The following is a 72,089-nucleotide window of genomic DNA, read 5'->3' on the forward strand; positions in this document are numbered from 1 at the left end:
CTCTGGGGCTATAATAAAATGAATGATAGGGGGTCTTTTTCAGATCCCCGTACCTTTAGGGACCACCACCTCCCAAGGGCAACGTTTGTTGGAAGGGGCCACGCAGACCCCCTCGAGGAGCCACAGGTGGGCCTGGGGACCACAACCTCCCAGGGCCAGCTCCTGCTTTGTCCTGGGGTGCCCAACTCAGAGACACAGCTGTTTGCTTCTACTTGGTGGAAGCTTTGACAGCTGCCACCAAGCAAAAGCAAAGAAAGTCCACCTTCTGCAAGAGAGAGCTGTCAAACAGTTCTCTCTTGCAGAAATCATAGTTTTCATCTGTCTTCCCTGCATGCAAATATGCGTGCAAGGAAGACAGGTGAAAACATCGATCCCTCAAGCAAGGAGCTGCTATTAAAAGCAGCTCCCTGCTTTGGTGAGCCCTCCCACAGGATGTGGGGTGCCAGCTAGGACTGCGGGAACCTTGAGGCTCCCCCCACTCTCCTGTCACTCTCTTGCGCTCTCTCTTCCATCCTATATTGGGATGGGAGAGAGAGAGATTTTCATTGCATGGTCTCTCCATACAATGACTTCAAAGAGTTAGACTAGCAAGATGTTTGGTATGATGGTTATAAGTAAGTTTTGATGCACTCCAGAACAGTGTCGCTTCTGGCCTACTGGTAAAGCTCTTGGACAGCTACACAGTAGATTGAAGGTTCAAGTCCTGCTGTTACATGGTAGTTTCTCTGCTTATTTACTAGTGTTTTGAGTTTCAAACGTTCCATGTGATGAGACATTTATGTCCTTTTGCATTTAGATTCTTTGGGTTGAATGTCATCGTTTGGATTCTGCAAAAAATGGAGCATCCGGTGGCCTAGTGGTTAAGGTCTCAGACCCCTATACCAGAGTATGAAGGTTCCAGCATAGGTATGTTTCTGATCCTTTGCCTGCTTTATTTTCTTTTCGACTTCAAATATTGAACGTTTATCCTGAAAGGTGATCTCACTCTTTTTGTTTGACAAATACATTTTTCTTTTCAATTTGTCTAGAAATATCTCATTCTAAGTATATCATTGATCAAAGCTTAAAACACTCTCTATCTCACTCCCTCTCACTCTCTTTCTCTCTCTATCAATCTCTTTCTCCCAAACACACACCCACTCAGACCCTTACACACCTACTCCCAGACCTACTCACACTCATGCACCCACTCACCGAACCACTGAGAGTCTTAAGCACCCACTCACAGTTGCACTCAGACCCTCACTCTCCCACTCTCAGACTCACTAAGACTTTCACACACCCACTCAGACCCACTGAAACCCTCACATACCCACTCAGACCTACACAGACACGGACACACTCATTCACAGATCCACTCAGATTCCCACACACCCACTGACAGACCCACTCAGACACTCATGCACCCACTCACTGACCCAGACACTCATGCACCCACTCACATTCCCACCCAGACCCTCACATACCCACTCACAGACCCACACAGATACTGCCACGCCCATTCTCAGACCCACTCAGACTCTCACATACCCACTCAGAGACCCACTCAGACCCTGATGCATCCATTCATAGAACCAGACACTCATGCATCCACTCACATACCCACTCAGACACTCACATACCCACTCTTAAATCCACTCGGACACTCACACACCCACTCACAAACCCACTCAGAAACTGACCCACTCACTCACAGACCCACTCAGAAGGTCACACACTCACTCACAGAACCACTCAGACCCTCACGCACCCAGTCTCAGACCCAGACAGACTCTCTCACATCCAGAGACACCCTCTCACACCTATTCTCACAACCAGAGAGAAAGACCCTTCGGCTGTGCATGGCATGGAGTTGGGTGGTTACAGGGGGTTGGCCGCAGGGTGGCCTGGTCTCAGGCCAGGTCCTGCGGACACCCCCTGCTACATATGGCCAGAGGCCTTGTGTAGTGGTGGTTGGATTGATGTGTAGTAATTAAAATTACTTTTTGTAAAAAAAAAAAAAGACATTCACTGAAAAAAAACGAATGTTATAGGGACGTTATAGTTAGTAAAATATATATTTTAAATGGAATTTTGCTTAAAAAAACAAAGGTTACAGGGACTTTTAAGCTAGGTTTTACAGGTACCAAACCATAGAAAGTAACCTCTTATGGTTATCTCAAGTAACTATAACTCATTCCCTGAGGTAACTATAACTCACACCCTTGCCATGCACTGCTATTTACCACACATAATAAATCACTCATGACATCTTTGATATAATCACTGATAATATGGTTGGATTTACGTATAGTAATGAAGATTACTTTGGGTTAAAAAAACATAGAAGTTAACTGAAAAAAACAAAGGTTACAGGGACGTTATAGTTAGGAAATAGAATTTTGAAAAACCTTAGAAATTCACTTAAAAAGGCAAGGGTTACAGGGACGTTATAGTTAGGTTCTGAATTTACTCATACAAAGCCATAGAAATTCAGCATTGTGGTTATAGTTCTTTCAAGTAACTATAACTCACGCCCTAATGTAACTATAACTTACGCCCTCCTTTAATCACTTTTCCTGCCCTCTGTCAAACAGGCAGGAAAACATATGAAAAGTCTGCTCCCAGCAAATGGAAGCAGTTTTTCTGCTCCCGCCTACTTGGAACAGACTTACCGTTTGCTCTTGCTTGGTGGGAGCTGTCAAAGCTCTTGCCAAACAACAGCAAACTGCTATCTCTCGAGAGTCGGCATACTGGGAGGTAGGGGGACAGCTTTCGGGGGTGGCTGTCCCCAGGGTCATTAATGGTTCCAGGAATGGGGGGCATGCAGTCCCACTCCTTTATTTTGCACAGTCCAGATCCAGGGACGTGATGATTCCCGGGGCAGAAAATGGTGAGGGAGGGGGGCTGCACAACCCCCTATACACTTTTAATTTGCCCATGCCCCAGGCAGGTGGCTGCCCTTGTTGCCAAATATGGCCTGGGAGGGGTGCACTAGCATCCCTGTCATTTTCAGTAGTTTTGTGCCCTGGGGAGGTGATGACCCCTGGGGCAAATTTAGATGTCAGAAGGGGGGTCGGCATGGCCCCCCTCTATTTTGGTGACAAGCCCCATGGGGAGTGATGGTCCCTAGGGCCTTTCAAAGCCTAAGGAGGGGGAGCATGTCCCCCTCCTATTAATTTTTATGTTAAACCCAGGGAGATGGTGATCCCCGGGGATCAAACTGTCCTTGGAGATGGAAGTTGAATTCTTCCCCTCCTGTTTTCTTACACTAAGGTATGCCTCTGGGACCTGGTCCACCCGGGGCTGGGAAAAAAACCATGGGAAACTGCGCTTGTTTTTTTCATTTTTCTTCGGATCTGCTTATCTGATTATTTGACCTGGCAGGGTCCCTGAGGGAGCCCAGCACTAGGCCTAGGTGGTCAGGGTATTTCTTCCCTGACCCGTTTTCTTTATTTTTCATATTTTTTGTATTTTTCATATTATTGTGGGACTCGGCTGAGTTTGAGTCCTCGGCCAATCAAATTTTAGCACAGAGACTGTCAGATCGGTGGAGGATCTGCGTTCCTTGATATCTATATGTATCTTTCCTTTAATATCTGAAAATCTACTGAATGGACTTGTATCTAAAAGGGCTCTTTCTGGACCAAGAGCTACCTTTCTTTCAAACTTGGTGTAATTCCATCCAGCGGTTCAGGCTATAGTCATGTTAAAAATCCCTATTTGAAATTACAAGGGGAAAACATATTTTGGGACCCTCCCTTTTTCTTGGGCTGACGAACCACTCCAAAACTTTCAATGCAGAGTCTGGCATACGAGTTTTGATAAATTTGTGAAGATTTGTCAAACACTGCCAAAGTTACTGGCAAAACAAAAAGTGCTTTTCCTATAATTTTATTTTATTTTATATATATATATGTGATATATGTGTATATTATATATATATATATATATATATATATATATATATATATATATATATATATATATATAATATACACATATATCACAAAAAACACATGTTGAAGTGATGTTACTGTTAGGTGACTATGTCAGTGACAACATTAAGGTTTTGAACTCAACAGACCACAGAAATTCACCAGTTATACCTATCAGAGTTATTTATAACTTGTGCCCCAGACATGCACTGCTTATGATATCACATATTACATCACTCATGCTATATTCTCTGACATCATTTATGACATTACTGATGACATTTCAAATTAAATCTTTGATGACATCAGTGATGACCTCATCCAATATTCTTTTGTACACATTACTCTATAAGCTAGTATGGCATTAGAAGCCTGAAGGGAAGTACTAAGTAGCTCAGAATTATATGAAGCATCATTAATGTCATCACAGACACACCTCCTTTAGACGTAACAAGCATGTGTTTTGTACAGCATTGACCCTATACCATACAATTCACTGGTAGCCTAGTTCACATTAACAACCAACCACAGATATATGGGTAACCTTTATTGTACATGCTGTTGAATTATACATATAACTGTTCAGAAAAAAACACAAGTTCCTCAAGATACTCAGGGCCTCATTCCGACCCTGGCGGTCATGGACCGCCAGGGCCGGGGACGGAGGAAGCACCGCCAACAGGCTGGCGGTGCTTCTGGGGCAATTCTGACCGCGGCGGTAAAGCCGCGGTCAGAAAAGGGAAACTGGCGGTTTCCTGCCGGTTTTCCCCTGCCCCAGGGAATCCTCCACGGCGGCGCTGCAAGCAGCGCCGCCATGGGGATTCCGACCCCCTTCCCGCCAGCCTGTTCCTGGCGGTTTACACCGCCAAGAAGAGGCTGGCGGGAACGGGTGTTGTGGGGCCCGTGGGTGCCCCTGCAGTGCCCATGCCACTGGCATGGGCACTGCAGGGGCCCCCTAACAGGGCCCCATTAAGATTTTCAGTGTCTGCAAAGCAGACACTGAAAATCGCGACGGGTGCCACTGCACCCGTCGCACACCAGCAACTCCGCCGGCTCCATTCGGAGCCGGCTTCATCGTTGCTGGGGCTTTCCCGCTGGGCGGGCGGGCGGCCTTTTGGCGGTCGCCCGCCCGCCCAGCGGGAAGGTCAGAATGACCGCCCCGGTCATTTGACCGCGGTACGGTCTTTTGGCAGTCTCTGCCCGGCGGGCGGCGCCCGCCGCCCGCCGGGGTCGGAATGACCCCCTCAGTGTCTCTTTCAAAATGAATACCCTACTACGGACAGCTTTTATCTGTATCAAACACTCAGTCAATGAACCAACATTGAGAAATGAAGTTGATATTAACAGAAACGTGGGTACTATAAACAGAGTTTATCCTATGAAGAGAGTTTACTCTGTACCACACTGTTTGTAAATAGTGAAACTTTCATGAAAATTACACCACAGAGTAGTGTAAAGAATCAACTAAAAATGTGTACACTCTATGCAATACTTGTCTAACTATTTGCTTAAAATAACCAAGATCTGAATGTGCTAAAAATCATACTCCCTGCAATGTTTATACTGTGGTAAAAAAATTAAAGATAGCCAATTTTTGCAAAACAAGCAATTGTACATAGGTAAGTATGCTATGTAGAAATTGCCATGGTGAGACAAGTCTGTCTAATAACTCAAGACATCTTACAGCACTTAATATCTCCTACTTAGCATCTTTGTCCTGTTGGAAACTCTTTCTGCAAAACCAAAAGACAAGCGTGGAACATACTTGACACAAGTCATAAATTGTCATCTGCACAGAGTTACTGTTGCTATGATTTATAATGTGTTCAATACCTCTACACGCCTATGATGCATTAGGAGCACAACCATTTTGTAAACACTTACACTCATTAGCTTGACAAAATTTGGTAGAAAAGTAATATGGTAGATTCTTAATTCTGTGTAAATTATAAAACAAACACACTCATTGGATGATGCCATCTGTGATGTCATTTGAGATATCATCAGTGATATTATAGAGATTGTCACGAGTGATGTAATTTGCAAGATCAAAAGCAGTGCATGGGAGGGTGCAAATTATAGTGAGTTCTGCTAACCACAACTGGTGAACTTCTGTAGTTTTTTTGTTCAAAACGTTAATGTTGTCACTGACATGTTCACTTAACGTTAACTTCACTTTTACCTTTGACTTTTCAGCAAATTTGTAAGGTTTGTTTTAAACAAAAGCAGATCTTTTCATGACACTTAACCATAATGTTACTTTAGCCATTGTTTTTTTTTCAGCAAATTTCAAAGGTTTTTTTTTTAAACAAAAGCTGTTCTTTTTATCATACCTCAATATAACTTTACTTTAACCTTTGGTTTTGTCTAGTGCATACCCTATTCTACAGCTGCAAAAAAACACAAGGTAATGTATTGGAGGACCATGTGTACGTGTAATTATGGCAATATGGTTGTTCCTCAAGTGTCTTCATCCAGAAATAAATGGGCGTATGGAGAAAACGGCGGGACTACAGACAAAGAGTTGAATCTCCACCAACCAAGGGTACTTACTCTTAATCATATGAAGTAAGTGCTTCTTTGTTTGGTGGAAATATCCTCATACTCCTTTGCATCACAAATTTGAACACTACACCTGTGTAAAGGACCATGAGGTAATGTCTCCAGCGACCTTATGTACGCGTAATTTTGGCAATATAATTGTTCTTCAAACGTCTTCATACAGAAATCAGTGACAAAATGAATCCTTGACTAGAGAAAACTACAAGACTATAGACAAACATTTGAATCTCCACCAAAGAAGGGTACTTCCTCTTAATTATATGGAGTAATTGTTTCTTTTTTTGGTGGAGATGTCCTAATATTCCTCTGCATTTAGAGTCTGCCATCAATATCGGCAGAAAATGTGCTCAGGTCCCTTTGGTAAGTTGAGCTGTCCATCAAGCCTGGAAAATAGCAGGAAAAACGTTGCATACTACTAACATGGAAGAGGTGGGTCCAAATGGGCAGAAATTGCTGGTGATTTTGCACCTTTCCATATTCAATAGCAATTAGAAGAGGAAGCATCAACTGTGCTGTCAGACCTGGAGATGACAAGAGAGAACCCACTCTTCTTGGACCATCGCATTCAACATCAATGCTAGAGAAAAACACACTTGCTTTCCCATGGCCAAGCACAAAAAATGTTGGTTGAGTTATCCTTTACATAAATGGGGCTTCAACTGGGGCACTCAGAGAACCTTAATTTTTTTTAAGTGGAAGGAGGCCGCATGGCCCCCTCCTCAAGCCTATTTTTGCCCTGGGGACCTCCATAACCTGGGCCTTCAGCATTTAAAAGTGGGTGCGCTGGTGCCCACCCATCACCCGGGCCTTCAGCATTTAAAAGTGGGTGCGCTGGTGCCCACCCACATTGGAGGCTGCCAGGAGGAGCCTTAGAGACCCCATGGCCCCAGCCAGATCCCAAAGCCTGCTGTTAGCTGGCAGGAGCATTTTTAAAGCTCCTGTCCATTGAGAGTAACCTTGTTTTTACTTCTCTTTGGTGGGAGTTTTAGAAATGCTCCCGCCAGATAGGAGCAAACACATTTTTCCTGCCCACACTGGTGCAGGCAGGGATACTGGTGTGTCCCAGGGGTGAGCTGCCCGGGACAGAAAAAGTGAGCCGATCCCAGGCGAAGGGGTCACTGGGGCCATAAAAGGCTCAGGAAAGGGTGCTGTGCTGCCCCTCCACCTTTTCTTAAAAGTGACAGACCTGGGAGGAGCGCCCCCCAGGGCCTTCTAAAGACTCGGAGAGGGGGACTCTGTGGCCCTGCTTCCTTATTCAATACTTTGGACTCCAGGGGAAATCTTTAGGGCTCTGGGCCAAACACAGTTCAGGGAGGGGTCAGCGTGACCCCTCCCCATATTTACCAAATTGGGCCCTGGCTGAAGGGTTCAGCGGGCTGAATATGGCTCAGGGAGGGCATACACGACCTGCATGTGTCCACCCCCTTAATTAAACAATAAGGTCCCGGCCATCATTTTGTTGCTTTTTTTTTTTTGCCTCAATCCCACGGGACTCTTCTAGGATCACAACAAAAATTTCCGTTTTATTTTTTTGGGCTCCTGACGGGGGTCCCTCTTGTTTCTAGGGGGACATGGTATGCCTAACCTGTCCCCTCATATGATTTTTTTTTTTAAAAACAGTCAGGACATTGTTGTGCCAAATCTGGTGTTCCAGGAGTTTGGAAGACCAGGATGCTCCAGACACCTTGTTCCAGTCTTGATGCGAAGGTTTGGAGGTGTTTTTCTACAGGTGTGTGTTTGTGATCTGACCAGATGATCAGTGTGGGCTTTTCTACAGTGATGTCACTGATGCTGGTGAATATGGGGCCCAGGAGGTGTCTGGTGGTGTATGTGGACCCTGTTGTATGATGGAAGAGGGTGAGATTAGACAGTTCCTTGAGGCTGAAGGTCATGTTTGGATCAGTGGGTGGTCTTCCAGGTGGAAGTTTAAGTCACCAAAGAGGATGAAGGTGCTGATGTCAAGGATACGATGAAATTGTGATGGTACTTGCAAAATAAGTGGTTAGTCCCAGTGTGGGTGGGTAGTAGATGAGGTTGCCGCTCAAGGTGTAGCTAGCAATGATGTGGAGCTTGAAGGACTGGTGCTCCATGTGCACGGAGATAGTTACTGATGTGGTGGTGGTGCAGCAGATGGTTTCCTTGAAGATGAAGGTGATTCCTCCTGTGGGTTTGAGTGGTATGTCATGTCTGGCTATCTTGTAGCTGGGTGGACTCTCTGTGGCAATGCCGGGGCCTCACCATGGGTCAGCCAGGCCCATGTCAGGAAGAGCAGTTCTGGTGAGTGGTAGTGAAGCAGGTCCCAGATTTCGGTTGCATGTTTGGTGAGAAAGCAGGTGTTGAGGAGTATGCAGGACAGGGAGGAGACTGGTGCAGTATGTGTCAGGTGTGTGTGATTGAGAGTGAGAGGATAGTTGAGTGCTTGTGTGTTAAAGGTGTTCTGCGGGAGGATACAAGTGAACTTGCAGATCACACAGGAGATCACCTCCTTGGTATTGTGAGGTGCTGAACTACTGCAACACTGAGAGAGTGTTTGGGATTTAGCTCATGGAGAGTGATCGTGTGGTAGCAGTGGGGGGCTGGGACAGTGGAGGTCTCTTGGAGCTGAGTGCAGCTGGGGTGTGGATGGGCAAAGTCGTCCTTACATTTGATACGCCACTGGTGCAACAGTGCTGCACGACATGCCTGCTAAGTGCAGTCTGCATTAAGTAAGTCCGGAAGGGGAAGAAGAGCCCGAGGTAGAGGGCGGGCCAAGTAAGGGCTTGGGATGCAGGATTGTGGGTTGCTGGGAGCGCTGTAGAAGCAGGAATAGGTAAGGATTTCAGGGAAGTGGAATGAGCACAGAAAAGAGTGGAGAAACACTGAAATTACCACAGAAAAAGAGTGGGAAAAGTGAAAAGGGCACAGAAAAAAATGGAAAAGGGATAGCGGCACAAAATAAACAGAGGTGAAACAGCGTAGGTGGAACAGCTAAGTAGGCACAAAATAAGAGTTGGAAGAAGTGGAAAATCAGCAAAACAGAAGTAAGAAAATAGGAAAACATAAGTGAGAAAGAGCGGAGCTAGAGTGAGGGTGTGAGAAAGAAGGCGACAGTGGGGGGAAGCAGCAGGAGAAGGAGGCAGGACGCCTCTGAATGCAGAGGAGTAGGGTCTTCAAGGGCCAAGCCTGGGTGGAGGTCCTATGGTGTTTTCAGAAAGTGCAATGGACAATGGCTCTGCAGACTCTCAAAAGTGAGTTAGAAAGCCACTCAGTGCAAGAGTTTTCAGCTCGCCTGATACTCACCGCTGACATCAGCGCATGACAGGGATACCGAGAGTTCATAGAGAATCATATGACATATGGTGACACCATGTGATTTGGCAGGCTGTTGCTCCTACCGCTTAGTGACATTCAGAACTGCTGTACATCTTTGCGACTCTCGCAGCACTGATGGGCTTTATATGCATGACAGCAGAAGCTGTGGACCCCCAGTGACAATGGCATCCTGACCGCAGAAAAGGGTCATGTTTGGCCCACAGTTCAATGCGACAACGAAGACTGCACAATTATCCCACTCCACAGACTTCCCACCTGCGCGCTGCACATCGACCTCTTGGGATTAGCTATTAGCTTCTACGGGCAGAGGTTTATCCTTTTAATCCACTCATTTACAACGGTGCTTAAAAACAGATTACTGGATTTACTCAGCAGCTGGATTTCATGGAGACTAATGAGACCTTGCGGCGGTCTCAATAAACGCTTCATTGTTTCTCTGAAACCATTTTATTGGCATTACAGGATAAAGATGGGGAGCATGTTAATTTCACTTTTGTATTTTTCGCACATCACCCCTGAAGAAGGCTGCAGGGCATTTGACGCGCATCCACAACAATGAGGCACAAATTAGCGCCCATAAGAAATCACCGAAACCCTTATTAAACATTATTAACCTGCATAGGTCATACAGCTACAAGCAGAAATGTGTTGATTTTTTTTAATCAATATCTATAGCACAGATGAGCACCAACAGCAAAACCCACTGCATCCTGAACAAAGCCAGGGCGCGGGGTACCTTAAGGAAATTGCAATTACGGCATTAGGATTTTAAAGTGCTTCCCAGTAGACGCAATGCTGGAAAAATGATCTACTCCGAATACTTAGACCACACAGAGGTGTTACATCACAACAACTACGGTCTTACTGGGTACAGTCACCATGCACTAAAGGGCCCAGTACAGGAATCTCAGTTGTGGTGCTGCAGCGTACTAGAAGGCATTAGCTTTATAGGGTGCACATGTTCACAGCATAACCAAGGTCATCAGATGAGGCTGGAAGAACTTAAGACAGAGGTAAGCAGTACGAAATGCCTACCTGATCACTGCAGAGTAAAGCTGCAGAAAGTGGACATTCACCTGGAAGGAGTAAATGATGGCAACACATGAAGTAGATTCCCCTAGGTAAATAATAGAGACTTGGTGGAACTAATGGTTTAGGCATTGGAAGCTGATGTCCCCTTGAGTCCTGAATCCTTAGGGCATCCAATGTTGTAACTGGTGCTTCATGAATGCATGCAGTTGAAAGTGTTGAGTTGTTGGACATTAACTTCCATATGGCAGGTAGTACCCCATCACCTGTTTTGACTGCTACCTATTTATTTTTGTTACTGCACCTCAGAAAGCTTCACTGTCTCCCTATTCACAAGCACAGCCTATTCAACCTTCTCAAAGACACATACAAAGCCCTACAAAGCCCTACACAAAACAGGAACAGAATACCTGAACAGCTGCATACACTTCTACCAACCCATCAGACACCAACACTCTCCCTTACTCTCAGTTGCCCACATAACCCGTGTTGGACTTTTTTCCTTACGCAGGGTCATCCCCAGTCTTTTTCCCTCCTTCCTCATGTTTTTTCTGACTTCTCGCTGTTGGCTCTAGGACTCTGAGCACTTTTTTTTATTTTTTTTTATTTTTTATCTTTTCTTTTATTGTTAATAACACAATATGATACAGAGTCAGTGGGATCAGGGTCCCGTCAATCTGGAGTAATTACACATCAGTGATATTAGGAAACCAAAGGAGATTTAAAAACGCGTAAGGCACAAACATGGTATCAGTCGTAATATAAAAACTTGAGGTAGAGTTCACTTCCAACATATTTTAGGCTATGTGGGGGAGTTTAAAGAGGGTAAAGATATAAGGGTAAAGGGTAGGTTATACCTGTTCAGACGAAAGGACCGGGGAGTGCCACCCTGGGAAGCGAGGGATGTCGCTGCACGGGTAATGGGTGTTGCAGCTCATGTCAACTCTGTGGTCAGTTTCGGTTGGGACCAGGTGACTAGCAGACGACATAGGGAAAAGGATCTACCATGGAGGTCTGTTTGGAGCGTTGCTGGAAGGGGACGTTCGGACTCTAGTGGGTGTTTTAGAAAGAGACGTGGGGATAAGGGGCGAGGGGGAGAGAGAAAGAGAGAGAGAGAGAGAGGAAAGAAAGTAAGAAAGAGGGAAAAGGAGAAAAGAAGAAGAAACAGTAGGAAAAGGGAGAGGGAGAAGGGGAAGAAGAGAAAAGAAAAGGAAGAGTGGGAGAGGAGGAAAGAATAGAGAAGAGAGGAAGAGAAGGGGAGATAAGGAGGGGGAGAGGGGGGAAAATACAGAGGGAGGGGGAGGTACGGGAGCGAGGGGGAGAGGGGGGAAGAGACGCATGTGGGGGAGGGGAGGGAAAGGGAAGGGAGAAGGGAACAGAGGTGGTTCCGGGTAGGGCACTATTGCCCCCTTGTAAGGAAGGGAGCCCATACCTGTAGGAATAATTGAGCTTGGTCTTGTAAGTTATAGATGATCCGTTCATGCATAGCAGTGCGGATCATGGCTGTAATCCATTCCTCCGGGCTTGGGGGGGTCTCTGACCGCCAGTGTCTGAGTATGCAAATTTTTGCAGTAGCTAACGCTGTGTGCAACAGTCTCTTGTGTGGTCTAGGGAGGTCTGGTAGGGAGGTCGTATCTTGCAGAAGTATAAGGGCAGGAGGAAGTGGTGACGGAAGTGACATTACTTCAGCCAGAGTGGAGCTCACAGCATCCCAGAGTGGTCGTACTGTTGTACAGTTTACTAAGATATGTATCAGGTCACAGGATGTTTCTGGACATCGCCAGCAGTTTGCATGCGGGAGGAGTCCGGTCCTATGCAGTTTCGCTGGGGACCAGTGCCATTCATGTAAGATTTTGAAGAGGCAGAATTTCAAGCGTGCTTCCCGGGTGCCTCTGTCTAGTGTCTCTAGGGTAGCTTCCCAATCATCTGGGTCTAGATCCTGCTGCAGCCTGGTTTGCCACCGTAGACGTAGTTTGTCCATTAGCGGTTGGGAGTAAAGCCGTCGAATAATTAGATCATATAGACCCGACATTACTCCCTTGCATTGTCCCCATTGCTGCAGGTAAGCCACTATCGGTGAGGGCAGGGATCCCCGCAGTGGAGGTGTACTCCTTTGGGAGAGACAATGCTTGAGTTGCATGTATCTCCATTCCTGGTTCGGGTGTAGGCCGAACTCCTCCCGTAACTTGGGGAAGGGTTTGAGCACATCGTTCTCCAGGACCTGTGAGAGGGTGAGGATGCCTGCCTGTTTCCATTGAGGCCAATGGAGTACCTCACCACCTATGCGTAGGCCACTGTTGTGCCACAGGAGCGCTTGGGCATGTATGAGGGGGTGGACCCCAAACAGTCTGTGGGCCCTTTGCCAGGATGCCCTGGTCGCCGCCAGGATAGGATTCACTGAGTTAGTGGCTGGGAGGTCTGCACTGTAGGGTCCACTGAGTCCTTCGTTCGCAGTCAGGAGTAGTTTTTCCACTGCTATCCATAAGGGGGGATCTGGTATATTCGATAGTGTATTGGATAACTGAGACATTTGGAGGGCTAAAGAGTCGTGTTCCATTGATGGGAGTCCCATTCCCCCGTTTATGTGGCGGGCCAAATGCTTGGCTGGTGATAGCCGCGGTCGCATTGTGCCCCACACGAATGATCTGATTAGTGCATCAATGCCTCTTAGTGTGGAGAGGGGCACTTGTAAGGGCAGGAGACCTAGGATATAGGTGAAGCGGGGTACCGTCACCATGACTCTGAGCACTTTATCACTGCTGACCAGTGCTAAAGTGCAGGTGCTCTCCCATCTAAAGTTGATATGATTGGCTTATACATAATTGGCATATTAAATTGACCAATAAGTTCCTTGTACGGTGGTATCTCTATACCCGGGGCCTGTAAATTAAATACTACTAGTGGGCCTCCAGCACTGCTTGCGCCACCCACTGAAGTAGACTTTCAAACCTGTCTCAGTGTGCGCAGTTTTCTGCCACAGGGACCTGGCATCTAAATTTACTTGCCGGGCCCAGAAGTCCCCTTTCACTACATGTAAGTCACCCCTAAGGTACACCCTAGCTAGCCCTATGGGCAGGGTGCCATGTATGTAGAAGGCAGGACATTTGCCAGGTTGCGTGGCCTGTCCTGGTAGTGACAAACAGCCTAACTTGGTGTCTCACTGCTGTGAGTGCTGCCGTCTCATAGGATTGCATTAGAAATGCCCTGCATTATGTGTAAAGGTATTGTCTGATTTATGAGGGTAGCTTAGGCGTGTTTGGTATGGTTGTGATGGTGATAATAAATTCTGCTTACTGGTATAGGTGTATTTTTTATTACTATTACAGGAATGCCACTTCTAGGAAGAACGCATTTATCTGTGCTTATGACTCTGGTGTTTTGCAGCTTGACTCCAATCCACCTCTGGGCAGAGTGACAGTTGGGGCTTTGTGCATACTTTTCAGACAGCCTGAGCACAGGGAGGGTGGAGGTGTCACAGAGGTGCATCAGCATACTGAATAGTCTTCCTGGGTTGAGAGAAGGGAGAGGCGGGGCACACCCACATTTGTAAAGCTGTGCCCTGGCCTCACACAATAGGGTCATTAACCTCCCACTGATGTTTGGAGCCTGTGCTGAGGGAGAGAGGGGGCACTCCCAGAACCAGTTGTAACTGGCTGGAACCTCCTCTCCCTGCCATTGCAAAACATTGTAAGGACTGAGTATAAGTACAGGGGAATTTTCCCCACACTTTGGAGACGCTTGAAACATCCTGGAACTGGACACAGAAATGCTGTTTGGAGCTTTTGCTGGCCGAAAGAAATAACCGCCACGACCCGGGCTGTGTGGTTGCTATGCGCCGGAGTCACGCTGCTTTCCCGTGCCCCCGGGACACCAGGAGAATCCTTGTTGTGGTTTATCTGGAGATCGAGCGCTCCTGTTGTGCCCCCAGGGTGAAGCTCACCCAATGAAGAGCCCCCGGGGCACTGGCAGGCACCGACTTTGGTGCCTGCCTCCTTCTCGACGGACAGGCGGGCCGCTGCATGCAGTTGGAAGCCGGGCGGAGGGAAGGAAACCTCATCGGAGGTTCCCTCTGGCCCCAACGAGGCTGTCCTGCTTTCTCCGTGACCGCGGGCAGGGCGGAAGCCTCGCCGGAGGCCCCCTGTGCCACCGGTCCTCGGTTTGGCCCTTGTGTGGGCCAGTATTGAGCTTTGGGTCTCCCCCTCCTTTCGTGGAGGGCCAGTTCAGGCCCAGGGGGGAGCCCTATAATGACCCCGGGTCCCAAGAGAGACCTGCCCTTGAAACAGAGGGGGTGCGTGTCGACCCCCCCTCCTCCTTGCATTTCTTACCGGATTGTGCCCCACCCCCCTGGTGAGGGCCGGTGGAGGCCTGGGGGTGCCCCCAGTGATCGCAGGCCCCAAGAGGGGCCCGTTAGGAGTATAGAGGGGGTGCGTGCCACCCCCCTCTCACCCACAATTGTTAGGGAGGCCCCCACATTGCACAGAAGAACGCCGGGTGCCGCTTCTTTGTTCTTCTAGACACTGGCGGTGCGGGCTCCATCAAACCAGGTACTTTTAGAGGACTAATATATTTATAATCCAAGTTCTGCCTAAAGACTTTGCTGATTGATTTATATTGCCTGCCTGTTTGATGATGCTTTTACATTAGTGTGCAAATGTTTCTTTTATGGACATTACTTGCTGATATGTACTTTTATGACTTGCCATATGTTTCTAATGTTCCTACTATGGGCATGTTCTGATATCCTTATGACAAGTGTTGTGGTGTAATATTGTGTCTTCTGACTACTGCTTATGTTGCAGAATACTAAGTAACATGTGTGTTATGTGTGACTACTGCTAGTTTGCAGAGTAACTAATGTGTAGCATTCTGACAACTGCTTAGGTAGCAGGATAGTACTGATATGTGATGTTTGGTCTAATAATTGCATTGTGTACAATACAGTATATTTTCATATAATCTGGTGTTGTGTTTCCTTTGTGGTGGAGATATTGTGTCACATGTGTTGTGTGTGTTGTGTGTGTTGTGCAAACGCTTTAACATTACACAAAGGGAGAGTATATGGGAGCAAGAAGAACACACACCGTACTCGACTCCCAAAAAACAATACTAAATCACAAATGAGAGTACGGGGTTCTTGCAACGTAAGTAGGTCGGTAGTGTATCAATTGTGACACTAGACCACTCGTATACCTCGACTAGAGGTGAAATGTGGGTGAGCTGTGGAGTGGTGTATGGTCTGTGAGGGATTTAGTGCAAACGCTTTACACATTGCCTCTGGGATAGGCCTGACTGCTCGTGCCAAGCTACCAAGGGGGTGAGCAGGGGTTATCTTGGACGTGTAACTCCCTTGCCCTGACTAGAGTGGGTAGGTTCTGCCTGGCTGAGGTGCATACCCTAGCCAACCAGAAACCCCATTTCTAACAACCCGCATTTGCAAAAGCAAAACTGGAAGTCACTGATTCTCCTACATCGCACTCAAGACATGGAAAGACCACCACCCACACATCAGAGCCTTCTACTTACTTCTTGAGTTTCACAAGAAGCTAAAGACCTGGCTCTTTGTGTATGAACCCGAAGAACCATAAATCTACATACTTCCCCAAGTGCTTGGATACCCTCTTGCGTGATTAGTGCATTTTACAAATCAACATACGGTATGGTACCTTACCATACCATACCATACTACATAAAACAATACGTAACATAAGAAAATCATCCAGAATCATTATTTGGACTGTTTGAAAGTGAAAGCTCACATTGGTATTACACATCTTCTAAAGCTAAATGCATCACTAAGTGTTAGAAATGGGGTTTTGGTTGACAGTCAGGTTACCCCCTCTTCAAGCAAGGACCCTCACTCTATTCAGGGTAAAAAAGAATCACCCTCAGCTAACCCCTGCTTACCCCCTTGGTAGCTTGGCAGAGCAGTAGGCTTAACTTCAGAGTGCTAGGTGTAAAGTATTTGTACCAACACACACAGTAACTTAATGAAAACACTACAAGATGACACAACACCAGTTTAGACAAATAGGAAATATTTATCTAAACAAAACAAGACCAAAACGACAAAAATCCACCATACACAAGTCAAGTTATCAATAGAAATGCAAAAAGATTCTTTAAGTAGTTTTAAACACACACTAGCGCTGCTAGAGTGAAAATGTACCTGGTGTGCGTCAAAAATAACCCTGCACAGGCGGGTGTGCGTCAAAAATAACTCCGCACGGCGGTACTAGTCAAAAATCCAGCCGCATGATGATCCGAAAATCCCGCAACGCAGGTTGTGATCTCCCTGCCTCCCTCCGTCAGCGATGGTGCGCATCGTTTCTCCTGGTCTGTGCGTCGATTCTTCGGTCGCGTTTCCTGCAAGCGTCATTTCTCAGCTGCGGAGCTGACGGCGCATCATTTTTTCAGCCGCAGATGGGATTCGCATCAATCTTTTCCCCGCACGGCGCTCTGTACGTGGATTTTCTTGTCTTTAGGCTGCCAGCTTCTCCTTTCAGGGTCCCAGGAACTGGATGGGCACCACAGGGCAGAGTAGGAGCCTCTCCAGGGACTCCAGGTGCTGGCAGAGAGAAGTCTTTGCTGTCCCTGAGACTTCAAGCAACAGGAGGCAAGCTCTAGATCAACCCTTGGAGATTTCTTCTCAAGATGGAAGGCATACAAAGTCGAGTCTTTGCCCTTTTACTCTGGCAGAAGCAGCAACTGCAGGATAGCTCCACAAATCACAGTCACAGGCAGGGCAGCTCTTCTTCCTCAGCTATTCAGCTCTTCTCCAGGAAGAGGTTCTTCTTGGTTCCAGAAGTGTTTCTAAAGTCTGTGGTTTTGGGTGCCCTTTTTATACCCAATTTCTCCTTTGAAGTAGGCCTACTTCAAAGTAAAGTCTCTTTGGAATGTGAAATCCTGCCTTGCCCACACCAGGCCCCAGACACTCACTAGGGGGTTGGAGACTGCATTGTGTGAGGGCAGGCACAGCCCTTTCAGGTGTGAGTGACCACTCCTCCCCTCCCTCTTAGCACAGATGGCTCATCAGGATATGCAGACTACACCCCAGCTCCCTTTGTGTCACTGTCTAGTGTGAGGTGCAACCAGCCCAACAGTCAAACTGACCCAGACAGGGAATCCACAAACAGGCAGAGTCACAGAAATGGTATAAGCAAGAAAATGCCCACTTTCTAAAAATGGCATTTTCAAACACACAATCTTAAAATCAACTTTACTAAAAGGTGTACTTTTAAATTGTGAGCTCAGAGACTCCAAACTCTACATGTCCATCCGCTCCCAAAGGGAATCTACACTTTAATCAGATTTAAAGGTAGCCCCCATGTTAACCTATGAGAGGGACAGGCCTTGCAACAGTGAAAAACGAATTTAGCAATATTTCACTGTCAGGACATATAAAACACATTACTATATGTCCTACCTTAACCATACACTGCACCCTGCCCTTGGGGCTACCTAGGGCCTCCCTTAGGGGTGCCTTACATGTAAGAAAAGGGAAGGTTTGGGCCTGGCAAGTGGGTACACTTGCCAAGTCGAATTTACAGTTAAAACTGCACAGACATTGCAATGGCAGGTCTGAGACATGATTACAGAGCTACTTATGTGGGTGGCACAGCCAGTGCTGCAGGCCCACTAGTAGCATTTGATTTTCAGGCCCTGGCACCTCTAGTGCACTTTACTATGGACTTACTAGTAAATCAAATATGCCAATCATGGATAAACCAATTACATACAATTTTCCACAGAGAGCATATGCACTTTAGCACTGGTTAGCAGTGGTAAAGTGCTCAAACAGCAACAGGTCAGAAAAAATAGGAGGCAGGAGGCAAAAAGATTGGGGATGACCCTGCATAAGCAAAAAAGTTCAACACGACCCCCTACCAGCCTAAAGCCAGGGGAGAACAATCAATACCTTGATGTACTTCCCTGATTGGGGCGATAGAACAAGGACCCAGGCCCACAACAGCAGGGGCATGTTCCAGTTCTACGCCTTCCTGACTCCAGTTGGGTCCCTCTGTCTATACTCTCAGGGCCCACTAAACTAACCCATGGGGAACCCTTCTCCACATCTGCAGACACCATCTGTGCAGCGCCTAACTTTACTTTGCTCACAGATGTATTGCAATAGGCAGATAGTACCACCAGGGCCAACACAGTGGTGTTGCCCACTCCACCCCCGGGGTGTGACTCTCATCCCACCCCCAGGGGCAACTCTGTCCACCAGGACAGCAAGCCACAGTGGCCCTGGACAACTGTCAGGGATGAGAGCCCGACCTCAGGCCTCTCCAACCACTGTGACTGTGGAGAGTGGAGGGAGGTAGCCCCAGGTGCCTGGCACCCTTTGACCACTCTCTCTTCCACCAGGTCAGGGATGACAACCTGACCCTGGTCCTCCCCTCTGGGGCTCTGTACCCTCCCTGCAAGAGCGGCGCCCCCAGAGTCCAACATTTTCAGGGTGCTTGTAGAAGCAGTCCTGCACAATTCTTCCACCAGTACAGGGACGTAAACCTACAACTGGTCCTCCAACCTGGGGTCTGTACCTTCAGGTTGGACCAGGGCCAGGGGTGAGGCTTCCCTCTCCCTGCCCTCCCTTCTGGGGTCCTGCACCCCCCAACAAGGAGTCTCCCCCCAGAAGACAACATGGTAGGGGCACTCTTAGCAGTAGCCCCTTCCTCCAGGTCAGGGGGGACACCCTGAACCTGGCCTTCCAATCCAGGGTCTCTACCCTTAGATTGCAATGGGGCTAGGGGTGAGGCTCTCTCTCCCCTGCCCCTACTCTCAGGGTTCTGCACCCCCCACTCAGGGAGAGTACCCCTTGAAATCACACCAGGGGGGGTGATTGGGCAAACCACCCACCCCTTCAGGTCAGGGATTACCCCCTGCACCTGATCCTCCAGTCCAGGGTCTGTACCACAGACTGGACCACTGCCTGGCAACCCGGGACTTCCTGGGGGCATACCTACCCCCCACCAGGTCAGAGTTTACCCTCTGAACCTGGTCATCCAACCCAGAGTCACCACCCTGCGGGTGAACCACTGCCTGGTGCACCAGGACTTCCTTGGGAGCCCACTTACCCCCCATCAGGTCAGAGTTTACCCACTGAACCTGATCATTGAACCCAGAGTCACCACCCTGTGGTTGAACCATTGCCTGGCACACCAGGACTTCCAGGGGGGCACACTTACCCCCCTCAAGGGACACACTGTCCCCAAGGGCCACACAAGAGTCTGGCTGGCGCAGGTCTACTGACCTCTGCCCATCTGACAGAGTCTGGATTCTCCCCAACCCAGAAATGGTCTCACCAAGGTCATTCCTGGGGGGCTCTGCTCTCAGAGCTGACCCCTGACCCTCCAGGTTCTCCACTTGGGTCCGCAACCCCTTCTCAAACCTCTGTCTGGACTTCTGCACCCTCTCACTAGGAGTGATACTGGCAGACACCAGAACTGGTGGGACGCTGGCTACAGCCGCCCCCCAAGTTCTCCTGACACTGTGGGGTCTCCCTCAACAGATGGCCCTACGGTACAGGCTAGGTTTCCCTCTTGGAGTTCCCTCTTGGAACACTCCCGGACCTGGGACCGGATCTTGGGTACCTTGGGCCTCAGCCCATCCCCATTCCCTCTCCTCTGAGACTGGACATGGGGTCCCTCACCCATCCCACTACACTGGGACCTATCTGGGACACTACAATCCTTCCCAACCTCACCTGGTTGAGAACTACCTAGACCACTCCTCTCAGGAGCACCCCAAATGCCTCTTCAGACTCTCTGGTACTCACCCAGAAGTCTGCCTCCATTGTAAGCTCCCTGGGGTCAGAGAACTCACACTCCACCTGGTGTTGGCGTAGCTCTGGAAAATAAGGAGTAGACATATGCTCTCCAGCAATTACATCACTCAGCCCCTCACATGAATGAACCAAAGTACCCTTCACCCAACCATCCAGTGACTCTGTTTTGAAAAAGCACCCCACATCACCCTCCTGAGACTGATGAGACAGTACCTGACTGTCCCTGACACTCAACCCACACTCTTCTGGGATGTCTTCACACTCCGTAACCAGGACTTCTACCCGGGGGGAACCCCTCTCCCTGTCACTCTCACCTAGAGTCAGTAGAGTGTCCCTCCCACCAGTAGGAATATGACTCCCCATGCCAGTTCCCCAATCTACCACAGGGACCATGTGCATCACTGGAGCTACCTCATACCCCTGAACCTCCTGGCGTGTGTTTACTCCCTCCTTCAAGTAGGGCACCACATCTCTGGGCATGTGCACTTCTTCAGCAGTACTGGATACAAGATTTTTGCTGCCACCATCTGAACTGGACTCAGCCCTCATGGCTTCCAGCTTCAGCTTTTCACAGCTCAGCTCTTGAGCTGCAATCCTTTCTTTTTCAAGGACTAAGGCTCTCTTCTCCTCAGCCCTCTCAAGCTCTGCTTCTAGCTCTTCCAGACTCCGGATTCGAGCTAGGAGCCAATCATCTCTTTCTGTTCCCTCCTCAGGGCCACTGACCTCCTCCTCAGAGTAGTCCTCCTCCTCAGAGTTGTTCTCCTCCTCAGACTCATTTGGTGGTGTTGCCTGACAACGTTTCAACTCATACTGAAACAGGGCTGACTCAAGATCCTCCCTTCTGGATTTCTTGTTCACAGCCAGTCCCCTTTCCATGCAGAAAGCTTTAAGCTGCCACTTTGTATACATAAATAGGTGCCAGAAATTGGCTTCCATTCTGCAAAGGCTTCACAACCAAAAACCAAAGTCCAAAAATATTAGCAACATTTCCAGGAGGACATCAGAGAACAAAAAGCAGAATCACAAGACAAGTAGTATGTGGTCACGTAGTGGTCTGAACTCAAAACAGTAGTGTACACTTAATCACTGTATGTCAAGTCCAAATACAAGTCCAAATCCCAACCGCTGATCACCAATGTTAGAAATGGGGTCTTTGGTTGACAGTCAGGTTACCCCCTGTTCAAGCAAGGACCCTCACTCTAGTCAGGGTAAAAAAGAATCACCCTCAGCTAACCCCTGCTTACCCCCTTGGTAGCTTGGCAGAGCAGTAGGCTTAGCTTCAGAGTGCTAGGTGTAAAGTATTTGTACCAACACACACAGTAACTTAATGAAAACACTACAAAATGACACAACACCAGTTTAGAAAAATAGGAAATATTTATGTAAACAAAACAAGACCAAAACGACAAAAATCTACCATACACAAGTCAAGTTATCGATAAAAATACAAAAAAAGTCTTTAAGTAGTTTTAAACACACACTAGCGCTGCTAGAGTGAAAATGTACCTGGTGTGCATCAAAAATAACCTCGCACGAGCGGGTGTGCATCAAAAATAACTCCGCACGGCGGTACTTGAGTCAAAAATCCAGCCACACGATGATCCGAAAATCCCGCAGCGCAGGTTGTGATCTCCCAGCCTGCGCGTCGTTTCTCCTGTTCTGTGCGTCGATTCTTCGGTCACGTTTCCTGCGAGCGTCGTTTCTCAGCTGCGGAGCCGGCGGCGCGTCGTTTTTCCAGCCGCAGATCGGATTTGCGTCAATCTTTTCCCCGCACGGCGCTCTGTGCGAGGATTTTCTTGTCTTTAGGCTGCCAGCTTCTCCTTTCAGGGTCCCAGGAACTGGATGGGCACCACAGAGCAGAGTAGGAGTCTCTCCAGGGACTCCAGGTGCTGACAGAGAGAAGTCTTTGCTGTCCCTGAGACTTCAAACAACAGGAGGCAAGCTCTAGATCAAGCCCTTGGAGATTTCTTCTCTAGATGGAAGGCATACAAAGTCCAGTCTTTGCCCTCTTACTCTGGCAGAAGCAGCAACTGTAGGATAGCTCCACAAATCACTGTCACAGGCAGGGCAGCTCTTCTTCCTCAGTTATTCAGCTCTTCTCCAGGAAGAGGTTCCTCTTGGTTCCAGAAGTGTTTCTAAAGTCTGTGGTTTTGGGTGCCCTTTTTATACCCAATTTCTCCTTTGAAGTAGCCCTACTTCAAAGTAAAGTCTCTTTGGAATGTGAAATCCTGCCTTGCCCAGGCCAGGCCCCAGACACTCACCAGGGGGTTGGAGACTGCATTGTGTGAGGGCAGGCACAGCCCTTTCAGGTGTGAGTGACCACTCCTCTCCTTCCCCCTAGCACAGGTGGCTCATCGGGATATGCAGGCTACACCTCAGCTCCCTTTGTGTCACTGTCTAGTGTGAGGTGCAACCAGCCCAACTGTCAAACTGGAAGAGTCACAGAAATGGTATAAGCAAGAAAATGCCCACTTTCTAAAAGTGGCATTTTCAAACACACAATCTTAAAATCAACTTTACTAAAAGATGTATTTTTAAATTGTGAGCTCAGAGACCCCAAACTCCACATGTCCACCTGCTCCCAATGGGAATCTACACTTTAATCAGATTTAAAGGTAGCCCCCATGTTAACCTATGAGAGGGACAGGCCTTGCAACAGTGAAAAACGAATTTAGCAATATTTCACTGTCAGGACATATAAAACACATTACTATGGGCCTCATTACAACATTGGCGGGCGGCGCTTGTAACCGCTGTGCGGCCGCCAATGCCCATTATGACATCCCCGCTGGGCCGGCGGGCGGATACATAGTTTCCGCCTAGCGGGGATGTGGGCCGCAACATGGGAGCCGGCTCCAAATGGAGCTGGTGGTGTAGCGGCCGTGCGACGGGTGCAGTTGCACCCGTTGCACTTTTCACTGTCTGCATAGCAGACACTGAAAAGCCGCATGGGCCCTATCAGGAGGCCCTTGCACTGCTAATGCCAGTGGCGTGGGCAGTGCAGGGGCTCCCAGGGGCCCCGCGACTCCCCTTACTGCCAGCCTTTTCCTGGTGGTTCAAACCGCCAGGAAATAGCTGGTGGTAGGGGGACTCGAAATCCCCTGGGCAGCGCTGCTAGCAGCGCTGCCCAGGCAGATTACTACCGCCGGGGCCATTGTGGCGGAAAACCGCCAGCCCCAGCGGTGCGACCACAGCGCTTCCGCCGCAGTTGTAATGACCCTAGAAGCACTGCCAGCCTGTTGGCGGTGCTTCCATCATTTCAGCCCTGAAGGTCTTGTACCGCCAGGGTTCAAATGACCCCCTATATGTCCTACCTTAACCATACACTGCACCCCGCCCTTGGGGCTACGTAGGGCCTCCCTTAGGGGTGCCTTACATGTAAGAAAAAGGAAGGTTTAGGCCTGGCAAGAGGGTACACTTGCCAAGTCGAATTTACAGTTAAAACTGCACAGACACTGCAATGGCAGGTCTGAGACATGATTACAGAGCTACTTATGTGGGTGGCACACCCAGTGCTGCAGGCCCACTAGTAGCATTTGATTTTCAGGCCCTGGCACCTCTAGTGCACTTTACTAGGGACTTAATAGTAAATCAAATATGCCAATCATGGATAAACCAATTACATACAATTTTACACAGAGAGCATATGCACTTTAGCACTGGTTAGCAGTGGTAAAGTGCTCAGAGTTCAAAAGCCAACAGCAACAGGTCAGAAAAAATAGGAGGCAGGAGGCAAAAAGATTGGGGATGACCCTGCATAAGCAAAAAAAGTCCAACACTTAGGTTTTAGGCATCCAGGATGGTAGGGGTGCTATCGCTTACACTTGAGGGAGGACGGTTGATATCCTATTAATTGCAAATTCATTCAGACCTAACTCTCATAGCGACCTACAAGCTGCCCTGAAAAATACATCCTATCTTTTGTGTGGCAAAAGTGATTTTACTCCCAGGATCCCACTCAAGGGCTGCTTCCAATCAACAGAAAGATCTAAGTGCAGGGAGATGAAACTCTGTCACTTTCCACATAATTATTTTTAAACCTATTGGTAAATTCACCTTGCTTTTAAGAAGACAATAAACCTGTCGCCAATTTACTGGGTGTAAACGTTTCAAATAAGGAATCAGACCTTCTCAAGCTCAAGACCTAGTACCCAAGGTGTACTGACCAACTGTCAGTATGCCTAAGGTCAGCTCCTCCATCAATACTCCACACCCCTGAACATCACTAACACTTCTAAGGTTTCATCATCAAACCTTGACACTTGTGTGAGGTACTCAAAAGCAAGCACTTTCACTTCACTTTGACTGTCTATCCCCATCAAGACTTCGACCTCTTCTCCCAGCCCCTACCTAAAGTGCAATCATACTATGGTATGGTAGCTTGCAGTGCTTTACAAAAAAACAAGAAAAAAAAAACATTAAAAAATCCAGGCTAAGGCAAGAAACCATAATACTCCAATATGAGAAGCATCTCAAAGCAAGATTCGTCAGCTACTTTCTATATGTCAAGCATCCCCCCTCAATCGCACATAGAACTTTCCAATCAGTGACACTTCGGAACCCTGCACATGTCTCCGAATTTTATGACAAGACCGGAGGCTCTTATTATGCGTTCTTTTCATGCTTTATTTAAATAGCAGCAGTCAAGAAAACTACAACTCTCAGCAGGGTTAGCGACCTCGTAACCAATGGGAGTAAAACTGCAAAGACAACCAGCTAATCACTACATAACATGAACTATAGAGAGTACGCTTGACTGCGCACAGCCCTCTTTTCTTGCTGCTGCGCAGTCGAGATAAGTACTCTCTTTTACTCAGGAATTATTCTAACGTTTATTTACTGTGTGCTTGGTATATTTATGTTTAGTGCTTAATAATTGCCTTATTTCAAGATTGGTTAGCTTCGCGCGCTTTCAGCGCGCCTATATTTCCACCCCCCCCACTCCCCGACAAGTTATTTTGGTCCGCTGTCGAACGCGACTGAACCGTCGCGTTCGAACAGCTATTTCGGTCCTGTCAGCGGAGCGCGCTCGGCTCTTCATTGCGCGGCTGACGGGACGGTACCTGAGCATCCCGCTCCTCTTCCTCAGGTCGCTCCGACGGTCGGCTTCCTTCAAAAATACGCGTGTCTCCCGCTCCGCAGTCGAACTCGCCTTGTCTCCGCCCATTAGTGTTTTCCAGCCCCTGGGGGTGTATCCTTTCGGTTGGGAGCGTGTTGTTCCTTGGTTAACTCTTCAATACCCAGCTTTTGCTGACGTTTATACCATTTCCTTTCATTTTGCTCAATTGTTCACGGATAATAATGAATTCTAATTCCCCTTCGTTGTCAGAATCAGGGGAGGAGGAGGATTTGCTCAAACAAGATATAAGCGATTTTATCCATTCCTCCATGAAAAGTGCTTTTAAAGCAACGATGGATAAGATGTCTAAGAACATCGAAAATTCAGTGTTGTCCATGGTGTCCAAAGCCAAGGCCCATTCTGCGGGGGAAAGCAGAAAAAGGAAAATATTATCAAACAAATCACGTAAGGGCGCATTTAAGGCAAGTGAGCTTGGCTCACACCAGGATGAGGACTTGATTCCTCCTAGGACTCCTTCCAAGGAGGGGATTTCGGTGCCCATTGCGGCATCTCACAAAAAATGCAAGAACAAAGCTAAGCATATTTCAGCGCCAAATAAATTAGTGATTGAAAAAATTTTGGACACAGATGATGATGATATGGACATGTCAGACCAGTCTGATAACCCTGATGAGGCATTTTCCCTTTCTTCCCCTCCTCGAAAAAGGACAAAAATTTCATCAAACGAACCCTCTTCCAGTGTGGTGGACGCCGAGGGCGTACCTATGTTCGACCCATCCCTTATCCACCACCCAAATTCAACGGAATGGCTCCCGTTGGATCACGTAGGCGCATATATTTCCTCTCGCTTACGGTTGCCTCTGGATAAACAGACTCGGGCCAAATTAAAATCGGAATGCCCCAGGCCAGCGTTGGACTCTAACATTACGGCCACTCCAATTATCGATGAGAGTCTCATCACATTCTTTACAAAATATGGCAAGGACCCCCGTAAGGGAGCGGATAAAGCCTGGACCACGTGCCAGGATAAACTCTTGGATGTAGTAGGACCTCTAGCGAGGATTTTCGACCTGGCCGAAACAGCGAGAATGGAAAACGTGTCAATTGACCCTGCTGATCTCTCGCTATGGATCCAACGGGCCTTTTGCCTCTTAGGAAATGCTAATTCGGCAATAATTCATGAGAGACGCAAAGGTCTTCTCCTAAAGATGGATCCTAAATTGGCCAATCTGGCCACTCGGGACCCCGGTGTCCACGCCGAGGGTAATCTGTTCGGCACTTCCTTTATCAAGGATCTAAACCGATTTGTTTCAACTTTCTCGTCTATTGACAAGGCACAGCAATCGATGAAAAAGGTTTTCAATCAGCGGGTTTTCGCCCGGGCCGGTAGAGGTAGGAGTCGCTTTACCGGCCGTCCATACAGGAACCAAGGCTCCAGAGCATATTCAAACCCTTATGGCACCTATCAACACGAGTTCAAACCTCAATTTTACCCCCAGCATTCAAGGGGATTCCGCGGTTGCGGCCAACGTTTCTCCAGATCGACCAACAACCAAGGTAAACCAACTTTCTGGCCTTCCCGTGGGAGGTCGGCTTCGTTTCTTTCAAAAAAAGTGGGAATCGATTTCTTCCGACCCATGGATTCTTTCCACAGTGCAGGGATATCGCATAGAACTTCTTTCACCCCCCTTTCAATCCTCTCTCCCTCCTCTTCCAAAGTTTTCTCTCGAAATGTCTTCTCTAATTTCCGCAGAGATTCAATCTCTTTTCACAAAAAAGGCTATCCAACACTGCAGTCTGGATCCGTCAGGTTTCCTCAGTTCTATCTTCCTGGTTCACAAAAAGAACAAGAAACTTCGTCCAGTGATCAATCTGAAAGCCTTCAACCAATTCGTGGTTTATCGTCATTTCAAGATGGAGACTATCGTCCATCTCAGGGATATTTTGCTCCAATTCGACTGGCTAGTCAGACTGGACTTACAAGACGCATACCTAACCATACCCATACATCCTTCCCACAGGAAATTCTTTCAATTCCAGTGGAATTCAGAAACATTTCATTTTTCCTCCCTTCCGTTTGGCCTGTCTTCCGCTCCCTGGTGCTTTACAAAGCTATTAAAACAAGTGGTAGCTTATCTCAGGTCGTTGGGCATCAGACTCATCATTTATCTGGACGACATTTTGATTATGCACCAGAACAAGTCTTCCCTTCTGAATCATCTTCAACTAACTTCTACCCTTCTTTCAGATCTGGGCTTCCTGATAAATCTCGAGAAATCAGCAATCATACCTTCACAACAGATAGAGTTTCTGGGTTTCCAGATAGACTCTGTGTCAGCTTCCTTGCTCCTTCCTCAGGCAAAAATCTCAGCAATCAGAAAGGAGCTCGTTTTAACTCTACAAAAAGACTCTATTTCTCTCAGAGCCCTCGCAAGGGTGGTAGGTCTCCTCGCTTCTTCGATTCAGGCCATCTTCCCGGGACCCCTTCATTACCGCGCTCTACAACGCCTCAAAATTCTTCATCTTCGTCGAGGATTGGCTTTTTCCGACTTCGTGGCTCTCGACCAAGAATCACGAATAGAAATCCAATGGTGGATATCCCATTTAGAGGCCTGGAACGGCAGGTCCATCTTCCCCTCTGTGCCAGATCTTGTGTTAGAATCAGATGCAAGTCTCACAGGCTGGGGCGCCCGGTGTGGGGCGATATCGACTGGCGGTACATGGTCCGCAGGGGAGTCCAGATTGCACATAAATTGTTTAGAGCTTCTTGCAGGCTCCTTTGCGATCAAAAGCTTTACAAAAAACAGAGTTCAATGTTCTATCCTGCTTCGCATGGACAACATTGCGGCAGTACGTTATATCAATCACCTCGGGGGCACCAGATCCAGACCTTTGGCGCTACTGGCCAAGAGTCTTTGGGAATTTTGTCTGGCTCACAAGTTTTCCCTCATAGCCGAGTACCTTCCAGGCTCCTTGAACTCCACTGCAGACTGGCATTCTCGTCATTTATTCGATTCCAGCGACTGGATGTTACACCGCTCAGTCTTCCGGTATCTCGAGAGGAAGTGGGGCCCCTTTCAGATAGATCTATTTGCATCCAGACTCAACGCTCGGCTTCCCCGTTTCTTCAGTTGGCGTCCAGATCCTCTAGCATTAGCCACGGACGCGTTTCTTCAAGACTGGTCTCAGTCTCTCAACTATGCTTTTCCACCTTTTATCCTTATCAACAGAGTTCTAAATCAAGTCCGACGGCAACAGGCGTCCTTGGTTCTCCTGGCTCCCTTTTGGCAATCACAGATCTGGTTTCCCCCTCTTCTCGAACTTGCGGTAGACTTTCCAATTCTTCTTCCGAACTTTCCATCCCTTCTCCTGGACCCACTCGGGTGTCCCCACAATCTAATCCTAGACAGTTCTCTAACTCTGTCAGCATGGTACGTTTCCGGTCTTCCCAACAATCCTTCCCGATTTCGTCAGAAGCTACGGAATTTATCAACAATGCATGGGTGCCAGGTACAAGACGAGCATACGAGTCAGCTTGGTCTCTTTGGTCAAGCTGGTGTGTGGGACAATGTGCCAATCCCTTTTCAGCGGATGTCAATTTGATCATTAACTTCCTAGCCGCCCAGGCGGGTCTAGGCAAATCTTATCGGACAATAAATCTCTACAGATCGGCAATATCTATTAATCATTCTCTAGTAGATGGTATTCCTATCGGTTCCCACCCTTTGATCTGTCGCCTTCTAAAAGGCGTTAAGCTTTCCAGACCCCCTTCTGCCAAGTACTCTCATCTCTGGGATGTTTCCCTGGTATTGAATTTTCTTGTCGATTGGCCGGACAATTCTAACCTAACACTCAAAATGCTGTCTGCTAAACTTACTATGCTTCTGTGTTTAATATCCATGAAGAGAACTTCGGACGTTAAGTCTTTGGATGTTTCCGCCCGTCAATTTTTACCATCGGGAGTTCTGTTCCATATCTCCAAACGTACTAAGACTAATCTACATTCAGTATTTTACCCTTTCTTTCCAGATAAACCAAATCTCTGTGTGGGTCTTTGTTTAAAAGAATATGAAAAAAGAACTGCGGTCCTGAGAACGTCTTCATCTAATCAATTGTTAATATCATTTCGTAAGCCCCATAAACCTGTGTCTTCGGCAACTTTAGCTCGGTGGGTCAAATGGATCATGTCCCTGGCCGGGATTGATATTTCAGTGTTTGGGGCTCATTCAGCCAGGGGTGCCATGGCCTCCAAGGCTTTTGCCTTGGGTTCCAGTTTGGAGCACATTCTCAGGTCCGCAGATTGGTACAATGATAACGTGTTTAAAACCTTTTACTGTAAACCTGTTACATCTGCCGCTTCTATTGTTGTTGATAAGCTTTAAACGCGCATAATAAGAGCCTCCGGTCTTGTCATAAAATGTAGATTTTCCTAGTAATTTATGACGGAAAGTCTTAATTTTATTAAAGACACGGAGGCGAATATTATCCCACCACAAGTACTTCTTTTAATATGTACTTTTTTCTTCCCTCCCAGCGACTCCGGCTCTTCCGACAGCTTCCGGATGACTCCACCGGTTCTGTCCTCTCACCATGGATTGGGATGTCGCAGGACGTATCATCGCAACCTTCGCGGGAGCTACAAATTCATCCTCATACAGTTCGCATCATCGCTGTGCTGCAGGACTTCTGTTCGATTTCTTTGGCGTTTGCTATTATTGGACTCATCTACCCGTTGTTTTATGTTTCTAGCTAAATTTGCTCGCTCAAGAAAAGAGGGCTGTGCGCAGTCAAGCGTACTCTCTATAGTTCATGTAATGTAGTGATTGGCTGGTTGTCTTTGCAGTTTTACTCCCATTGGTTACGAGGTCGCTAACCCTGCTGGGAGTTGTAGTTTTCTTGACTGCTGCTATTTAAATAAAGCATGAAAAGAACGCATAATATTTGCCTCCGTGTCTTTAATAAAATTAAGACTTTCCGTCATAAATTACTAGGAAAATCTACATTACTGTGCCCAACTGTGAAGGGTATCAGATTGGACTAATACATGGATACTCATCTGAGAATGACGTGCACATCACACAGCTGGCTCAAATACAAAAAAAGCTACTTTGCAATACTGTGGTTAGTCTACATCAGTTGATGTACATGGGCGATTTAGGTAAAGCACCCTGAAGGGGATGCTATTCAGAAATTTTGATTTTTTATAGGCGTTTCCATGGACTTGCGGAGTTCCAACCAGCGACCTCTGATGTGCCACGGAACAGCTCAGTTGTGAAAGCAATACTAAAAGTATGGGAGGATTATTGTCCACATACAGCTTGCGGCTAAGTCTTCATTTCTCAAAAGTGCCATCTTGAAAACTGCCAAACTGATTGCCCGAGACTTGGCAAAGGCTGTCACATTTTCAGAACTGTTGGGGTCTTGCACCATAATTAGAAAGGTGAAGTGATTTTCCTATCTCATGACAACGCAGCTGTTTTTCTTTCCCATTTATTGTTTTTTCTGTCCTGTACTATTCAATAGATAGAATTTGTTGACACTGACCATCTACACAACAAGGTGTAAGAAAGGTAGGGTCTGCCCGGGATTCATTCAAATCTGTGACCTGCAGTTTTCACAATTAATACTGTGGCTGATTTCCAGCCACAGGAGGAGGTCATTAAAGGTTCGTCAGAGAGATGTAAGATGTTGTATTGAATGTGTGGAAAGTAGTTTGCTATACATTTAGCACACCGTTCGTGAGATAAATAGTATTACAACGTCAAAAATATAGTAATACAAATTCTTTACACAACTAATTTTTGTTAATCAGCAATAGCAAAACCTTTGTAAAATGTTGCACCAGTAAAAGGAGAAAACGATGCCAACACTTATTATATACATTATATTCCTCATTTTATTTAAAGTTTTGCAATAACGACACATTTGTCTGTTGAAATAATGTGATTACAGATATTGTGATATTACTGTAAAGGATCAATGATCTGTACTTGAGGGCCTGAGTAATTATGTGCTGACATCCTTTGCTCCCCTTTTCGGCCTAAAATTGTGGAAGATGGGAGCATTGTGCAATTTTTCTTCAAATCTGTGGGCAGAACATCGGGTCATTATGCAGAGAACTCGCGAAAAAAAGCAAACTATTCACCAAACATATCATCCCTTGCTTCATTTAAATGCTTGGGCTCATCCAATTCGACGAAACATCACTGTCATGCCTCTAACTCCCAGATATGTACGGAAGATTGAAAAAGATAGAACTGTTACCCACTTAGCGCTTCCAAGCTGCCATGGATGGAATGTTTTGCCCAAGATTATGACTGCACTTTTTTTGGTACCCTGAATCTAGGGGCAACATCCTTTTCATCCTTTCTTAATAAATCTTCTTTTCCAGTGGTGTCCTTTTTTATGCTGAGCATTTTTGTCATCACTTAGTCTACTTTTCTATTCCACTATGTTAAGGGATTGTTTTTTAATACCTCCCTGCACGTAAACAATGGAAGTTCTAAAAACAGTTACCCATTCCAATCCATCTTGAATATTCTAATTTAAATGTATAACGATTTTCTGGAGACATGATTGTGGTGTCAGAACACCTTTTATCAAAAGGCGAATTAAGTGGTTGTTGGAGACTCTCAAGTCCAGAAGTTAGGGCTTCTAGATTTATTGATAGCCTTCTCGTCCATATAAATGGCTGGGCACCAGACAGCAGGAAATCGACTGCTGCTCGAAAAGCCAGGTCTTGAGGAGTCTCCGGAATGCGGAGTGGTCCTGGGTGGTCCTGAGGCTGGTGGGGAGGGTGTTCCAGGTCTTGGCTGCCAGGAAGGAGAAGGACCTCCCACCCGCCGTGGCGCGGCGGATGCGAGTGACGGCAGCGAGCGCGAGGCCAGAGGAACGGAGGAGACGGGTGGGGGTGTAGAAGCTGAGGCGACGGTTGAGGTATTCCGGTCCCTTGTTGTGCTTTCAATTACCTTCTTCCTCAATCTGCAGCAAAAAAATGAAAATGTTGCCATTTACGATCCTAATTTAAATCAGCCAAGCTAATTACAATAAAATACCACTTTCACTGCCCCACCAGGCTGCTGGCTGACTAAAACAATTTTTTAAAGAACGAGGATTAAGTAATACAATTAAAAGATGCCAATAAATACTCAAGCTTTGATTACCACTTTCCGTACACTTAGTACGCTTCATAAGAACTGATCCAGAACGACATGTTCTTCATTAATACTGTTTAGTTCTATGAGTAAAGGACATTTTGTTCGCCTGTTTATCTGAAGCAGTATGTGACTGCTAATCTGTAATCGCCCTTTAACTGAAATACGGCAGTGGCAGTAGAACACAGTGGCAGTTGAGAGAATCAGCTTCAATTATAACATGGTTTTCCATAAACGAGACACTTCTAAAGAAAATGCAGTTTGTATTCAGAGATACACGATGAGGTGAACTCGCGGACTCGTGTCAGCCAAGCTCAGATTTTTAAAGTTCAAATGATTTTAAATGAAAACCGTGTCCTATCAAAATGCAACCTAGGCCAAAAAGGACAATCCCCAAAGCAGTAAAGCGCCAATTACGTTAACAAATGCCCTGGATCCTTCTGCAGTTCAATGTACAACTCAAAAATACTTTTGGTATGTGTCTGCGGTCAACGGGGGCGTCCTACAGTACAGGGCCTGTTATGGGATGGCAAACGCATGAAATATGTCACTCCAAAAGTCACAGGACAGCAAAAAGAAAGCAATTCACATCACAACCACAGCTTTAATATAAAAATAAGCGAAAGGTTAGTGACAGCCTCTTTTACAGTCTATACTAGCCATGTATGCAGCTGTGGAACAACTTTATAGAGAGCATCAAGCACAGTTTACAGACAGCCCGTGAAGGGCCTATAATTCAGCTAACTTTTCAACTACAGGTAGAATAATAGCAATGAGCATGTGCAGGTGAGGCTGTTTATATTATTAATGAACACACACAAACATAAATGCAAAATCCATTCTCTCAGAGTGCCCATTGATTCCATCTGTTGAAATGGCACCCTGCATGAGTGCGCCGTGCTCTGAGAGTGTGTGTGCTCAACAGCCTTATTAAACCACGAGAAAGCATGTCTTGCCCACCAGTTTAGGAATGCTTATCCCAGGATTAATTATAGCTATCAGATTTCCAAAGGCTTCAAGAATGACGGAAATCTTTGTTCTGCAGAAGTCTTTTGCATTCTAAAAGTAGCAACAGTTATGCTATGATGTTCAGTCGCTCACAAGTTATCATTTGGTTTAGAAAAGGGGTTCTGCTGGAAAATGCAACCTCGAGATCCGTAAAATAACGAAAACGTGTATATGAATCCCCACCTTGTGATTCCAACAGGGAAAGAGCAGCGCTATAAAAAAAGGAAGCGGCTGCAGTTTATCTGACAGAAGCTGGATTTTACAGATTATTGAAGCGCCAAGCTATATGGCTTTTTAAATAGAAGACGGTTGAACAGAGTCAAAGTATCTGCTTCCTATGCTGCAGTCATGCAGGACGTCATTTCCAGTCAGACTCCTTTCACTTTCAGACTGCACGCTATCTGTAGTGCGCAGCTTCTCTGCAAGCCACGAGTCTAACTGGAGCTGGAAATGGAATCCTGCATGACTGCAGTGTAGGAAGCAGACACCTCGAGTCTGTTCAATAGGGTACCCCCATTTTCTCCACCAAAATAAGCCTCTTAACATTTGTTGTCTGCAACGCTCTAACAATTTAAGTACCCCCACTGCCTTCCAAGACTGTTCTTCTGCTGTGTGCATGCCTGGCGGATTTCTAATGTTGATTGCTGTGCTAGATCTATAATGTGGGAGCATCGTGCATGCAGAAGTGGCAAGGATCACTATGCAGGGGGAGGGAGTTAGGGAAGGCCCAACAGCAGCAAGAGGTGGGGCAAGCAAAGAGAACTAAGCAAACAACGATGACGGAGCAAAGAACGAAAAGAAAAAAACAATGGATAAAAAGGAAATTGAATTGAAGGCCATCTTATTTAGAAGCAGTGTTTATTTCTCTAACCTCAACGAGTCTTCCTTCCTGCATGAGAGAAGCCCTTCTCGTGCCCGCAGTGCAACAAAGCGTTCCTCGACAGATCTAGCTTAATGCTATAAACCTCCCTATTGTGTACACGACTAATGGCACTCAGCCGCCTAAAGCACCAAAGATGCGGTTTCAATGCCACTCTGTATCTAGCGACCCAAAAAGAATAATAACAAGGATTAGAAAATAAAATGTTCAGTTTCTGTGCATTGTTCTCTTTGCATCCTTGAAAGCAACTCGGAACTCTGGTTCAGCCTATTTAAAGTATAAGGGGTGGGAGGTGGTAGCACGAGGAGATTTAAGATATAATAAAATGCCAACTGCAACGTGTGGAAGGTGATGGGGGTGGGGGAACGGCATGGGCAGATGAAGTGATTTACATATATAATTAAAATTAAGTAACTCTGCAGGCAGGAGATTGACAAGAAGCTTGGAGGAGATAACAACATAGCCTCTGGCTCAAAAACCACTCGGAGCAACAAGAAAAAAATAGCCCCCGACACAGATGTTATAATGGGACAAGTGGAAGGGTACAAGCACCAGGGGCGTGCTGCGTGGGAGTAGATAAAGGAGGAGAAGGTGGGACAAATAGGAAAGATTAACCACTTATAAGCAATGATTTTTAAAGGACACTGACATAAACTGAGAAGCAGTGGTCAGAATTGAAACCCAAGAAGAAGTATATACTTAAGTATATACAAGAGGTCTTGAATGCTCAACCTAAAAAAAGAGGGGCACCACATGGGGATTTTATTTACCTGCTACCAGCCACAGCTTTTCTTAGCTGGAACTGATAAACAAAGCTGCCAAATTGCAGTCATGTGCTGTGACTCCCCACTGGCTGGGTAGTGGGATTAATTGAATATGACTGACAAGCAGCAGCAGTCCAAATAATAACTTGCGGTACTGAGCACAAGCTGGGGCAATTTCTCAAAATTTTCATATGCTACTGCCAGATCGAGGGTAAGAGATTTAGGGGGTTATTACAACTTTGGAGGAGGTGTTAATCCGTCCCAAAAGTGACGGTAAAGTGACGGATATACCACCAGCCGTATTACGAGTCCATTATATCCTATGGAACTCGTAATACGGCTGGTGGTATATCCGTCGCATTTGGGACGGATTAACACCTCCTCCAAAGTTGTAATAACCCCCTTAATTAGGCCAAACTTTGTAACTAACCTCAGCAAGATATTGGTGGCCTTCCAGCACATGTAAAAGACAGACCTTTATGCACAGTTAAGAGATGCCCAAGGACACATCTCGAGAATGAGCATAATTAGTCATCATTAAGAGAAAAAGGTACCAGAATAGGTCAGCAACTAAACCGGAGTTAAAAGGAGGGGATTTTACAGACAGACTGTGCTCAAGAGAAAAGAAACATATAGAGTATCATTGGTGAACTGAGGAATCCTGTGGAGGCTAAGACCTTTTACTCCTCCCTAGCATCTCCGCAATGGCCTTGTGTGTATAATGCACTTTTTTATTTTATTTACCTCTCTCCTCTCTGCATGGGGTATTCTACCTGGTGCTAGATTAATCAAGGCATGATAAAAGCAGGGATGAGGGATTATAACAGCTCAAGGCGTTCCAATACAGAACTAAGGCCCATATTTATACTCCATTTGCGCCGGATTAGCGTCATTTTTTTACGCTAATTCGGTGCAAACTTAACACCATGTTTATACTTTGACGCTAGACCTGTCTAACGTCAAAGTATCCCAGTGTGCGTCAATTTCTGGATGCGTGAAACCACCTTGCATCAATGTGATGCAAGGTAGGCATTCCTGTCTAAAAAATGACTTAAACACCTGTGTGCCATATTTATCCAACCGCGTAAAAAAAGGGGCACATCTGGTAGGCGGACACGGAAAATGGCGCAAATCCCAATTTGCGACAAAATTTAACACCTGGGTCAGGGCAGGCGTTAAAATGGGGCAAACACACCACTACTTAAGGAAAACTCACAGAAGCAACAGCAGAGCTAAAAAAGGAAGACGTGGAGGTGCTATTCATCCAGCATGCACGAAGACGCAGAGCACAGGAGCAACAGCAGCAGGTACCACCACACCAACAGGGACCCCAAAGGCAACACAGAAGGCAGGAGAGGATATTCAGGACCAGGACAACCCTTCAGGGCCTCAGGGAACATGACATCATCCAGAGGTACAGACTAAACTGGCAAGCCATGCAGCAGCTGCTGCGCCACATTGAGCCACAGTTGGCACCCAGCTTGCAGACACCCCACATCATTTTACCAGAGACCAAGCTGCTAGCTGTCCTGTACATGTTGGCAAGTGGCTCTTTTCAAACCACTGGTGCCCTGGTTGCCGGGATCTCACAGCCCTCATTTTTTGCCTTCCGTCCCAAGGTACTTGATGCCATCATCTCCCTCACACCCAGCCACATCAGCTTCCCCAACACACAGCAGAAGCAGCAGGAGACCAAACAGGGGTTCTTTTAAATTAATGGCTTCCCGCACATGCTTGGTGCCATTGACTGCACACATCTTCGGATTGTGCCACCTGCTGCAACGGAGCATCTAGACAGCAACAGGAAGCATGCACACTCCATCAATGTGCAGGCCATTGTGGATCACCTTGGATTGTTCACCAACATCATGGCAAAGTGTCCTGGGAGTGTACATGATTCATTCATCTTCCGCCACAGCACCATCAATCAGCACTTCCAGGATGGACGATATGGCAATGGCCTACTTGTTGGTGAGTACAGAAACCTAGTTATTTACACACAGCACAGCAACCCTGTAGGACACACAACACATACACCACTACATTGACACGAAGCCCGGAAGACACTGAGGTTGTGTCACTGGTAGTCATGTCTGATATCCTGACCCAATGGGATACACACCTATGGACAAATGACAGATGCAAATAACGAGATGTCACTCTAAACCCCCACAGGACAAATTTAAAACCACACAGTGACATTGACATGGCCTTTACTGGCAGTACAAATTGGAAGATGAATCTTTCAATATCATATCAATAACACTCAATCGCACACCCTTCCAACCAATACGTCCTGTGTAAGGGGTGTGTAGTGTGCTTTGCTGCAGATCGAACACCATGAGACACATAGCATGATGATGCTGACTCTAATGAAGATGACATGGAATAATTGAGGCAGTACCAGCATCTTACATCACTCCTAGGATGACATTGCCAGCTAGCAATAAGGAAGTGGACTGTGCTATGAAATCATGTGGATGTGACACTAATGCAAAGTGCACACTGCTACACATACGGATTGAGACAATTCCCCATATACATAACAAATGTACAGGCACATGGACCTTCTGACACTAAAACCTTCACCCCTACAACCAAGTTAGCCAGCTTACCTGGACCAGGTTCGGTAGTGTAGGTACACGTTTGCACATGAGCCAGCTCGGTGAGGGAACTAAAATAGGTTTGCATAGAACTTGTCACACATGGGATAATTGTGCATTGTCAATTGTGAACACTTCAGTGCTGCCAGCATATGGAGAAGTGTTGTGCATTGTCACCTAGCCAAATCAAAGGGCCTCACTGTTGAATTTCACCTGCAATTATTTATGTCAAATTGGATGGGATGTTCAGGCCATATAGTGCAACCGTGCTACCACCACAGTGGAATCCAGTGGAATCGATTGTGTGTGTGGAAGTATCATGTCACCTCCAGTGAAGGCACACAGACACTTCTTTCACATTATATAACGCATGGGAGATACACACTGAACTGCAAATTTCGAAATATACTACTGATATCAGGTCAATCAGCCAAACACCAGTTTTGATAGTTAAACAACCCAATGCAGAAAGAACATCACAGAAGCCTAGGATCCCACACAATACCACAAACACTGATGATTCACAGATGACACAAGACAACAACTGCCATGCTAAGTGATAATCAAGGTGCAACCAACAACCAAGGCCCATATTTATACTTTTTGACGCAAAACTGCGCTAACGCAGTTTTGCGGCAAAAAAATTAGCGCCGGCTAACGCCATTCTGAAGCGCCATGCGGGCGCCGTATTTATTGAATGGCGTTAGCCGGCGTTAGCCGACCGGCGCTGCCTGGTGTGCGTGAAAAAAAACCACGTACACCAGGCAGCGCCGGCGTAGGGAAAAATGGCGTTTGGGCGTCCAAAAATGGGGCAAGTCAGGCTGAGGTAAAAAAATCGTCTTAACCAGATTTGCGCCATTTTTTTGTGGCGCCCAGACGCCATTAACATGACTCCTGTCTTAGCAAAGACAGGAGTCATGCCCCCTTGCCCAATGGCCATGCCCAGGGGACTTATGTCCCCTGGGCATGGTCATTGGGCATAGTGGCATGTAGGGGGGCACATATCAGGCCCCCCTATGCCAATAAATTTTTTTAGAAAAAATACTTACCACAACTTACCTTTTCTTCCCTGGGGTGGGTCCCTCCATCCTTGGGTGTCCTCCTGGGGTGGGCAAGGGTGGCAGGGGGTGTCCCTGGGGGCTTGGGAGGGCACCTCTGGGCTCATTCTGAGCCCACAGGTCCCTTAACGCCTGCCCTGACCCAGGTGCTAAAATCCGGCGCAAATGCGGGTTCTTTAGTCCCGCCCACTCCCGGGCGTCATTTTTGCCCGGGAGTATAAATCCGACGCAATAGCATCGCAGTCATTTTTTAAGACGGGAACGCCTACCTTGCATATCATTAACGCAAGGAAGGTGTTCACGCAAAAAAATGACGCTAATTCCATGAACTTTGGCGCTAGACGCGTCTAACGCCAAAGTATAAATATGGAGTTAGTTTTGCGTCGAATTTGCGTCGAAAAAAACGACGCAAATTCGGCGCAAACGGAGTATAAATATGCCCCCAAATACTTACCCTCATTTCTCTTTCAGCTGATCAGGGTTCCAGGATCAAGCCATGGATCATGACCCCAATTGCCAACCCAAGCACAGCAGCAGAGCGTGCCTATAATGAAGCACATCGTAGGACACGCACCATAGTTGAGAGGACTTTTGGCATCCTGAAGTCCAGATTCAGGCACCTGGACATCACCGGAGGCAGCCTCCTATTTTCCTCTGAAATGGTCTGCAAGATCATTTTGACCTGTGCCATCCTACACATCATTTGTGTAAGGAAGAACATTCACCTGTATGAACCAGACCCACAAATGCCTGAAGAGGAGGAAGAGGAGGATGCTGTCTGTGAAAATGAGGGGTGTTGGACCTGGCTTTTTGACAGGGTCATCCCCAAACTTTTTGCCTCCTTCCTCCTATTTTTTCTGACCTGTTGTTGTTGGCTTTTGACCTCTGGGCACTTTACCACTGCTAACCAGTGCTAAAGTGCATATGCTCTCTGTGTAAATTGTACTATTGATTGGTTTATCCATGATTGGCTATTTAATTTACTTATAAGTCCCTAGTAGAGTGCACTATATGTGCCTAGGGCCTGTAGATTAAATGCTACTAGTGGGCCTGCAGCACTGATTGTGCCACACACTTCAGTAGCCCCTTAACCTTGTCTCAGGCTTGCCATTGCAAGGCCTGTGTGTGCAGTTTCACTGCCACTCCGACTTGGCATTTAAAAGGACTTGCCAAGCCTAGAACTCCCCTTTTTCTACATATAAGTCACCCCTAATGTGTGCCCTAGGTAACCCCTAGAGCAGGGTGCTGTGTGGGTAAAAGGCAGGACATGTACCTGTGTAGTTATATGTCCTGGTAGTGTAAAACTCCTAATTTCGTTTTTACACTACTGTGAGGCCTGCTCCCTTCATAGGCTAACATTGGGGCTGCCCTCATACACTGTTGAAGTAGCAGCTGCTGAACTGAAAGGAGCAGGAAGGTCATATTTAGTATGGCCAGAATGGTAATATAAAGTCCTGTGAAGAGGATTTAATATTACTATTCTAGAAATGCCACTTTTAGAAAGTGAACATTTCTTTGCACTTAAATCTTTCTGTGCCCTTCAATCCACGTCTGGCTAGGTTTAGTTGACAGCTCCTTGTGCATTCACTCAGACACAGCCCAAACACAGGGTACTCAGCCTCACTTGCATAGATCTGCATTTTGAATGGGTCTTCCTGGGCTGGGAGGGTGGAGGGCCTACCCTCACACAAAGGACTGCCACACCCTCTACTGGCACTCTGGCAGACAGGATTGAACTGAAAGGGGGGCTGGTGCATTTCTTAGACACTCTTTGAAGTCACCCCCACTTCAAAGGCACAACTTAGTATAAAACAGGGCCTCTGCCCTACCTCATCAGACACTTGCTGGAGAAGAAACCTGAACCAGAAACTACATCCTGCCAAGAAGAACTGCCTGGCTGCTCAAAGGACTCACCTGTCTGCTTTTCTACAAAGGACTGATGCCTTGCTGTTGGCCTGCTGCCTTGCTGAACTCTTGTCTGGCTGTAAAAGTGCTCTCCAAGTGCTTGGATAGAGCTTGCCTCCTGTTCCCTGAAGTCTCAGGACCAAAAAGACTTCACTTTTTCACTTGGACGCTTCGTGTGCCGAAATTTTCGACGCACAGCTTGTTCTGCGGCGAAAAAAACGCCGCACACCGACGTTGATCACCGCGATGCTTTCGGGACGACCGGAACTTCGATGCACGGCCTCGCAAGGACAACGCCGCCCGACCTCCAGAGGAGAAATCGATGCAACGCCTGCCGTGAGTGCGAAACTTCGACGCGCAGCCCCGCAGAACGACACGCAGACGGAAAACAAGCAGGAGAATCCACGCACAGACCTGGGACATCTGATAATTACTGCGATCCACAGAAAGAGACTGTCCGCGCGCCGGAAAATGACGCACGACTTCCCGGCAAGAAAAATAATGACGCAAGTCCGTGTGTGCTGGGGAGAAATCAACACACACACCATTTTTCCACGTATCTCTTCTCCTGTGGCCCTCTGAGGAGATTTTCCACCAGAAACCAGGTACTTTGTGCTTGAAAGAGACTTTGTTTGCTTTTTAAAGACTTAAGACACTTTGGCGGTGATTCTAACCTTTGCGGGCGGCGGAGGCCGCCCGCCAAAGTTCCCCCAACAGAATACCGCTACGCGGTCAGAAGACCGCCGCGGTTATTCTGTGTTTCCCGCTGGGCTGGCGGGCGACCACCAGAAGGCCGCCCGCCAGCCCAGCGGGAAACCCCTTCCCACGAGGAAGCCGGCTCCGAATGGAGCCGGCGGAGTGGGAAGGGTGCGACGGGTGCAGTAGCACCCGTCGCGATTTTCAGTGTCTGCAATGCAGACACTGAAAATCTTTTAGGGGCCCTCTTACGGGGGCCCCAGGACACCCCTCACCGCCATCCTGTTCCTGGAGGTCACGACTGCCAGGAACAGGATGGCGGTGAGGGGGTCGGAATCCCCATGGCGGCGCAGCAAGCTGCGCCGCCATGGAGGATTCCTCAGGGCAGCGGAAAACCGGCGGGAGACCGCTGGTTTTCCGTTTCTGACCGCGGCTGTACCGCCGCGGTCAGAATGCCCTTGGGAGCACCGCCAGCCTGTTGGCGGTGCTCCCGCGGTCCCCGGCCCTGGCGGTCAATGACCGCCAGGGTCGGAATGACCGCCTTTATATCACTTTTCAGTGATATTTTTACAAATTCATATTGCATCTTTGATCGTTTTGACCTGCAAATACCCAGATAAATATTATATATTTTTCTAAACACTGTGTGGTGTATTTTTGTGGTGTTATATTATGGTATTGTATGATTTATTGCACAAATGCTTTACACATTGCCTTCTAAGTTAAGCCTGACTGCTCGTGCCAAGCTACCAGAGGGTGGGCACAGGCTAATTTTGGATTGTGTGTGACTTACCCTGACTAGAGTGAGGGTTCTTGCTTGGACAGAGGGTAACCTGACTGCCAACCAAAAACCCAATTTCTAACATTGATGGCAGCGGTGGGATAGGACTTGTGTTTGTGCTGTGACATACAGTAGCTAAGTATTTCACTACCTACCCACAGTTGAGGTCAACTTGATTTTTCATCTTTTTGCTTTTGGTTCTCTGATGTCCTCCTGGATATACTATTGATATTTTGGACTTTGGATTTTGTTTTTTGCCGGTAAAATCTTATCAGAATGGGATTGTGTACCTACTCATTCTTTGTACGTACTGGCCACCTCACTAAGGCTGACCTAAGGAAGCTTTGCAGAAAATGGGGCCTTCCTGCAGCAAGGAGATCTACTACGATGGAAATGCTACATAACTACATAGTCTGTGGGGAAGAAAGATGGGCAGAGAGAGAGGCAGCAAGAAACCAAATGACTAAGTACCCCTCAGATGAGGAGGAGGACTGCTCACATGAGGAGGAAGACTGCTCACATGAGGAGGAGGACTACTCAGATGAGGAAAGAGACCCAGAGAGAGATGAATGGCTCCGAAGTCAAAGGCGGCAGGAGCAACAGTTAGAGGAGTATCTTGCAAGGGTTGAGGCAAAAAGACTCTTAGCCCTGGAAAAAGAAAGGATTGCAGCTCAAGAGCTGAGCTGTGAAGAGCTGAAACTGGAGGCCGGAAGGGCTGAGTCCAGTTCAGATGGTGGCAGCAAAAATCTTGCATCCAGTACTGCTGAAGAAGGGCACAAGCCCAGAGATGTGGTGCCCAACTTGAAGAAGGGAGTTGACACACCCCAGGTGGTTCAAGGGTATGAGGTAGTTCCCGTTATGCACAGGGTCCCTGAGAAGGATTGGGGAACTGGCACAGGGAGTCATATTCCTACTGGGGGGAGGGACACTTTACTGGCTCTAGTAGAGAGTGACAGAGAAAAGGGTTCCCCCCTGGTGGACGTCCTGGATATAGAGTGTAGAGACATCCCAGAAGAGTACGGGTTGAGTGTCAGGGACAGTCAGATACTGTCTCACCAGTCTCAGGAGGGTGATGTAGAGTGCTTTTCCAAGGCTGAGTTACTGAATGGTTGGGTGAAGGGTACTGTGGTTAATACATGTGAAGGGCAGAGTGATGTAATTGCTAGAGAGCATGCATATGTCTGGTCCTTATTTTCCAGAGCTACGCCAACACCAGGTGGAGTGTGAGTTCTCTGACCCCAGGGAGCTTACAATGGAGGCAGGCTTCTGGGTCAGTACCAGAGAGTCTGAAGAGGCATTTGGGGGTGCTCCTGAAGGGAGTGGTCTAGGTGTTTCCCAACCAAGTGAGGTGGGAGAGGATTGTAGTGTCCCAGGTAGGTCTCAGGTCCTAGAGGGTTCCATAAGGGAACACCAGGAGGGAAGCCTAGCCTGTACCGTAGGGCCACCTGTTGAGGGAATCCCCGCAGTGTCAGAAGAACTTGGGGGGTGACTGTAGCCAGCATCCCAACAGTTCTGGTGTCTGGCAGTACCCCTCCTAGTGAGGGGGTGCAGAAGTCCAGACATAGGTTTGAGAGGGGGTTGCGGACCCCAGTGGAGGACCTGGAGAGTCAGGGGTCAGCTCTGAGAGCAGAGCTCCCCAGGAATGACCCAGGTGAAACAGTTTCTGGTTTGGGGGAGACCCAGACCCTGCCGGATGGGCAGAGGTCAGGAGACCTGCGCCAGCCAGACTCTTGTGTGTCCCTTGGGGACAGTGTGTCCCTTGTGGGGGGTGAGAGTGCCCCCCAGGAAGTCCTGGCATGCCAGGCAAAGATTCAACCTCAGGGCGGTGACTCTGGGTTGGATAGCCAGGATCAGGGGTTAAACTCTGACCTGGTGGGGGGTAGGTGTGCCTCCCAGAAAGTCCTGGTATGCCAGGCACTGGTTCAACCTCAGGATGGTGACTCCGGGTTGGATAACCAGGCTCAGAGGTTAAACTCTGACCTGGAGGGGGGTAGGTGTGCCCCCCAGAAAGTCCTGGTATGCCAGGCAATGGTTCAACCGCAGGGTGGTGACTCTGGGTTGGATACCCAGGTTCAGAGGTGCTACTCTGACCTGGTGGGAGGTAGGTGTGCCTCCCAGGAAGTCCTGCTGTGCCAGGCAATTGTCCAACCTCAGGGTGTTGACTCTGGGTTGGATGACCAGGTTCAGAGGTTAAACTCTGACCTGGTGGGGGGTAGGTGTGACCCCAGAAAGCCCTGGTGTGCCAGGCAACTGCCCAACCTCAGGGTGGTGACCCTGGGTTGGAGAACCAGGTTCAGAGGTTAAACTCTGACCTGGTGGGAGGTAGGTGTGCCTCCCAGAAAGTCCTGGCGTGCCAGGCAATTGTTCAACCTCAGGGGGGTGACTCTGGGTTGGATGACCAGGTTCAGAGGTTAAACTCTGACCTGGTGGAGGGTCAGTGTGCCCTCCAGGAAGTCCTAGCGTGCCAGGCAATAGTTCAACTTCAGGGTGGTGACTCTGGGTTGGATGGTCAGGTGCAGAGGTTAAACTCTGACCTGGTGGGGGGTAGGTGTGCCCCTCAGAAAGTCCTGGTTTGCCAGGCAGTGATCCAGTCTGAGGGTACAGACCCTGGGCTGGAAGACCAGGTTCAGGGTGTCCCCCCGGACCTGGAGGGAGGGGCTACTGATAACAGTGCCCCTACCATGTTGTGTTCTGAGGAGGCCACTCCTAGTTGGAGGGTGCTGGACCCCAGAAGGGAGGGCAGGGGGAGGGAAGCCTCACCCTGGGCCCTAGTCCAACCTGAAGGTACAGACCCCAGGTTGGAGGACCAGTTGCCGGTTAACAGCCCTGCACTGGTGGAGGAATGGTACAGGGCGACTTCTATAAGCACCCTGATCATGTTGGACTCTGGGGGTACCACTCCAGGAGGGAGGGTACAGCGCCCAAGAGGGGAGGGCCAGGTTCAGGCTGTCATCCCTGACCTGGTGGAAGGGAGAGTGGTTAAAGGGTGCCCAGCACCTGGGGCTACCGCCCCCCACTCTCCACAGCCACAGTGGTGGGAGAGCTTTGAGAGGCCTGGGGCCTGGCTCTCATCCCTGGAGGCTGTCAGTAGCCACTGTGGCTTGCTGTCCGGGTGAACAGAGTTATCCATGGGGAGGGGACAAGTGTCACACCCCGGGGGTAGAGTGGGCAACACCACTGTCTTGGTCATGGTGGTACTATCCTGCTCCTGGGATACATCTGTGAGCAAAGTAAGGTTAGGTGCTGCACAGATGGGATCCGCAGGTAAGGAGAAAGGTTCCCCATGGGTTGGCTTAGTGGGCCCTGAGAGTATGGACAGAGGGATCCAATTGGAGTCAGGAAGGCGAAGAACTGGAGCACGCCCCTGCTGTTGTGGGCCTGGGTCCTTGTTCTGTCACCTCAAACAGGGAAGTACATCAGGATAGGTATTGTTCTCCCCTGGCTTTAGGCTGGTAGGGGGGTCATGTTAGACCTGGCTTTTTGACAGGGTCATCCCCAAACGTTTTGCCTTCTTCCTCCTATTTTTTCTGACCTGTTGTTGTTGGCTTTTGACCTCTGGGCACTTTACCACTGCTAACCAGTGCTAAAGTGCATATGCTCTCTGTGTAAATTGTACTATTGATTGGTTTATCCATGATTGGCTATTTAATTAACTTATAAGTCCCTAGTAGAGTGCACTATATGTGCCTAGGGCCTGTAGATTAAATGCTACTAGTGGGCCTGCAGCACTGGTTGTGCCACCCACTTCAGTAGCCCCTTAACCTTGTCTCAGGCTTGCCATTGCAAGGCCTGTGTGTGCAGTTTCACTGCCACTCCGACTTGGCATTTAAAAGTACTTGCCAAGCCTAGAACTCCCCTTTTTCTACATATAAGTCACCCCTAATGTGTGAATGTGTGCCCTAGGTAACCCCTAGAGCAGGGTGCTGTGTGGGTAAAAGGCAGGACATGTACCTGTGTAGTTATATGTCCTGGTAGTGTAAAACTCCTAAATTCGTTTTTACACTACTGTGAGGCCTGCTCCCTTCATAGGCTAACCTTGGGGCTGCCCTCATACACTGTTGAAGTGGCAGCTACTGATCTGAAAGGAGCAGGAAGGTCATATTTAGTATTGCCAGAATGGTCATATAAAGTCCTGCTGACTGGTGAAGTCGGATTTAATATTACTATTCTAGAAATGCCACTTTTAGAAAGTGAGCATTTCTTTGCACTTAAATCTTTCTGTGCCCTTCAATCCACGTCTGGCTAGGTTTAGTTGACAGCTCCTTGTGCATTCACTCAGACACAGCCCAAACACAGGGTACTCAGCCTCACTTGCATAGATCTGCATTTTGAATGGGTCTTCCTGGGCTGGGAGGGTGGAGGGCCTACCCTCACACAAAGGACTGCCACACCCCCTACTGGCACTCTGGTAGACAGGATTGAACTGAAAGTGGGCCTGGTGCATTTCATAGACATTCTTTGAAGTCACCCCCACTTCAAAGGCACAACTTAGTATAAAACAGGGCCTCTGCCCTACCTCATCAGACACTTGCTGGAGAAGAAACCTGAACCAGAAACTACATCCTGCCAAGAAGAACTGCCTGGCTGCTCAAAGGACTCACCTGTCTGCTTTTCTACAAAGGACTGCTGCCTTGCTGTTGGCCTGCTGCCTTGCTGAACTCTTGTCTGGCTGTAAAAGTGCTCTCCAAGGGCTTAGATAGAGCTTGCCTCCTGTTCCCTGAAGTCTCAGGACCAAAAAGACTTCACTTTTTCACTTGGACGCTTCGTGTGCCGAAATTTTCAACGCACAGCTTGTTGCACGGCGAGAAAAACGCCACACACTGACGCGGATCAACGCGACGCCTTCGGGACGACCGGAACTTCGCCGCACGGCCTCGCAAGGACAACGCCGCCCGACCTCCAGAGAAGAAATCGACGCAACGCCTGCCGTGAGTGCGAAACTTCGACGTGCAGCCCCGCAGAATGACGCGCAGCAGGAAAACAAGCAGGAGAATCCACGCACAGACCTGGGACATCTGGTAATCACCGCGATCCACAGAAAGAGACTGTCTGCTCGCCGGAAAACGACGCACGACTTCCCCGCGTGAAAAATAACGTGGCAAGTCCGTGTGTGCTGGGGAGAAATCGAAGCACACACCATTTTTCCACGTATCTCTTCTCCTGTGGCCCTCTGATGAGATTTTCCACCAGAAACCAGGTACTTTGTGCTTGAAAGAGACTTTGTTTGCTTTTTAAAGACTTAAGACACTTTATATCACTTTTCAGTGATATCTTTACAAATTCATATTGCATCTTTGATCGTTTTGACCTGAAAATATCCAGATAAATATTATATATTTTTCTAAACACTGTGTGGTATTTTTTTGTGGTGTTATATTATGGTATTGTATGATTTATTGCACAAATGCTTTACACATTGACTTCTAAGTTAAGCCTGACTGCTCGTGCCAAGCTACCAGAGGGTGGGCACAGGCTAATTTTGGATTGTGTGTGACTTACCCTGACTAGAGTGAGGGTTCTTGCTTGGACAGAGGGTAACCTGACTGCCAACCAAAAACCCAATTTCTAATAAGGGGGAACATCCAAACACAGCTGCAGGATTGCATTGGAGACAACACATCATACTAAACGTCTTCTAACTATAGTCACCATCACCACTTTGTTATCATATGTAATTAAACACCTCACTTCATCACTCAATCATGCTCTGGGTAATTTTTTATGCATCACATGATCCCTAGGAATCATAATCAGAGTTTAGCCTCATGGAGCATTGCAGAAATACAGATTAGGATACTAAAAAAGCCACATCACATTTGATAGGTATGAGTGTACAGCCAACATCACGCACAGTTAAATGACATATATCCTGTCTATTTCACATTTGAAGGGCAATATCAGAGGACCACAGCTATGAGACACATCCATGTTGCCAACATGGTCCATTGCAGCACATGAGACACAACTAAGACACCATAAATCATAAGGTAAAAAAGTGTTTCATGTATGAGGCAGTGGATGTGCTATTGCATTGGTAACAGGAATGTATGACCAGACCCTTGACAGCAGTAAGCGTGACATCAGCTATCTCTGCAAGGAGCATGTGTGACAAGAAGTCTATCTAAGCTGAAAATGGATATCACGACTGCCCCAGGTATGACAAGCATTGCTCACAAGACATGCCCTGCTCAGGATATCCCAGGTAATAAGTCCTGCCACTGCCATGTTTTCAATCTCTGCCCACCCTTCTCTAGGGGGCCCTGTAAATGGACTATCTGTACTCTGAGAAGCTTCATTTACAGACACCCAGAGTCCCATTCTGACTCCTGTGTGCTTCCCTCTTCAGTATGGCATGCCATAGTCATAGTTCATCAGCCTGCATGGATTTCAGGTCCGATAATGCACTGCCTGGTAGTCAGTAGGACCTGTAATCAGCTATCCATTGCTTCCCATGTGAAAGGTCCAGTTTGCCCTTTGAACTTGATTCTCAACTCCAGGGCTTGTGAGAGACTGAAGCTACACACACCTATGAGCACTTCCATGCAGACCAGCCATTTGAACCAGCCCTACCATTGCTGCTGCCTGGAACTGCTTAGAAGCTGCCATTTTCTGAATCTCCTTGTTGTGCATTGGTGTACAAATCACTTGTGTAACAGAACCCTTGGGGGATTGTGTAACGCTGCAGACCACAGCACAAACTGTTTTTAGTTCCTACAGTGTTGTTCCAGCTTTTCTCAGTCAGAGTCTCCTCGCTGTTTATTTGCCTTGTTCATGTTTGTTCCTGACAGAGCCTGCATCCTGTTAGCGTGACTGGTTCCTGTCTTTGCGTTAACCATAGAGGTTCCCTGTGGCTACATTTGTCTCATAGTTGCTTTCCATTTCCTCCTGGGGTATGGCGTCTGGTAGGTCTACGATGAATCCTCAAATATATAGTATAGTTTAATCAGTTTACTTATCGTATTCTGTTCTGGGACAGGTTTTCAAATTGCCTAATCCAGCCCTCATCCCTTGTCTGGTTTTGCATGTATTCATTAGTGCCAAACAGTGACAGTGTGCTATGGCTGTATGCATGGATTTGGTACGGTGCCTCCAGCACAACAAACAATGGTTGCCAATGTGTATGTTAGGACAAAACATGTTTGTGCCCTGATGGTCCACACACAGAATCACTTCTGCCACCACCTTTTGATGGTGCTTGCGTGAGATTAATCAGCACAGAGGCACTGGTGTTTCCTGGTGCAGTGGGAATTTTCTAGCCCACCCTGTGTACAAATGCTGAGATGAAAGCTGCCTGTTTCCTATTACTGATCCATAAAGTTTTTAAGCACACCAAGGTTGCCCTGTCGTCAGCCTTATTAAAGTTCTGCAGTGCCATAGCTGGACTATCCCCAAGTGCGTCGTTAGTTGATCTTTGGCTTTTGGTCAAATCTGCTTTGAAGGATACTCCGTTAATTCAGGGATTGGCTCCACAGACTCATGACTAGACCTTCACGTAACTGTGACAACATGGAGGCCAATACTGACACAGGGTACACATGGCCACACACTTGAACTGGACACCTTTGTGCAATGAACCACTGGAAATATGTGAACACATGCAGCATGGTCTGCTGGTCCTCCACAGTCACAGGAGAAACATAGGTCATTTCCATGACTCAAACTGTGGTGTACATAACAATTTTAGAATTGGATTTAAGACTCTGTGTCACAAACACTGTACCTACCTAGCATGTTCAAATGCCTGACTCATGGGTAGTATACACACAAGTGACCATGAGGTGGTATTCAACATTTCATTAAATGTGATGGGTTACATTTCTGATATAGCCATTACCAACTGTCCTCTATCTATCCTGTGTATAGTTCATCATGGGAAAAGTTTTGTCCCCAAAGTGAAGGAAGAACACACAGCATAAGATGCAACAGATATAACAAACACATATCATGATTGATGTGTCTCAATGGATGGCATCTGATGGTTATACACAATTATAACACATTCATACATGCACATTATGCAAACATTTTCTTGTGACGTTCACACAGAGGCACACAACAATTTAAATAGCCAATTCACAGACATAAACACACAGGCCAGGAGTCTATTTGTTTAGTTGTGTAGCCTTGCTATCCTCTATTGATGCAGCACCTGTTCAAACTAGGAAATACCAATTTTATTTCAAAAGTTTGTGTTGCTGTTGCGTCAGTTAAGAGAGCTAATCCAGCACAACAGCATGAGTATTATGGTCCGCAGTAGTGTGGTCTGCCACATGTGCCCAACCACTAAAACACACACTGCAGGTCATACTATCCTATCTTTTTATAGTTAAAGGCTGCATGCATGTTAAAAAATGAAAAGTGACACAAAAACAGTTATAGACAGATTTTGTGACTCAAAAGCGTAAAAAAAGATGCATATGCATCAAAATATGACGCATATGCGTTAAAAAATGACGTTCGCACCCATAATACATCGATTGGTCCCTAGCGTTAATTCCAACACTGCACGCCATGAAATCGGTTATCCATTAAAAATATATTGATCCTTGAATGGGGGGGAATTTTTATGCATATGCGTAAAAAAATATTGACGCAAAGCCCATAAGCGTCATAAATTTTCACACAATATTTAAAAAAACACCCTGCATTTGAGACAAGAAGTGATGTAATAGGATTTCCTGTTTACAGAAATGGTACAGCGGGTGTACTTTCACTTTCACTTTGCAGTCTGTGGTTATTCTAGACTGTATGGCTGTGTATTGAGTTGTGTCTGTGAGTATTGTGTTTTTGTTTCCTGTATGCTATTGCCATTGTATTCTGTTTTTTGGAAGTGTCTGTGTTAATCAGTGTAAGTGTGTTTTTGTCATTTTTTGTATTAGATTTGTCTTTGTACTGTTGGGAGTGTGTTAGTGGGTATTGTTAGTTGGGGTATTGTTGGGCTGTTTGTGGGTTCTTTAAGTTTCCTTTCCATACCTCCTTTCCCTGTTTTTCCCTCTTTACCCTTTCATATCCTTATTGTTTTTGAGATGTTGGGAAGGCCACGTCTGGGGAAAATGTGTGAGGAGGAGCTGGGGGCTTTTGTGTGGCTGGTGTTGCACTTCCTCCCCCTGATGTTGGAGGCTGGGTGCCGGGTGATAGAGGGGTACCACACGGAGGCTAGGAAGCTCAGGTGGGCAAAGTTACTGTTCCACCTAAGAAGACTCTTCAACAGCCAGGGCAATGACCACCAATTAAAACATCACTGGGCTGACCTGGTGGACCGAGAGCAGGACCTGCTGGACCACTTGGGTGTGGTGATTGGTGGTCCTGTTGGTGAGTACAAATTAGACTAATGTGTACAGTACAATGCTCTGGAGTAACAGTAGCAGATTTTGTGACATGCTGCATGCAATAGTTGTGGACATGTGGAATGCAAGTTGAACAAACACTGGCCCTGATTTATACAATTTTTGCAACTCATTACCGTCATTTGTTGACGCAAAAGCTGCACAAACGTACAAAAGACAAATTTATCTTGTAAATTAGTGCTGCTTCGGCATCAATAGATGATGGTAATGCGGCAAAAACCACTTAATGATTCAGTGTACCAGGAATGGGATGTATTTCACATGCTAATACAAGGAACCAATGTAATCTCCATTTTTGTTAAACCATGTCTGAACAGTATTCATGGCCATACATACAAAGATCTTCCTAACCTCTGCTAATATCTTAGGCCGATATTTTGACCTTGTTTGTGCAGCATTTTCATTATTTCTGGATGTCAAAGTATAGCCCACTTGCTAATATCAAAACTTTTTGCACTAATTTCCATAGCTGTAGCATAAACAAATGAAGCAAATGCTACACATAACAAAACATCTGGCCCTAAGTTAGTTGTTTCTGTTTGTTTACGTCTGGACAGAAAATCTTTCACATGGCCAAACAGAATTGTGCCCGGATGCTACCAGATTGCAGTAGCACTAAACAGGTTCATTGCGTGGCTTTTCGGAGTAGGCGTAGAAATCCTATCATTGAGTAGCATGGCCAAACAACATTTTTGCTTTGGGCACAATTGCTGGTACAGAGCTGGTGCATTTGCCATCTGCGTCACTTTATAACCCAACAATTTTCTAAAGTGAATGGGGCATCATGGGATCCCTGCTCTTTGTGAATGCATGGTCACAAACTATTTATTTGCATAATGTTGTGCAAGGGACCACTGACTGCTTCTATTATACATTTAAAGTGACAAAATAGTTAGTTATTTTACGTTTGGTACACCCATGCTGATATACTGCAGCATATGTACAATTATTAACTTCTCAGTATGAAGGCTATCACAGACATGGTGGTATGCTAAGATCAGCGGGCCAGCATTACGGTGAGTGCCGCCATTCCCAAGGTGCTTTCAAATAGAGACCTACCTCATCAAGATTTCAGAAGTAGTTAATTTGCTAACCCATGTTTTAATTAGCGGACAGTGTCAGTTCGGTTGTATTACCACAGATAACCCAACTGGGCAATTCTAAGTTAATGAATGTGGCAAACTGTGATTTACAATACCTGATATAGGTACACAGGGCCCAGAGTAACACATTTCAGGTGCAATGACTACACCTGTGCCCATGCATTCTGTCACGGATGATCAAATTAGACACTGTCAGCATACATCTTTTGGTTGTTTTGATTCAGACAAATGGCCAATTCATGTTTAGCGTAACATTGTCATCAAGTAACACACAGGATCGTTGCCATCATGTTGTGATAGGGGGCATATACGGCTCTGGGTACACTGCCAACATACAACACAGGCACACATATAATGGACCATTGAAAGCACAATAATTCCTGAATGGAACTCAACCCACATGAGCATCACACAGTAACTCATTGCCCCTTGATGCACAAGCAACAATACCTGAGTCACTGTTTTTGCAGTGCACCAGGAATGTGGCATTGCATGTCTCTCATAATAACAAATGGTTACATGGAGTACCGTCTTGAAATAATTGAGCACAAAATTGAGTATTCATGTTTGGCACCATACGATTGTTAGGGCCAGTGCATGCGTGCATATGTGTGTCTATCACTCACTGGAGTGACAGTGTCAATGCATGCTTTCATGAATATGTCTGTTGGTGGGTCTACATGCCTGATGTGCTGCTCTATCATATAAAATGTCACACACAATAATTTGTTGATCCAATGTTTTTACAGTGAGCAGCTATTGAGCACATATCACCCTTCCATGTTTTACAGGTGACCCACCCCATATACAATTGGTGAAGTGGCTTAATTTGCGGACCCAGACGTATCCAGTAAGTATTAATATGTTTGTCCTGTGTTGTGTTTGCAGCTGTTGTGTGATTGACTCCTGTGTGTTGGACTCATTGCAAGGTCTGATGTGCTGGCACATGATCTGATATCTGACTTGACTGGAGATTGACATTTTGTTCCATGTTTGAATTGGACATTTTGAGGCGGAGAGTCATATATTGGGAGTCGAGTGCTGCGCTATAGGCATGGGCAGGTGAACAGGGTGATTTGTTGCTACATGCATGCCAATGATTAATTTGGAGGTGGCCAGTGTCATGATTTAGTCAGCAAGTCATACCCTGATTCACACAGACCAGTGATGCCGAAGTCTTACCCACAGACTTGAGCATCCATGTTAGGACTGTATGGTTGACTTTCCAGCAGCATCTAGTGCCACATGTTGTGCTCCGTTTATGTGGCACTTGATTGAAATATCATATGCGTCCATGCAGGTCAAAGCCAGATGGGTGCTTGCATCAATGTGCATGATTTTGGAAAGGTGTCAGTTAGATGTAACGGTGTAGACAATTGTCCACATTTAGAAAATTAGTGTGGATGTGATTGTCCAATGTTTGAGTCAATCCTAGTTGCAGCCCTCCTTACCTGTGGTGGACTGACTAAACCCATGGACAGCTGTCCAAATCTTCCTGGCTGTCCTTGATGTTTGAAAGTATTTGTTGCATGTCCATCCCCCCTTGAGGCACAGGGTTAGGGCTAGGAAATATGTGTACCTAGGTGTGATGATCCCAGTGTAGGAGACAGACATGTAATTCAAACATTCATGTGTAACAAACTACAATGCCCGCTCATGATTACCAACTGCATACTGTCCAGTCAGTTCCATTTACAAATCACAGGTCTTGTGGGCCTTGATTGTCATCCAGAAGATAGTCATTAGTTGGCCTGGCATATGTGGAGTACTTGCAGCATTTGTTATGTGACTAATAGCAGTACAAAGATGCACAGATAATTTAATTAAGTACACACCTTGTTGTGCATTGCTGTGCTGTTAGATAGTAGATGTGTAGGCTGCATTGGCATGTCATTCCTCAGGGACATTCTATCATCTGTACTGTGATTTGGATTGTATGTGCTATTTTTGATGAAGTGTTAGAATATCATCTGTAGATGTATCACACAATGATGTCACTAATGTTTGGCTTTCTCTATTTTTACAGCTGCCAACATGAAAGGAATTCCAGAGGCGAGCACTGCGTTACTGCCACATACTAGATGTGGAGGCTGGGTTCCGCAATATGGCACGTCGATATGCCATGAGAGAGCCACAGGGGTCTGGATGGCATTTGTCCAAGGGGGCCAGCATTGCCCACAACAGCCACCACCACCACAGCTCAGACCACAGTGGCCCCAAGGATGACAGCCACTGTAGCAGGTCCCCTGACTTCATTTGCTCCGGGCCCACAAGCAGCACCTCGTGCACCTTCCCCTCCAACCACGGCACCGGCAATGGCATCTACAAGTGGTACACAGACAACCCAGCTGCTGTGATAGACAATCAGGACTTACAGACACTGAAACGTGACATGCAACTAATGATGTGCAGGATGGACAGGCTTCAGCAGGAGGTGTCCCGCAATAGCAGGAGACTGCGGGGTATCAAAAAGATCCTGCATAGGCCAATTTGTAAATAATGGATTCTCACCCATAATTCCCTCCCCTCCCTCCTCTTTCCTCATTCTTATCGTTAGTGGGTTTAGGGGGGTTAGTGTTAGGTTAGAGTAGGCTGTAAGTTTAGTTAGTATACGTGGGTTCGGGGGTGGAGGGAATTATATTATTACATGTTTTTTGGGTGGGTAGGTTTTTTGTGGGACGATGTTGGGGTTTATGTGTATAAAAAAATACAAACAAAATATAAAAAACAAAAATATAAAAAAAATATATCTTTGTTTAGGATAAGTTAGTATGTATTTAGGTAAGTATGTGTTGTCCTACATGTGTCCCGTCATATAAGGGGGGTGGGTGGGGTTGATGTTTAGAGTGTTTAGTTAAATGTGATAAGTAAGATTAGCTTAGGTCCAGTTGTGGGTAATGTATAGTTAAGATAGCTTAGGTTAGTTAAGGTGTTTCCCCCAGTTTAAGTTTTTTTTATTACTGTAAAATAAAGTTTTAGGTACTCCTTTACAGTATGTGTCATATGCTTGGGGATCAGGGCCTTGGCGTGGGTGTACAGTGTCAATTTAGTATTTGCATTTTGTTCCATCCTGCATCAGAATCCCACTATAGACATGTTATTCCCTATTCCAAATGAGCTGTCACATTGGAGGCTACAACAAAGCTAATTCTCCATGCATCTGCCATCCATTGCACCCACCACTCAAGGTTACTATGGTTCCCAATGTGTTGTAAATGTTGGTGTGTTTTTAAATATGTCATCCTTTGAGTCCTGAATTGGAATCTTGGGCACTGTGGGACATCTGCCTGCAGCCTGATGTTCATGTGAACCCTGATAAGCAGAGTGATGTTATAATCTTATGAAGTTCTGTATACATAACTCACACCTATCACTTCTTACATTGTACTCCCTGGTTACATAATTGTCCATACACTCATACACATCCATTCCTGCTGTATGGTGTGTGTGTGTGATTAAAGTTTATAGTCAGATGTCACATACATAAAGATTGTCTTGAAGGGAATGTTGGTCACATTGAGTTTCAGCTTATACATACTTTGAAGCTGACTTTCTCTGTTCTACACAGCATTATACTGTTTGTTCTCTTTTCACTTCAAAAGTAAGCCTAATGAACCACAGATGTTGATGAAATCCAAACCCCAGTGCATAGTTATCATTCCACATGCTTTCTACACTGTTGTATTGACATTCTATGACCATTGACATGTTACATACATCACATATCTCCTACACAGTTGATGTGTCTCATTACACAGAGACAAAGTGGTTGTGTGAGTGCAATTTATTTTAAAGTGTTGTAGTGCAATATTTACATAGTCCAGGATTGTAAGTCCCTTAGTGTGATGCCTTGTATTATGATGCAACACAAGTGCAATGGTGAGGGACATGTCACTGGACATGCCGGGGTGAAGTGTCATTCAGTGAAGAGGTACATGAATTGCCAATGAGGTAGTGAGTGACAATTGCAGTGCATAATGGTAAGGTAAACAGTGTGCTGGAGAACAGTGCATGTTACCAACTGTAGCAAGACGGTGTGTTAACAAGCACAGGACCTAGGATATCAGTGCCCATGTGGCATGGACCTGTGCTACCGGGTACTTCTACGGTTGAAGGTGATCTGTTCCACGTCTTCAACTTATGATGTGTGTGTTGTCTCCTCTGCCCTTGGTGGTGGTGGGTTTGAAGGGGTAACACACACTTCAGTGTTTGTAGAAGTGGAGTCAGAATTCACAGTAGCTGCCAACTGTGGGGCTACTAAGGGCATTACTGCAGCAAGGAGGAGCTGCTGGTTCTTGATTATAGCAGCTACATCACTGTGATAGGCAGCCAGGTCGGCCCTGAGGGGATCATGATTGCATTCATGCACGCAGTGAAAGGTTTGGGATACCAGGTGTTGTGGCAACTCCCTAACTGCTGTGGTGAAATCCCTCACACGTTGTTGTAGTCCTTGAAGGAGGGATGGTAGCGCTTTCATGGCTGCTGTCTGTTCTGCAGATGACATCATGCATGTATTTGCCATATTTTGCATCCCCACCCGCACCTCCTTGGCCAGCTCCCGATTTATTCCCACTACTGTCCTCTCAAAGGTGGTACCAGTGTCCTCAAAGTCCTCAGCTGGGTTGGAGCTGGCAGGTCGTACTATTGGGGTGGTGGGTGGCTCCTCTGTGATGGCTGCTGCATCTGTACTCCTCCTTGCGTGGAAGGTACTGGTATTCAGATTTAACACGATCAAGAAAGGACTGAGTGACCCTGATGATTCGAATGGATTCGATGAGGTTTGGACTGAAGGTGGGGTCTGGAGGATTCCAAGGACATCTTGGAGGGTCTGCTGGCTAATGTTTGTCAGCTCTTCATCCATGTCATCAGTGAAGTCCAGGACAGGCATATCCACAGGAGAGCCATCGTCCTCTCCAATGAGATATTGTATAATTAGTGTGTCTGTGTTGTGGCAGTTGTAATGTGATGTTACTGACTTTCTATTAGTGAAAACATTGTAATCTTGGTTCCTGTTCATTGTTCCTGTCATTAATATTAGCATTCCCACAGGTCTATGCCCCACCTGCAAGTCACATTTAGTGTGGGCAGTTTGGTGAATTGTCTGCATTACATCCTCTAGGTGTAGGTTCTGTTCAAATTGTATGTTGCCACCTTCTTGTCCTACTCAACCCTCCTTCTACTTCCATTAGCATGGTGAGGCCTTGCAATGGCTGTGGGTGTTCTGATGCCACTTGCACCACACTTAACAATATGGAACTGACCCAGTCTTGGATATTTCACATACACCTATATGTTGCTGAGACCAAGCACATACTATGTATAGCATTGGCATGGCACGATACCGGTGTCAGCATTGGTAGTGTGTAATGTTGATGTTGGGGAATGTGTGCTACATTGGATTGCAGTGATGGGCCTGGCAGTGTTCCATTTCCTCTTATGACTGTGCGGGTGTGTTTAACTAGCTAGACACATATGTCCTCCCCCTCAATGCTGTTGTCTTAGCAGTATGAAAGTTGGGATGTTACAAGGTTGCATTGCAGCTATTGTAACACAGGCATGGCACGGGGTGGACAATATAATGTGCAGCATGGGTATGACATTACTGCTGTGTACTTCATAATGAAAGTAACAATACCTAATGTTTATTGCGCCTATAGACACGAGCATTTGACAGGATTTACACTTTGTTAGGAATTACAGGGGATTGATAACGTTGTCATCCTGAACCATCTATTTTGGGTGTGTTTGATCCATGGGCACCTAACTGCCATTAGCTAGTTGACCTGCACACACAGCACAGGTGGTAGAGGCAACTGTTGTCAATGGTAAATACCACTTGCGGATATGGCCTGAGTCTGGAAATTGAGCCCTAGTTCATGTTGTGACAATACCAGCTGTCCTGTGAAAGCAGGCCAGTTTTACGTTGCACCCTACCCTCCTGGTCTGGCTTTGCCTTTCCAACATCCTTGGCATGGCAGAGTACCCCCATGCAAGGGTTGTTGTTGTAGGGTTGTTCTGTGCCCCTGGTTTCCCATGCACCCGCACCATGCCCCTTTGCCCTTTCCACTGCCTGATTTTCAGGGCTTACCCTGCATCTGTATTGTTTCCTGATAGTCTGTGCTGTCCTGTACTTGAATCCCTGTGACGATCTCCTCTGGGATGACGGCTGCCACCATCTCCTCCATCTGGCCCAGGGCCTCCTGTGGTGCTGGACTCCCACTGCCAGTCTGCAGTGCTGCCTTTCTGTTCCTTGCCATCTTTTCCTTGGTCCTGCGCTTGCAGTCATGCCAGTGTTTCTTGCACTCAGTGACTGTTCTCCGTACTTTTGCCACACTGTTTATCTTGTCCACAATTTGTTGCCAAATTGCCTCTCTCCTCCCAATTGGCAATTTTGAGGTAACAAAAAGTTGATGTTGGTGTTCCGTCACCTCTTTCACCAGTATTTCCTGCTCCTCTGCACTGAAACAACACTTCCTTTTCTTCTTCTCCCTCTCCTGGGTCTTGTCTGGGTCCTCCTGGCTGGGTCCTGGTCAAATGGGGTCTCTCCTGGCTTCTGGGATCCATTTTGGGGCTCCTTAGCTCATTTTGCTGTGTGTGCGCCGCTTTTTGTGATGCAATTGCGGGGAAAAATGTCGCCTATCTGGTTTGCGACATCGTAAACTGGATTAAAGTAATTTTCACTGCATTAAAGTCGTTTTGCTTTACGACGTGGCGCAATGGTTAGAGTAAAAAAAAATGACTCTAACCCGTGGTTTGCGCCACAGAGCATCAAAGTATAAATTTGGTGCCCGGGTGGAGCAAAGAAATGGTGTGAAACCTTTTGACGCAAGACTGCATTGGGGCAGTTTTGTGTCAAAAAGTATAAATATGGCCCTAAGTCTCACTGAAGAGAAAGGATGCTTCCTTACCACCGTAAAAGGGAAAAGATGACAATGGCATTGGGAAAGTGCGATGACTATTTTTCCAAACAGGGATTACTGGACAGCCTTCTCCAATCTCCAGACATTAGCCGGCCATAGGCACTCAACCTGCGTAGTGGAGCCGAAGGGGAATTTAAACTCTGTACCTATGGTCTTCAAACTTTTTATTGCCCCCACACCACCACGTAAAACAGTTTCACAGAGGCCAACCAAAATAACAAATTCTCACAATTAAAATGTTAAATACTGCAAGCTAGCTAAATAATTGTAGGGGGCTTAAGCACACATTGTCTAAGAAATATAGGCAAAGCTGATTTGCAGTAGCGCATCTAAACTTTGCGTGCCAGATATTTGGAGGTTAAAACATAGCACTCAATCATCAGAACTTTCCAGACGCTATGTTCTGCCTTACTTCTACCTAAAAATAAATCTTATGTATAAAATTGAAAAAATATTGTAAGAAAAGGATCCAAAACATGTAAGAGACTTTAATGGGTGTCAAAGAAGCTTTGACAGAATTTTTTATGAGTTCCCTTTATTCGGCCAGAATTTGAACCCAGATGCCAATTGGCCCCATGCCATGTGTGACACCCACGCCAGTCCTGCTTTTCAGCGGGAAGCGCTTTGCATGCTGGAAGTTTTCAGCTCATCTTTACAATTTAATCATAAAAACTACAAGTTCAGTGCAGTGCACTGTTGACTAAAATAGGAGGACTGGCTGAAGAAGGTGCATAGGCAATAGGGCTCCCTGGCAACTTCGAACGTATTTAACAATTTAAACATTGAAATGTTATCCCTTTTAAAAGTGCAGTGAAATACACGGTTGCCAACATGCTATTGGCAGATCTGTCGCCCTAAAAGTGTTAACAGCGTAATTCTTTATCATAAATGAGGAAAAGCCTTTGAGTTTTATCTGGAGCCACCCTTGCTCCTTGCAATCTCCCAGCCTGCTGGCAAAAGAGTTGCGGATGCTTAATACAGAGCAGTTCACCCCGACTCTTTTCTTTCAACAAAATAACAGTTCTGTTTTAGTATATTTGACCGTGCTTATCCGATGAATACTAAAAGCCTATCTTGGGCAGAGTATTACACCCATTGACACCAATTCATGTCACAGATGTCAAAATAAACACGTGTACAAAAAACAAAATGTAACATCTTTAGTAGCCGGGGGAGGGAGGGGTCGAATTTCGCACCGATGGTACAGTCCACTGCCCAGCCGCAAAGCAGATCCCAGCCTGACTCGAAGCAATATTTGAGCAGTCCCTGAAATGAGCTGGTGGTTGGAGGTGGGGTCCACCAGCACTTAATTTTGGGGAGCGGAACTTCTTTTTCCTCAATATGCTTTGATCCAGAGCAAGAGTGAGAGAATACAAAAGGGAAAAGAAGGAGGAGATGGAAAAAAAAAAACAATGACAAAGATGTAAAGCGGGGTTGAAAACGAACCAGGAAGAGTGACCTAAAACGGCTGGAAGTGTAAGGTGTGGAAGAAATAGGCATGAGGTGGAAGCAACATTAGGCAGCATTGGTATTCGGCACTCTGACCTTCAAACGCCCCAGCCGCGGCTTCTGATTCTGAACAAACTTTGTTTGGGCCTACCATGTACCTTCTTTTTTTTAACACGTTAATGATTGCAGAAAACATGCTCAAAGTTTTAGACCAGCGGTCCAAGCTGTAAAGGCTTCGAAATCCTTACACCCGCTTCTTAGCATGCCATCTGCCTTCAAGCGAGCTCCGTGCTGAACATCTGGTTGGTATTTTAAGTTCTCTGTGGGCGCGAGCACAGAGAAAAATGTTCTGTTTTTTCAAATAAGAGGAATGCGAGATGTGAGTTTATGTTTTGCAGGCAGGAGAGGACGTCATACGAGGTATCTTGGGAAGATTTCCAGCAGGCGGGGGACTTAGAAAGGCTGGTCGTGTTACCCAACAGACTCTATCCCAACCCTATCAGCCTTCTGAGAAAAAATATACAATCTTCCCAGCTTTTTCCTCAACAGTGTTTTTAGCTCAGCCGGCATCGGGGTCTCCTCCACTTCCAAACGGAGACCCCCACCCTTTGCTTTGCACAACACAGAACACTGCCCAGGGCTTTTGGAAGCCCCCAGAAGAAGGACAACGAAGCAGGTTGATGTAAATAAGGTTCGGGTCCGACACAAAGGTAAGTTGAAATGGCAAGTTTATTGCTAAACGCGACCTTGCATCCAGCCACTCTGGAGAGGCATCAGTAACTGTCTTCTCCAGAATGTCTAGACACCAACATTCTACAGAACACAGCGCAGAACCAAAACATAACATATCCTCCTATCTTCACACTAAGTAACTAATAAAGAATGATAAACAAAAACAACAAGAGAAAACGGAAAACATGTTGTACTAAGAATACATGTTACTAATGACATAGTTCTTCAAATAATTAATACATTAATAAAAAAACAATAAAGCAATAATTTAGAACAAAAGTTACTTCATAACATAGTCCTTCAGATAACTAGGACACTTATGAATCCTCATCAGTTGTTTACGAATGGGTGTCTCCGCTTGAGGTGTACTTGCACCTTGTTTCTCACCCTCTTGATTTGCACTTGCACCTTGTATCACACCTTCTTGAGCTGTACTCGTGCTTTGTATCTCAACCTCTCCAGCCTCTTCACAGGTTCCCTCACTCACACCAAAGATAGATGCTTCTTAATCATCCGCCATCTTACTCTCATTCCCCAAGAAAAAGGAACTCGAGCACTCTTCCACCTCTTGACTTCGGGAACACGCTCCACTTCTCTGATACAAAGCCACATTTCTCACATTCCACTTCTCCCCTCCTTCAATCTCAACCTGAAACTTTCCCACCTTCTTCACATGAAAAGGGCCTCTAAATCTCGAAACGCCCCCCTTGACTCTACCTGACTTGACCTTAACCCAATCCCCTACCTTCAACTTATGGTTGTGATGAGGGATCACAACCTTCTCACCACTTGACTTCTTGACCCCACCTGAAGCAACCCACTCTTGAAGCCAGAGAGGAATCAATTTCAACCCTATTGATCGCCCCCTCATCACTCGAAAAGGAGACTTACCAGTAACACTGTGAATTGTGGAACGATAAGCTCGTACTACATCAACCATCATTTTCCGCACACAACAATGATTAGCAAGAGCTAGCTGTACTGTCCCCTTGATTAATCTGTTGATTCTTTCTACAATTCCATTACCTTGAGGGTAATACAGGGACGTTCTGACATGACGCACTCCACAATTCTTCAGAAACGAACACATCTCATTCGAAGTTAATTGAATGCCATTGTCCGTAATCAGAACCATAGGAATACCTTCTTCCACAAAAATGTCCTCCTATACTTTTATGGTCGTGGTTGTGGTCACATCACGTACATATTTAACTACTAACCATCTTGAATGTACATCCACCACCACTACTGCAAAACGCATCTGAAGTGGAAGTTCCAAAAGTGGACCAATAAAATTTTCCCAGGATCTTCAATGTGTCCTTCCACCTTGCCCACTCCGATTTTCAACCTCTTCTCACTCTCCTTGCACAGACTACACCGCTCAACCCAACACTTAACCTGACCATCTAAACCAGGCCACCAAAAAAACTCTTTCAACCTCCTGCTTGTCATCCCCTGACCCAAGTGACCCTCATGAGCTAGGGAAAATAATTTAAACCTTAACCCAGCTGGTGGAACAAAACGTTCTCCCCGCATCAATACGCTGTCCCCACAACATGACAATTTATCCAACACATCCAGAAATGGTCTTACCGACAACGGAAGAGAACTCTCTCTTCTAGCCCCTAAAGAAACTAGTTTGAAAACACACTTAAGACAATCATCTGCAGCCATTTCACTCTTCCATTCCTCCAGCGTAAATGTACCCAAACCCCACTCAACCACATCACCAATAGAGGCTACAGCATCATCCGTATCGCAACACTTTACCGATTGAGCATCAATTTTCTCCCAGTCAAGAGACAACCTGGACAGCCAATCGGCCTGGACATTCTTCCAAACTTGGACATACTCAACTTGATACAAATACTCTTGCAACCTTGCAGAAAGTCTGGCCAACCTCGCTGATCCCTTCCCTGCACCACCAGCAGACAATATCCTCAACAATGGTTTGTGATCACTCCTCAAGGTAAACTCCAAACCCCACACATACGTTCTGAAGTATTCTGTACCCCATACAGCCGCCAAGGCCTCCCGTTCAATAACAGAATAGTTTTGTTCCGTCTGAGTCAAAGTTCGAGACGCAAATGCAACCGTCTTCTCTTGACTCCCATGCTTTTGTGATAACACCGCTCCTAAGCCAGTACCGCTGGCATCTACAGTCAAGATAGAGCGCAAATTAATGTCAAAAGCTGTAAGAATACCTGCACCACAAATTTCAGCTTTGATTTTTTCAAAGCAACTCATCTGCTCACCAGACCAACAAAACTTACTCCCATTCCTCAGCAATTTCGTAAAACCTCAGTCTTGCTTGCAAACTAATCCACAAACTTGGAGTAATATTCCACGAGTCCTAAAAAGGACCTTAATTGTTCTTTATTAGTTGGTGCCGGTGCCAACCTAATGGCCTCCAATAGACTTTTTTTTGGTTTAATACTCCCTTTAGAAATAGAGTACCCTAAGTAGTCAATTTCCTCCACCAGAAAAGTGCATTTGTCTTTATTCAAACTTAAACCCGCTTCACCAATGATCTTGAGAACTTTCCTGAGTGTGATATTATGTTCATCAACTGTTTCACCCATCACAAGTATATCATCCTGAAAAAATAACACATCTTTAACATCTCCAAAAATCTTTGCCATCATACGTTGAAACACACTTGCAGCGGAAGCCAGACCAAAAGGCATACGGGTAAATTGAAATGTACCTTCCGGAGTGACAAACGCTGTAATGTGTTTGGATTCAGGATGAAGCCTAATCTGATGATAGGCATCCAACCCCCACACATACGTTCTGAAGTATTCTGTATCCCATCCTCGTCGCCAAAACTGATGTAAATAAGGTTCGGGTCCGACACAAAGGTAAGTTGAAATGGCAATTTTATTGCTAAACACGACCTAGCGTCCAGCCACTCTGGGGAGGCATCAGTAACTGTCTTCTCCAGAATGTCTAGATGCCAACATTCTATAGAACACAGCGCAGAACCAAAACATAACATAGGTCTTCTGCATCTATGCATCCGTGTCCACTGGAACAAGCTTCCTTGTGAAGCTGTCAATGCCTCCTGCAATTTGTGAGGGAAGTAAAAATCATCTTTTTTGACATAATCTCCCTCTACCTAGGGCTTTAAAATTAAAGTGGTATGAAAACAGTGGTGGGCGGGGTCTCTATGTAGTTATAAGCATGGTTCAAACACAACAAAAACAAATTCTGTGATTCCCATAATGTGCGACCCGACCGGTATTTTGGTGCATCTATGTGCTCTCAGTTATAGCATCCAGATATAATAACACAGCAACTGACATACATCTAAATGCAGCCTTAACTATTGGCTGTCAGTGGTTGTTTGTTGGCGCATTGAAGAGAGGCTAAGGTTTGGATGGCCAAATATTCTAAATACGTTTTTGACCCACTGGTGGCAATGCGATAAACCCGCCCTGCCTTTAGCTTGAACACCAGAGCTTTCTATGGTGGCCACTATAGACACCCAGAGGCGACTCAGTTTATAGTATTCACCATACACGAACATGCTGAACAAATAGTAAATACATAAACACAGCACCCTGGGAATAACTAATACTCTAACGGAGTGCAAGATTTAGAAAGAACAAGTGCCGTGAAACAGTAGCTAATTTACTGACATGCATTACCTGAACATGTATTACATTAATTGTTCAGAAATCGTCGGTTTTCTCAGTAAAGTTAAAAACACTAGACATAAATATAGGGCCCTATAGAGACCTTTTTCATACCAGGTCTAAAATACTACAGTTGTGTGAGACCCAGAGGGACCCAGTCTACTTATAGCCCTGCCTCTAGCCAACTTAATCTCTCCTCTGTCCAATGTTACCTACACAACTCAAGATATCATTCCTTATCGTTCCTGCCCTGATAGGCGAAGCTAACTTGCTCCTCATTCTCAAAGGTCTGGTCGTTTAAGTAGTAAAACCTATAACCCTGGTTGCAGTATTTGCCGGTTGTGTATCATCTCTCTATGCTTTGTTCTGTAGCTCCCAGAGGAGAAAAAGGACAATAATACTACATATTTTCCCTTGTTCTGAGGTGAGAATTTAGGAATGTTTACATTTTCCAAGTACACATTTCACTAAGTTTTGCATGGCAAAATGAATGTGGGGAAAGAACCTTGGGCCAGATGTAGGTAGCCGTTTGCATGGTGCAAACTGCGAAAATCGCAGTTTGCATCATGCAAACAGCCTGTCGCGATGCTCATTCACAAATTGCGAGTCGGTACCGACTCGCAATTTGTGAATGCGACTCGCAAATAGGAAGGGGTGTTACCTTCCTATTTGCGACTCGCATCGCAATTCAGAATTGCTTTGTGACCGCGAATGCGGTCACAAAGCAACTCGCAGTTACCACCAGTGTCACACTGGTGGTAACTCATTCGCAAAAGGGAAGGGGTCCCCATGGTACCCCTTCCCCTTTGTGAATGTGGGCATACATTTTTTTTCAGAGCAGGCAGTGGTCCTATGGACCACTGCCTACTCTGAAAAAACTAAACCAAATGGTTTTGTCATTTTTTTCATTTTGCAACTCGTTTTCCTTTAAGGAAAACGGGCTACAAAATAAAAATAAAAAACTGCTTTATTTAAAAAGCAGTCACATACATGGAGGTCTGCTGACTTCAGCAGGCCACCATCCCTGTGAGTGCAGGGACTCGCTATGGGGTTGCAAAATGCGACCCACCTCCTTAATATTGATGAGGTGGGTCTTTGCGACCCCATAGTGAGTCGCAGACGGTGTCTGAGACACCGTTCTGCATCCGATATTGCGACTCGGAAATTGCGAGTCAGATAGACTCGCAATTTCCGAGTCGCAATATCGGACTTTGCTACATGTGGCCCCTTATGACTTCCAATTAGGAATATGAAGGATATTGGTGTGGAGATGTCGGCAGGCCAGGAGGCCAGGATTTAGATTCCCAGCCAGCATCTGCTCATTTAACACCTCCTATTGCAAGTCAGCTCTCTTTGAATGGAGAATAACTGTGCATTCTCTTTCTTTCCATGTGAGATTCCACATGGATCTACCATAGTGATTAAAAATCACATGTACAAAATGCCTTAAGAAGGTGGTAAATATGAGTAGGGGTCTCAGTTAATCAGTGTTTGGGGATAGAGGAGAATGGTGGCTCCCCTATACCTTAAAAGGGTGTGGGCCTGTGGGGAGAGGGAGTGAGGGGTACATCTACCAAGTACAGGCCTCAATTGCAGCCCAAAATTAAAGTACTTTTACTGGTCGGGTGTTCCTCCCCCAGAAAATCCATTGGAGAGACAGGAGGCCAGTGGTTCCCAACCTGTGGTCCGGGGACCGCTGGGGATCCATGAATCCTACTCTGTGGGTCTGTGACTGCTTAAAAAATTAACCAGTATTAATAGTTTAATAAAGTGAAAATAAATAAAGTGGCTCAATATACAACTGAAAATTTTAAAACATACTGTAAATTAAAGGAATTTGAAATTGGAGGCTAAAAATTAAATTACTATCCTGAAAATGATTCGTGGGAGCAGTGCAAGTGAATCAAACAGAATATATTATGGACGATGTGTGGCTTCAACTGAATTCAGAAAAGTTTCAACCTTCCTATTAAATTTAACATTTGTATTTATTTTCATGTTATTTGTTTGCAAATCAACTAAAATGTGTTATATTTTGTGTAGATGTTTAATGAATGCTTGTTTCTGTGTATTTTGTGCAGTTCAAATAATCAACAATGTATAGACCTGGACTCACATTTCAAGTAATGACTCAGTGGGGGGGGGGAGGGTGAATGGGGGGGATCCCCAGAATCCAAAAATGATTCAGTTGGGGTCCCCAGGTTCCAGTAACGGTAAAGTAGGGGTCCACAGAAGTCAAAAGGTTGGGAACCACTGCAATATTCATAAATTCATAAAATCCATGGTGAGACACTAGGCCATTCATATTCAGAGGAACTGAATAACACTTGTGGGGAATTTCCAACCAGTAAAACCATCCCGGTGTTCCTGCCCCCAGAAAGTCCATGGGCAAGACACTAGGCCATTCATAATCAGTAGGAACTGAATAACACTTCTGGGGAATTTCCAGACAGTAAAACCGGTCTCTTGTTCCCGACCCCAGAAAATCCATGGACGAGGCACTAGGCCATTTGTAACCAGGAGGAACCTAATAACAATTCTGGGGTTATATTTCTGCCTTACTCCTAATCAGGGCCGATGTACGGTCATTTCACACAGACTGTTATTCCCATTGGGTGCAAACTCCTACTTACACTTGATTCAAGATTTACTCAGAATCAGGGGTGTAGCTTGTGGGAGGTGGGTGTTGGGGTGCTTTACCCCCCTTCTAATACATGTATTTCCTGATAAACAGCTGGTTGCAGGGGCTTTAAGCCCAGCATGGTGTGGTGTCTATGGATTTCACCAGGAATTTTTACATAGAAGCAGACAAAAACACACTCCCTCACTCTGTTTTGAAAGTCCTAAAGATATTAGCCATGTTACAAAATATTGCGTTTTTATTAAGTTTTCTCTCACTTTGTACTGTCAACAGTCATCAGTCCTCTCCCTTTCCATTGTCCCGAAGGCCCCTCTCATGCACCCTGCTTGTCCTATAATGTATTTCAACATTATATGCCACTGTGGTTGTTGGAAAGTCTGAAGCTTCCTCCCCCCTTCCCCCTCATCATACTGACCAAGGTACGCCCCTGCTCAGGACTAAGAACAAGACCCTCAATTTTCCCTGCATGCTGTGATAAAAACCTGTGTGTTGTGTTTGTACTGCTTTCAGGGTGCGTGGAATGACGGAGTAAACACCGAGACAGCTGTGGGGGGTGATTAAGGTCCTACGGGGAAGATGTATGTTCGTGTGGTGCTCACTATTTGAATTAAATTGTACTTTTAAGAATCATCTGCCGGGCGTGATTACTTAACACTGTAGTAGCGTCATCTGAATTTCACACTAAAGCTGACTTTTTTTTGCCACCGCCGCCCTCCATAGCTATATACAGGCTATACAAATAAACAAATCAAATACATTTAAAAAAAAGAGATACGAAACCAACACGTTCTCACTTTTCTTTGGAAAAATTGTCCCCAGTTTCTTGGGTTCTGTTGATTTCTCTTTCCAACAATTATTTTTTATTCCACGTTTTGTACAGTGCTGCACAGCTGTTGTCATAGTGATTTCGAACAATATGCGATACCGTATACTTGGATTCTTTCATTGAACAATGAGGAAAACAGAACTAGGAAAGAGCTGAACCGAGGACTCAATAGAAGTTATTGTTTGTGGTTGAACTGAGGACTCAATAGCAGTTATTGCTTGTGGCTGCTCACAGGCACCGAGGTTGATAGTTACCTTCCAACTGGTGAAATGTAATTACCCATAGTCATATTCACAAAACAGTTACATTGGCTCAACGCAGATCTTCAAAAATATCATCTTTGATTCTGAACACTGGAATTTATATGCAGTGCTGCCAAATAGGGTGAAACGTGATAGGAAGATTACGTCAATCGAAAACCAAAATACATTTTATTCCTTAATGCAACATAATCAAAAGGCAATAGCACCTAAAATTTACAATAATGCACAAATGCTGCAGACGGTAGCCATTTCTGGACAGTTTTTCCTCCAGTTCAGTCTTCTACCAGGGCAAAACTGGGGTTAGTAGATAATTAAACAATACAGAAATACTGGACACACACTATTTGCTTATATGTCATTTTCCATGTGTAATAAGCAAACAAAAATGATCCATCAGTAGTCCTCTGCAAGATAATGACCCATAATATTCTGCATGATTGATGCTGCCTTTGTAACAGTAAACAGGTATAAAAAGCACATTTGTCTCAGAGTAGACATCATTTCAATTTTCACATTTAAAAAATGGAGAACGATATTCTCTCCTCTGAGTAACTAGTTTATGTGGAATTCCCAGTAGTTCAGTCCCCAGAATAAAACAAATTTCAACAAATGCAATCACGCCCCTCCCTTTGATAGCCTTTCCTGAGAAGGAAAGCATTCCTTGAACAAAGTACACAGAGATATTTTACATAAGAAACCAACCAGTTTAAAAATAAATCATGGAAAACCTTCATTGCCCATAAGCATAAGTGAAAAGGTGAACGACGTATAGGAAAAATAAAGCAAAAATGAAGGAGATGCTATTAGCTCAAAGAAATTCTGACAAAGAGACAGGGGAATGACAGTAAAAAAATTAAAGCAACAAAAACAATGAACAATGTTACTAGCAAAAATCTATGACAAAATTCTTGCATAAAACAACCCAAAAACCATGCCATTTGATATTAATGGTAAAACATGGCAAACTAATCCCAATAAAAAGAAATGCCATCATTCAAAGCCAATGATAGTCTTATCTTAAAATCAATGCAAAACACGTAAATATTGAAAATGTTTTCAAGTGTCTTCTATAAACATGGCATGGATCTGGCTGACTTTTCTGACTTTCGAACATTCATGGTGGTTGGATGCAAGGTGTGTATTTGGACTGGTGAAGGAATTTGCCTTCACACACTGCAACTTTAATGCACATTGAAAATCTCCAGTGAGACCAACGTGGAACCAACCTGAAAGTTGCATCTCACTTTAATTCCAGAAGTCTTGTTATCTTTAGCGGAAGGTTTCAGGCAAACCAATAGCTGCCTCAACTTTTGGGCTCCCATTAATTTGATAAAATGTATGATGGGTGCTCCATACCAATCAGGGACATCTGAGAACTGAAATGCCAAATGGTAAAATATATCCTTCCTGGCAGTGATTTGGAGCACACTCACCAGCCTGACTCTTGGGCAATGACTTGATTCAAAATATAGTTCTTTGGTTTGAATTTTTTAAAACGGGGGTAAGGGCACATTTTCCATTAACATACATTTTGGAATCTTTAGGATAGGCTGCCAGTAACCCTATCCACCTGATAAAAACATTGTAGATGTAGCTGTCCAGACTAATTCAGTCTATATAGGAGTTATAATAAATTGTTATAAATTGCATTTGTATAGCGCTTACTACCCCAACAAGGCATTGATGTGCTTTACGGTGAGTAGCAAGCTACCCAGAGCCTAGTTAGTGGCCAGTCCATTGGTTATTAGGTTAGTTTTGCATGATCATTCCATGCATTCCAGCCAGTTTCTTTGTGGTAATTGTTGACATTGACGTGATTATTAGAGGGGGCTACATGAGGCATTATTGCTAGCTGGAATTAAAATTGGTATGGTTTCCAAACAAGTTTAAGGCAGATAGGCCTGATATATTTAGAGTAACTTGTATACAGATGGAAGGTGAAAAGAAACAGAGGTCGATTTAAAAACATGTGATGGACAGTTCGTTTTTCATGCAGGATTTTAAGGGTTATAATAGGTTGAGAATTATTGCATGCATTTTGTGGATGCAAACCTGTGGGAAGAAACAGTTTCAAAGAGACTTCTCACAGTAAAAAAAGGAAGCACAATGTGACAAATAAGAGCTTCTTTTTATATACCCACTACACCATATTACTACTACACTATAAAGTATTGGTGTTTATGCAAATTTAAATGCACCATAAACAATACATTATAAACAAATCTTTGTAAACATCCACCAACTTAAAAATACAACAAGGCAATCAAAATAGACATACTGCAGTAACCATTAGCATATTCAGTGGCAGGTTTGTCACCCATTCAATGTCTGGTTTTGAAAGCGCCACCCCTTTCATCCACCTGAACCTGAAGAGCACCACCACAGAACAGGCATTATGTCCTGCAGAATGGATGTTTCTGGGGTCACCTTCTTCTAGGATCCACTTTGCCTCGTAGTGAAGCACACCTGGCCCTAAACAGTATGGCCCTCATTACAAGTCTGGCAGAGACAGGCCCGCTACGCCAATGGTGGCGATCCGACCACTAACAGGCTGGCGACGCAGCCTGCTGTGATACGACCGTGGTGGTGAACAGGCCAGTACACACCCAGTACACCGCCTGTACCGCCAGTGAT

The sequence above is a fragment of the Pleurodeles waltl genome, chromosome 3_1, assembly GCF_031143425.1.
Source record: "Pleurodeles waltl isolate 20211129_DDA chromosome 3_1, aPleWal1.hap1.20221129, whole genome shotgun sequence".
Classification (NCBI taxonomy): Eukaryota; Metazoa; Chordata; class Amphibia; order Caudata; family Salamandridae; genus Pleurodeles; species Pleurodeles waltl.